The sequence below is a fragment of the Pleurodeles waltl genome, chromosome 12 (genome assembly GCF_031143425.1).
Source record: "Pleurodeles waltl isolate 20211129_DDA chromosome 12, aPleWal1.hap1.20221129, whole genome shotgun sequence".
Lineage (NCBI taxonomy): Eukaryota > Metazoa > Chordata > Amphibia > Caudata > Salamandridae > Pleurodeles > Pleurodeles waltl.
This window is the reverse complement of record NC_090451.1, coordinates 107,186,401-107,258,489: the sequence shown is the minus strand read 5'-3', so window position 1 is coordinate 107,258,489 and position 72,089 is coordinate 107,186,401. Positions and strand designations below refer to the sequence as shown.

The following is a 72,089-nucleotide window of genomic DNA, read 5'->3' as shown; positions in this document are numbered from 1 at the left end:
CATAGTCATCCTGCAAAAGAGCATGATTCCAGGAATCTGCATAAGATAGTTCCCCCTTATAAGGAGGGGGATGACATTAACAAGTGGTTTGCTGCACTTGAGAGGGCCTGTGTTGTACAGGATGTCCCTCAAAAGCAGTGGGCTGCTATCCTATGGCTATCATTTAGTGGAAAAGGTAGGGATAGGCTCCTTACTGTGAAAGAAAATGATGCCAATAATTTTACAGTTCTTAAGAATGCACTCCTGGATGGTTATGGCTTAACCACTGAACAGTACAGGATAAAGTTCAGAGAGACCAAAAAGGAGTCTTCACAAGACTGGGTTGATTTCATTGACCATTCAGTGAAGGCCTTGGAGGGGTGGTTACATGGCAGTAAAGTTACTGATTATGAAAGCCTGTATAACACAATCCTGAGAGAGCATATACTTAATAATTGTGTGTCTGATTTGTTGCACCAGTACCTGGTAGACTCTGATCTGACATCTCCCCAAGAATTGGGAAAGAAGGCAGACAAATGGGTCAGAACAAGGGTGAACAGAAAAGTTCATACAGGGGGTGACAAAGATGGCAATAAGAAGAAAGATGGTGAAAAATCTCAAGATAAGCATGGGGATAAGGGTAAAACCAAAGATCCCACTTCAAATCTTAAACACTCTTCAGAGGGTGGGGATAAAACAAATTCTTCCTCTTCTTCCCAACCTGCACACATTAAAAAGCCTTGGTGCTTTGTGTGTAAAAACAGAGGCCATAGGCCAGGGGATAAGTCCTGTCCAGGTAAACCCCCTGAGCCTACCACCACTAATACATCAAGCTCTAGTGCCCCTAGCAGTAGTGGTACTAGTGGTGGGACTGCTGGCAACAGTCAAGGAAAGGGTGTAGTTGGGTTCACTTATGGGTCCATAGTGGAAACTGATGTAATCAGTCCCAAGACAGTTTCTGTCACACCTAGTGGCATTGGCCTTGCCACACTGGCTGCTTGTCCCCTTACAATGGATAAGTACAGGCAGACAGTTTCAATAAATGGTGTTGAGGCCTTGGCCTACAGGGACACAGGTGCCAGTTTCACTTTGGTGACTGAAAACCTAGTGGCTCCTGATCAACACATCATTGGACAACAGTATAAGATTATTGATGTCCATAACTCCACTAAGTTTCTTCCCTTAGCTATAATTCAGTTTAGTTGGGGTGGAGTTACTGGCCCTAAGCAGGTGGTGGTATCACCTAGCTTACCTGTAGACTGTCTCTTAGGTAATGACCTAGAGGCCTCAGGTTGGGCTGATGTAGAGTTTTATGCCCATGCAGCCATGCTGGGCATCCCTGAGGAATTGTTCCCTCTCATTTCAAGTGAAATGAAAAAGCAAAGGAGAGAAGGCCTGAAAACTCAGGATCCCTCTCCATCAACAGGTAAAAAGGGTATCACAGTATCCCCTAACCACCCTACCATTCAGGATACTATTCCTGTGGTGGGAGAAACCTCTCCTAGGGTGGCACCTGTTCCAAGGGAATCATCAGCTGGCAAAGCTGGACTCCCTGAGGTGGAAGTACCTCTCTGTGGGATAACTAACATTGGTGAGAAAAACAGCACCATTTTAGTTAACATGGAGCATCCCTCCAACCCTCCCAGAGAAACTTTAGTGCAGGAACCCTGCACTACCTCACAACACTTAGGACAGCATCCCTGCCCTAGTGTGGAGCTCATAGGACAGCATCCCTGCCCTGCTCCAACTCAAGAGAAACAGCATCCCTGTTCTCTCTTCCAGCCAGATGGACAAAGTTTTTGCCCAGCTATGGCTTTTCTGAGACAGCATCCCTGTCTGGCATTTCCATCACTACAAATAGGTTCAGTGGACAATTCCCACTGCTCTAAACTAAAACTTACTGATAGAAACTCTGAAAATACATCTTCACATTGTTGCTTAGCTAAAAAACTTCAAACAGGGTGGTTTACATCCCCACAGGGAAGTAACCATACAGTGGATGATAAAGGGAGTAACCAATCTATTGCAGAGCTACTCTCTACTTATCACCACTTAGACAATAAAGTCTCAACTGGCCAAGGTTAGCCTTATTGTCCTTCGTTTGGGGGGGGGTTGTGTGAGAAGGTAGCCTCTTTCTAGCCTTGTTACCCCCACTTTTGGCCTGTTTGTGAGTGTATGTCAGGGTGTTTGTCACTGTTTTCACTGTCTCACTGGGATCCTGATAGCCAGGCCTCAGTGCTCATAGTGAAAACACTATATTTTCAGTATGGTTGTTATGTGTCACTGGGATCCTGCTGGTCAGGACCCCAGTGCTCATAGGTTTGTGGCCTATATGTATGTGTCACTGGGACCCTGTCACACAGGGCCCCAGTGCTCATAGGTGGGCATGTATATGTTCCCTGTGTGGTGCCTAACTGTCTCACTGAGGCTCTGCTAACCAGAACCTCAGTGGTTATGCTCTCTCATTACTTTCAAATTGTCACTAACAGGCTAGTGACCATTTTTACCAATTTTCATTGGCTTACTGGAACACCCTTATAATTCCCTAGTATATGGTACTGAGGTACCCAGGGTATTGGGGTTCCAGAAGATCCCTATGGGCTGCAGCATTTCTTTTGCCACCCATAGGGAGCTCTGACAATTCTTACACAGGCCTGCCACTGCAGCCTGAGTGAAATAATGTCCACGTTATTTCACAGCCATTTTACACTGCACTTAAGTAACTTATAAGTCACCTATATGTCTAACCTTTACCTGGTAAAGGTTAGGTGCAAAGTTACTTAGTGTGTGGGCACCCTGGCACTAGCCAAGGTGCCCCCACATTGTTCAGAGCCAATTCACTGAACTTTGTGAGTGCGGGGACACCATTACACGCGTGCACTACATATAGGTCACTACCTATATGTAGCTTCACAATGGTAACTCCGAATATGGCCATGTAACATGTCTATGATCATGGAATTGCCCCCTCTATGCCATCCGGGCATAGTTGGCACAATCCCATGATCCCAGTGGTCTGTAGCACAGACCCTGGTACTGCCAAACTACCCTTCCTGGGGTTTCACTGCAGCTGCTGCTGCTGCCAACCCCTCAGACAGGCATCTGCCCTCCTGGGGTCCAGCCAGGCCTGGCCCAGGATGGCAGAACAAAGAACTTCCTCTGAGAGAGGGTGTGACACCCTCTCCCTTTGGAAAATGGTGTGAAGGCAGGGGAGGAGTAGCCTCCCCCAGCCTCTGGAAATGCTTTGTTGGGCACAGATGTGCCCAATTCTGCATAAGCCAGTCTACACCGGTTCAGGGACCCCTTAGCCCCTGCTCTGGCGCGAAACTGGACAAAGGAAAGGGGAGTGACCACTCCCCTGACCTGCACCTCCCCTGGGAGGTGTCCAGAGCTCCTCCAGTGTGCTCCAGACCTCTGCCATCTTGGAAACAGAGGTGCTGCTGGCACACTGGACTGCTCTGAGTGGCCAGTGCCACCAGGTGACGTCAGAGACTCCTGCTGATAGGCTCCTTCAGGTGTTAGTAGCCTTTCCTCTCTCCTAGGTAGCCAAACCCTCTTTTCTGGCTATTTAGGGTCTCTGTCTCTGGGGAAACTTTAGATAACGAATGCATGAGCTCAGCCGAGTTCCTCTGCATCTCCCTCTTCACCTTCTGATAAGGAATCGACCGCTGACCGCGCTGGAAGCCTGCAAACCTGCAACATAGTAGCAAAGACGACTACTGCAACTCTGTAACGCTGATCCTGCCGCCTTCTCTACTGTTTTCCTGCTTGTGCATGCTGTGGGGGTAGTCTGCCTCCTCTCTGCACCAGAAGCTCCGAAGAAATCTCCCGTGGGTCGACGGAATCTTCCCCCTGCAACCGCAGGCACCAAAAAGCTGCATCTCCGGTCCCTTGGGTCTCCTCTCAGCACGACGAGCAAGGTCCCTCGAATCCAGCGACACCGTCCAAGTGACCCCCACAGTCCAGTGACTCTTCAGCCCAAGTTTGGTGGAGGTAAGTCCTTGCCTCACCTCGCTGGGCTGCATTGCTGGGAACCGCGACTTTGCAAGCTTCTCCGGCCCCTGTGCACTTCCGGCGGAAATCCTTCGTGCACAGCCAAGCCTGGGTCCACGGCACTCTAACCTGCATTGCACGACTTTCTAAGTTGGTCTCCGGCGACGTGGGACTCCTTTGTGCAACTTCGGCGAGCACCGTTTCACGCATCCTCGTAGTGCCTGTTTCTGGCACTTCTCCGGGTGCTACCTGCTTCAGTGAGGGCTCCTTGTCTTGCTCGACGTCCCCTCTCTCTGCAGGTCCAATTTGCGACCTCCTGGTCCCTCCTGGGCCCCAGCAGCGTCCAAAAACGCCAAACGCACGATTTGCGTGTAGCAAGGCTTGTTGGCGTCCATCCGGCGGGAAAACACTTCTGCACGACTCTCCAAGGCGTGGGGGATCCATCCTCCAAAGGGGAAGTCTCTAGCCCTTGTCGTTCCTGCAGTATTCACAGTTCTTCAGCCTAGTAAGAGCTTCTTTGCACCAACCGCTGGCATTTCTTGGGCATCTGCCCATCTCCGAGCTGCTTGTGACTTTTGGACTTGGTCCCCTTGTTCCACAGGTACCTTCAGACAGGAATCCATCGTTGTTGCATTGCTGATTTGTGTTTTCCTTGCATTCTCCCTCTAACACGACTATTTTGTCCTTAGGGGAACTTTAGTGCACTTTGCACTCACTTTTCAGGGTCTTGGGGAGGGTTATTTTTCTAACTCTCACTATTTTCTAATAGTCCCAGCGACCCTCTACAAGGTCACATAGGTTTGGGGTCCATTCGTGGTTCGCATTCCACTTCTGGAGTATATGGTTTGTGTTGCCCCTATCCCTATGTTTCCCCATTGCATCCTATTGTAACTATACATTGTTTGCACTGTTTTCTAAGACTATACTGCATATTTTTGCTATTGTGTATATATATCTTGTGTATATTTCCTATCCTCTCACTGAGGGTACACTCTAAGATACTTTGGCATATTGTCATAAAAATAAAGTACCTTTATTTTTAGTATAACTGTGTATTGTGTTTTCTTATGATATTGTGCATATGACACTAAGTGGTACTGTAGTAGCTTCACACGTCTCCTAGTTCAGCCTGAGCTGCTTTGCTAAGCTACCATTATCTATCAGCCTAAGCTGCTAGACACCCTATACACTAATAAGGGATAACTGGGCCTGGTGCAAGGTGCAAGTACCCCTTGGTACTCACTACAAGCCAGTCCAGCCTCCTACAGCCCACACTACAGATCACAAGCCTGCTTACAGATTTATGCAAGGAACAGCCCTCAGCGTGGTGGTAACATAATATAATAGCAGTAATGGGTAGTTGTTCAAAAGTTGTCATGGAAAGGAGATTCATACAGCTCTGCAACCTGTTACAATCCTGTGAATAATATGTACCATCTGAAATACCAATAAATAAAAAAAATACAAAATCTACTGCACAACTTAGGGTAAGGCTGGTGTTGTAGTGGTAGGTCTGAGGCCCTAGGAGAGCTGGAGACCCCACAGAGCTACAGCAGCTCAGAAGTCCACTTGGGCTTCATCAGGGACCCGTTTTGTGACTTGAAAACCCATTAATGCAACAATAAAGGGATGAAGTAAATGTCATCAACATTGCATAAACTGGTGTTCTTTGCAGTTTTTTTTAATAAATAACAGCGCCTGGAAGCCCTTCTGACTGTGAAGGTTTGTTTAACAAATAGTGTTGTAACAACATAAAAGAGGGGGAACTGTAAGACAGTTGCACAGATAGAAGGACGGATAGAAGGTTAAACAGATCGTCATAAATAAGCCACATGCACCGAAGCATCTGTACAGGTTTGTAGACAGAAAGGCAGGTATGTAGCTGTTAGTAAATCATGGATGAGATATAATCAGCTTCACAGAAACCGCTGTAAATCACACGCGCCTGCTTTAGAAATAACCACGCCACAAAGACCTTGGTAGTCAGCATGTAGGCTTTAAAGTGTTAACATAAACAGAGATGGGCAGAAATAGGCAGTAAGGCACATACCCAGATTGAAATAGAAAGGTAAATAGAAAGCACATCTAGTAATAGACGTGGACCGATAAGTATATAGAGAAGCAGCTGTTGGTACGAAAATGGGATCACATATGATCAACTTTGTGTGGACTGTCAGGATTTGAAAACGGTTGCTTCATACCAAAAAAAACCATAGCGCCAAGATGTCCTCCTCAATGTCCCTATGAGCGTTATAGTGTTAACAAAGCATACAGCCAGGCATCAACACTCTGTTAGACAGGTTCACAGTCACGCACAGGTAGGTGAGCAGATAGATAAGCAGGCACACGGGCAAAAAGATGGATGGACAGATGAATGGATCAATGGATGGACGGACCTCTCTGTTAAACATGAGTCAAATGTAGGGATGGACGTAACCAGTGTAACTCACTGCAGTGTAATTACGCGAAATTACAGCAACATCATGCGAGGTTGTACAGAATTACACAAGGCTATTTTCCTGGTGCAAAATACACGCTCAGATCCGAAAGGAACCTGATATACACTTTGCACAAGAAAATCGCTCTAAATGCAACAGAACTGGCACAACAGCCGCTGCTCGCGCTCTTTTCCTCCGCTCTTGGGTAGATCTCTTTCCCCACATTACTCCAAATTCCACAAAGGAGCGTATTTGTGTAATTCACGATTCGACCACGACTAATAAACTTGGCTTAAGTTTTAAAACTTTCCCTCTAGCTGCCCGGTGATCCGTCGGGTGCGGGATGATGAAGCCAAACGCTGATTGGGTGAGTGCGCCTCTCAGTGTCCTTCTCCGTCGCCTCTTTCTTTCAGACCCTTGGGAGCTCAGTCTTACTTTCTATACAAATATTTATTTTTAGACCTTTTTTCTTCGCGGCTTGAATTGCTGCAAAAACTGATATTTGACTAGCAGGATCCCTTTCAACATTGAAAGCTACTCCGCGTCAGTACAGGAGCCTCGGCGCTGCAGGTACAGGAGACACAGACATCCATCCCTCTTGCTGACCGGGTCCCGTGAAACCAAACTGTAGCTCATACTTTTCACATCAGGACCGCCACAAACGTAAAAGCGCAGAAAGGTGAAATAAATAATAACATTGTTAACGCGTTCTTCAAAGACATTTAATTTCACCGTTGAAATTAGGTTCAAGCTCTTAACTCATGTAAATATTAAGAAGTGAGAATAAAAATGCTGCTCAACTGCTGTGACATTGCCACGACTCGGATTCGAACCGAGGTTGCTGCGGCCACAACGCAGAGTACTAACCACTATACGATCATGGCGAGCTACTTGGGCTCTGAAAAGGCTACCCTGGTGTGGCTCTGATAGGCTTAAAAAAGGTCACAGTGTCCGTGGAGTGGATAGATTTAGCGTTTGTTTAAAACCCATCTTTTCAAGTTAGATCAGGGTCTTTTCTTTGAGTAGCAGATCACAGCAAATATTTACCTCTCTGCTTCCAGTGACAAGACTCCCCATAAACCAAGAAGCCCAGACTTCTTAACAAGATCCACCACTCTGCCCTGCAAGTCTCAAGTGTTCTATGAGTGCTGGGGTCGGGGAAGTGAACACTGCAAAAACTTAATCCACGGCCGACCAAACTCCTCCAGGCCAGGAGGGGCTCGGAACAGGCCCCCACATATTGTTGTTTTTTTCTTTTCTGGGTGTCTCTTCAGACACATTCAGCTGCTTGGTGCATACTGCTTTAGAGTTGCATTGTGTGGAATGAAGTGGCGTAAACTTGACTAGCAAACAATGGAGTGGTGATGAATGGAGGGTCATAGAAGGGAGTAGATTGAAGTGCAAAGAGTAGAGTGACGTAATGTGTCATAGAATACAGTGGAATATAATGAAGTGGTGTGCCTTGGCATGGCGTTGAATAGCATTGTGAGGAATGGAGTGGCATAGAGCAGAGTGGGGTAGAGAGGAGTGAGGTTGCATAGAATGGCATAGAGTAGCATAGAGTAAAGTAGTGTGGTGTAGAGTGGCATAGTGTGGTGTAGAGTGAAGTGGCATGGAATGGCATAGAGTCAGAGAACAGTGTGTCATGGAGAGGGGTGGCAAAGAATTAGGAGGAGTGGAGTCGGACTGCATGAAGTAGAGTGTTGTGGAGTTGAGTAGCATACAGTCGCGTTGCATGGAGTGACACTGTGGTGTAGAGAGGAGCAGAGTAAAAAGTGTCATAGAGTAGAAAGGCCTACAGGAGAGTAGTGTAGAGTGGCACAGCATAGAGTAGTGTGCAGTAGAGTGGCATAGAGTAGAGCGCATGTAGTGCCATTGAGTGATATTGTGTGAGATGGAGTGGAGTGGAGTACAGTGAAGTGGCATGGAATGAAGTAGTATAGAGTAGAGTGGGAGAGAGTAAAGTGGAGTGGCATAGAGTGAACTAGAGTAGAGCGTAGTGGGATAGAGTGGAGTGGCATGGAGTGGAATGGAGAGGCACAGAGTAGGGTAGAGTGCAAAAGTGTGGAATGGCATGGAGTTGAGTGGAGTGGCATAGAGTAGAGTGGCATTCTGTGGGGTGGATTAGAGTGGCATGGAGTGGCATATAGTAGAGTGGAATAGAGCCTAGTGGTGGAGAGTACAGTGGCTTAGAGTGGAGTATAGTAGCATGGAGTAGAGTAGCGTAGAGTAGAGAGGGGTGCGACGGAGTAGAGATGCATAGAGTTGAGTGGTGTACAGTGGCGTAGAGTAGAATGGGATAAAATAAAGTGGCGTACAGTAGACTGGAGTAGAGTAGCATAGAGTGGAGAGGCATAGAGTGGAGAGGAGTAAAGTAGAGTGGAATTGTATAGAGTAGAGTTCAGTTGAGTATTCTAGAGTGATGTAGAGCAGAGTGGCATAGAGTCACATAAAGTGGCATTCTATGAAGTAGGGTGGCGTAGAGAGGAATGAAGGGAAGTGGCATAGAGTAGAGTGGAGTGGAGTGGAGTAGAGGGGCATAGCAGAGAGTGACAGGGTGGAGTGGCATAGAATGGAGTAGCATAAAGTGGAGTGAAGTGGCGTATAGTGGAGTGGCATAGATGAAAGTGGCATAGAGTGGAGTGATAGAGTGGAACAATGTAGATTAGAGTGGAGTAGAACTGAGTAGAGTGGAGTGGTATAGAGTTGCACAGTGTAGAGTACAGTGGCACTGAGGGGAGTAGAGTATAGTCATGCAGAGGAATGCAGTGTGAGAAAGTAACTAAAGTGTCAATAGAGACGGCGTTTAGGGTGAAAAATAAGCTGTATGCTTGTCATGAATGTTGGAAAGCACATTGCACATCCAAGAATGATACGAAAACACTTTTAAAATATAAAAAATAGCGTACTGTAGAAAGACGAAAAGAACACATGTACTTGGTCCATCCTCCATGGAGGAATGAACACAAGAAAGGAAGATTCAGTCTATGGGAGCTAAGCAATCGAAATATTGCAAATGTGAGTGACATAGAAAACAATTAATGGTAAGTAAGCTATGGGCGTGTGGTAAGCCCACTGAATTCTAAACAATATGTCTCAGAGCACATTCACTGTGTACGCAAGACATAAAAAGGTGTGACTAAGAGAATTCTGAGATTTAGAGCTTGACAGTAATTCACAACCCAACCAAATTGAGCCCTATATAATAATTTACAACAGAGCCAAAGTACACCTTCTATACCCCCAATGGTGGAGGTAAGATATTCAGCAGACACGTGGTCTCCCAGTGCTAAAGGATTTTGGCTAGATATGAAGTGGGCGAAGTGCCCTGAAAACATTATAAAAGTAGGACACGTGCTATAAGCAGACATCACTTCCTTGGCAAGGCAGAAGAAAGGGCACTTCAGAGGGAAGAAATGAGAGGGCTGAGGAACAGACAGATAGCTCCCCTATGGGCAGAGGTGGCGGGAGCATGGAACACTCCTGACATGACTATGATGACGATGCAGATGGGCCTCTTAACTTGCAGAGTTAGGAGCACGACAAACACACCTCTCCTAGACCTCCCTGGAAGATCATACACTGGGGAGGGTTCCCCTGGGTCCCTTCCCCCCCCCCCCGGCTGGGCCCCATACAGCTGTAGACACACTCACACGATGCGTAGTTAGGTCTCGGTTTCTGGGCAAGTTGTTTGGCTTGCTTGTTATTTGTTGTAATAGGAGATGATGAGTACCTGACGTGCCAGAGCTGGAAATGGTGGGAACCGACCACCCTGCTCCATGGGCATACAGCACTGAACTGGAGACCCACAGGAGGCCCACACTACAGATCACAAGCCTGCTTACAGATTTATGCAAGGAACAGCCCTCAGCGTGGTGGGAACATAATATAATAGCAGTAATGGGTAGTTGTTCAAAAGTTGTCATGGAAAGGAGATTCATACAGCTCTGCAACCTGTTACAATCCTGTGAATAATATGTACCATCTGAAATACCAATAAATAAAAAAAATAAAAAATCTACTGCACAACTTAGGGTAAGGCTGGTGTTGTAGTGGTAGGTCTGAGGCCCTAGGAGAGCTGGAGACCCCACAGAGCTACAGCAGCTCAGAAGTCCACTTGGGCTTCATAAGGGACCCGTTTTGTGACTTGAAAACCCATTAATGCAACAATAAAGGGGTGAAGTAAATGTCATCAACATTGCATAAACTGGTGTTCTTTGCAGTTTTTTTTAATAAATAACAGCGCCTGGAAGCCCTTCTGACTGTGAAGGTTTGTTTAACAAATAGTGTTGTAACAACATAAAAGAGGGGGAACTGTAAGACAGTTGCACAGATAGAAGGACGGATAGAAGGTTAAACAGATCGTCATAAATAAGCCACATGCACCGAAGCATCTGTACAGGTTTGTAGACAGAAAGGCAGGTATGTAGCTGTTAGTAAATCATGGATGAGATATAATCAGCTTCACAGAAACCGCTGTAAATCACACGCGCCTGCTTTAGAAATAACCACGCCACAAAGACCTTGGTAGTCAGCATGTAGGCTTTAAAGTGTTAACATAAACAGAGATGGGCAGAAATAGGCAGTAAGGCACATACCCAGATTGAAATAGAAAGGTAAATAGAAAGCACATGTAGTAATAGACGTGGACCGATAAGTATATAGAGAAGCAGCTGTTGGTACGAAAATGGGATCACATATGATCAACTTTCTGTGGACTGTCAGGATTTGAAAACGGTTGCTTCATACCAAAAAAAACCATAGCGCCAAGATGTCCTCCTCAATGTCCCTATGAGCGTTATAGTGTTAACAAAGCATACAGCCAGGCATCAACACTCTGTTAGACAGGTTCACAGTCACGCACAGGTAGGTGAGCAGATAGATAAGCAGGCACACGGGCAAAAAGATGGATGGACAGATGAATGGATCAATGGATGGACGGACCTCTCTGTTAAACAAGAGTCAAATGTAGGGATGGGCGTAACCAGTGTAACTCACTGCAGTGTAATTACGCGAAATTACAGCAACATCATGCGAGGTTGTACAGAATTACACAAGGCTATTTTCCTGGTGCAAAATACGCGCTCAGATCCGAAAGGAACCTGATATACACTTTGCACAAGAAAATCGCTCTAAATGCAACAGAACTGGCACAACAGCCGCTGCTCGCGCTCTTTTCCTCCGCTCTTGGGTAGATCTCTTTCCCCACATTACTCCAAATTCCACAAAGGAGCGTATTTGTGTAATTCACGATTCGACCACGACTAATAAACTTGGCTTAAGTTTTAAAACTTTCCCTCTAGCTGCCCGGTGATCCGTCGGGTGCGGGATGATGAAGCCAAACGCTGATTGGGTGAGTGCGCCTCTCAGTGTCCTTCTCCGTCGCCTCTTTCTTTCAGACCCTTGGGAGCTCAGTCTTACTTTCTATACAAATATTTATTTTTAGACCTTTTTTCTTCACGGCCTGAATTGCTGCAAAAACTGATATTTGACTAGCAGGATCCCTTTCAACATTGAAAGCTACTCCGCGTCAGTACAGGAGCCTCGGCGCTGCAGGTACAGGAGACACAGACATCCATCCCTCTTGCTGACCGGGTCCCGTGAAACCAAACTGTAGTTCATACTTTTCACATCAGGACCGCCACAAACGTAAAAGCGCAGAAAGGTGAAATAAATAATAACATTGTTAACGCGTTCTTCGAAGACATTTAATTTCACCGTTGAAATTAGGTTCAAGCTCTTAACTCATGTAAATATTAAGAAGTGAGAATAAAAATGCTGCTCAACTGCCGTGACATTGCCACGACTCGGATTCGAACCGAGGTTGCTGCGGCCACAACGCAGAGTACTAAACACTATACGATCATGGCGAGCTACTTGGGCTCTGAAAAGACTACCCTGGTGTGGCTCTGATAGGCTTAAAAAAGGTCACAGTGTCCGTGGAGTGGATAGATTTAGCGTTTGTTTAAAACCCATCTTTTCAAGTTAGATCAGGGTCTTTTCTTTGAGTAGCAGATCACAGCAAATATTTACCTCTCTGCTTCCAGTGACAAGACTCCCCATAAACCAAGAAGCCCAGACTTCTTAACAAGATCCACCACTCTGCCCTGCAAGTCTCAAGTGTTCTATGAGTGCTGGGGTCGGGGAAGTGAACACTGCAAAAACTTAATCCACGGCCGACCAAACTCCTCCAGGCCAGGAGGGGCTCGGAACAGGCCCCCACATATTGTTGTTTTTTTCTTTTCTGGGTGTCTCTTCAGACACATTCAGCTGCTTGGTGCATACTGCTTTAGAGTTGCATTGTGTGGAATGAAGTGGCGTAAACTTGACTAGCAAACAATGGAGTGGTGATGAATGGAGGGTCATAGAAGGGAGTAGATTGAAGTGCAAAGAGTAGAGTGACGTAATGTGTCATAGAATACAGTGGAATATAATGAAGTGGTGTGCCTTGGCATGGCGTTGAATAGCATTGTGAGGAATGGAGTGGCATAGAGCAGAGTGGGGTAGAGAGGAGTGAGGTTGCATAGAATGGCATAGAGTAGCATAGAGTAAAGTAGTGTGGTGTAGAGTGGCATAGTGTGTTGTAGAGTGAAGTGGCATGGAATGGCATAGAGTCAGAGAACAGTGTGTCATGGAGAGGGGTGGCAAAGAATTAGGATGAGTGGAGTCGGACTGCATGAAGTAGAGTGTTGTGGAGTTGAGTAGAATACAGTCGTGTTGCATGGAGTGACACTGTGGTGTAGAGAGGAGCAGAGTAAAAAGTGGCATAGAGTAGAAAGGCCTACAGGAGAGTAGTGTAGAGTGGCACAGCATAGAGTAGTGTGCAGTAGAGTGGCATAGAGTAGAGCGCATGTAGTGCCATTGAGTGATATTGTGTGAGATGGAGTGGAGTGGAGTACAGTGAAGTGGCATGGAATGAAGTAGTATAGAGTAGAGTGGGAGAGAGTAAAGTGGAGTGGCATAGAGTGAACTAGAGTAGAGCGTAGTGGGATAGAGTGGAGTGGAATGGAGAGGCACAGAGTAGGGTAGAGTGCAAAAGTGTGGAATGGCATGGAGTTGAGTGGAGTGGCATAGAGTAGAGTGGCATTCTGTGGGGTGGATTAGAGTGGCATGGAGTGGCATATAGTAGAGTGGAATAGAGCTTAGTGGTGGAGAGTACAGTGGCTTAGAGTGGAGTATAGTAGCATGGAGTAGAGTAGCGTAGAGTAGAGAGGGGTGCAACGGAGTAGAGTGGCATAGAGTTGAGTGGTGTACAGTGGCGTAGAGTAGAATGGGATAAAATAAAGTGGCGTACAGTAGACTGGAGTAGAGTAGCATAGAGTGGAGAGGCATAGAGTGGAGAGGAGTAAAGTAGAGTGGAATTGTATAGAGTAGAGTTCAGTTGAGTATTCTAGAGTGATGTAGAGCAGAGTGGCATAGAGTCACATAAAGTGGCATTCTATGAAATAGGGTGGCGTAGAGAGGAATGAAGGGAAGTGGCATAGAGTAGAGTGGAGTGGAGTGGAGTAGAGGGGAATAGCAGAGAGTGACAGGGTGGAGTGGCATAGAATGGAGTAGCATAAAGTGGAGTGAAGTGGCGTATAGTGGAGTGGCATAGATTAGAGTGGCATAGAGTGGAGTGATAGAGTGGAACAATGTAGATTAGAGTGGAGTAGAACTGAGTAGAGTGGAGTGGTATAGAGTTGCACAGTGTAGAGTACAGTGGCACTGAGGGGAGTAGAGTATAGTCATGCAGAGGAATACAGTGTGAAAATGTAACTAAAGTGTCAATAGAGACGGCGTTTAGGGTGAAAAATAAGCTGTATGCTTGTCATGAATGTTGGAAAGCACATTGCACATCCAAGAATGATACGAAAACACTTTTAAAATATAAAAAATAGCGTACTGTAGAAAGACGAAAAGAACACATGTACTTGGTCCATCCTCCATGGAGGAATGAACACAAGAAAGGAAGATTCAGTCTATGGGAGCTAAGCAATCGAAATATTGCAAATGTGAGTGACATAGAAAACAATTAATGGTAAGTAAGCTATGGGCGTGTGGTAAGCCCACTGAATTCTAAACAATATGTCTCACAGCACATTCACTGTGTACGCAAGACATAAAAAGGTGTGACTAAGAGAATTCTGAGATTTAGAGCTTGACAGCAATTCACAACCCAACCAAACTGAGCCCTATATAATAATTTACAACAGAGCCAAAGTACACCTTTTATACCCCCAATGGTGGAGGTAAGATATTCAGCAGACACGTGGTCTCCCAGTGCTAAAGGATTTTGGCTAGATATGAAGTGGGCGAAGTGCCCTGAAAACATTATAAAAGTAGGACACGTGCTATAAGCAGACATCACTTCCTTGGCAAGGCAGAAGAAAGGGCACTTCAGAGGGAAGAAATGAGAGGGCTGAGGAACAGACAGATAGCTCCCCTATGGGCAGAGGTGGCGGGAGCATGGAACACTCCTGACATGACTATGATGACGATGCAGATGGGCCTCTTAACTTGCGGAGTTAGGAGCACGACAAACACACCTCTCCTAGACCTCCCTGGAAGATCATACACTGGGGAGGGTTCCCCTGGGTCCCTTCCCCCCCCCGGCTGGGCCCCATACAGCTGTAGACACACTCACACGATGCGTAGTTAGGTCTCGGTTTCTGGGCAAGTTGTTTGGCTTGCTTGTCATTTGTTGTAATAAGAGATGATGAGTACCTGACGTGCCAGAGCTGGAAATGGTGGCAACCGACCACCCTGCTCCATGGGCATACAGCGCTGAACCGGAGACCCACAGGAGGCCCACACCACAGATCACAAGCCTGCTTACAGATTTATGCAAGGAACAGCCCTCAGCGTGGTGGTAACATAATATAATAGCAGTAATGGGTAACTGTTCAAAAGTTGTCATGGAAAGGAGATTCATACAGCTCTGCAACCTGTTACAATCCTGTGAATAATATGTACCATCTGAAATACCAATAAATAAAAAAAATAAAAAATCTACTGCACAACTTAGGGTAAGGCTGGTGTTTTAGTGGTAGATCTGAGGCCCTAGGAGAGCTGGAGACCCCACAGAGGTACAGCAGCTCAGAAGTCCACTTGGGCTTCATCAGGGACCTGTTTTGTGACTTGAAAACCCATTAATGCAACAATAAAGGGGTGAAGTAAATGTCATCAACATTGCATAAACTGGTGTTCTTTGCAGTTTTTTTAATAAATAACAGCGCCTGGAAGCCCTTCTGACTGTGAAGGTTTGTTTAACAAATAGTGTTGTAACAACATAAAAGAGGGGGAACTGTAAGACAGTTGCACAGATAGAAGGACGGATAGAAGGTTAAACAGATCGTCATAAATAAGCCACATGCACTGATGCATCTGTACAGGTTTGTAGACAGAAAGGCAGGTATGTAGCTGTTAGTAAATCATGGATGAGATATAATCAGCGTCACAGAAACCGCTGTAAATCACACACGCCTGCTTTAGAAATAACCACGCCACAAAGACCTTGGTAGTCAGCATGTAGGCTTTAAAGTGTTAACATAAACAGAGATGGGCAGAAATAGGCAGTAAGGCAGATACCCAGATTGAAATAGAAAGGTAAATAGAAAGCACATGTAGTAATAGACGTGGACCGATAAGTATATAGAGAAGCAGCTGTTGGTACGAAAATGGGATCACATATGATCAACTTTGTGTGGACTGTCAGGATTTGAAAACGGTTGCTTCATACCAAAAAAAACCATAGCGCCAAGATGTCCTCCTCAATGTCCCTATGAGCGTTATAGTGTTAACAAAGCATACAGCCAGGCATCAACACTCTGTTAGGCAGGTTCACAGTCACGCACAGGTAGGTGAGCAGATAGATAAGCAGGCACACAGGCAAAAAGATGGATGGACAGATGAATGGATCAATGGACGGACAGACCTCTCTGTTAAACATAAGTCAAATGTAGGGATGGGCGTAACCAGTGTAACTCACTGCAGTGTAATTACGCGAAATTACAGCAACATTATGCGAGGTTGTACAGAATTACACAAGGCTATTTTCGTGGTGCAAAATACACGCTCAGATCCGAAAGGAACCTGATATACACTTTGCACAAGAAAATCGCTCTAAATGCAACAGAACTGGCACAACAGCCGCTGCTCGCGCTCTTTTCCTCCGCTCTTGGGTAGATTTTTTTCCTCACATTACTCCAAATTCCACAAAGGAGCGTAATTGTGTAATTCACGATTCGACCACGACTAATAAACTTGGCTTAAGTTTTAAAACTTTCCCTCTAGCTGCCCGGTGATCCGTTGGGTGTGGGATGATGAAGCCAAACGCTGATTGGGTGAGTGCGCCTCTCAGTGTCCTTCTCCGTCGCCTATTTCTTTCAGACCCTTGGGAGCTCAGTCTTACTTTCTATACAAATATTTATTTTTAGACCTTTTTTCTTCGCGGCCTGAATTGCTGCAAAAACTGATATTTGACTAGCAGGATCCCTTTCAACATTGAAAGCTACTCCGCGTCAGTACAGGAGCCTCGGCGCTGCAGGTACAGGAGACACAGACATCCATCCCTCTTGCTGACCGGGTCCCGTGAAACCAAACTGTAGCTCATACTTTTCACATCAGGACCGCCACAAACGTAAAAGCGCAGAAAGGTGAAATAAATAATAACATTGTTAACGCGTTCTTCAAAGACATTTAATTTCACCGTTGAAATTAGGTTCAAGCTCTTAACTCAGTTAAATATTAAGAAGTGAGAATAAAAATGCTGCCCAACTGCCGTGACATTGCCACCCGCAATGCCGTGACTCGGATTCGGACCGAGGTTGCTGCGGCCACAACGCAGAGTACTAACCACTATACGATCACGGCGAGCTACTTGGGATCTGCAAAGACTACCCTGGTGTGGCTCTGATAGGCTTAAAAAAAGGTCACAGTGTCCATGGAGTGGATAGATTTAGCGTTTGTTTAAAACCCATCTTTTCAAGTTAGATCAGGGTCTTTTCTTTGAGTAGCAGATCACAGCAAATATTTACCTCTCTGCTTCCAGTGACAAGACTCCCCATAAACAAAGAAGCCCAGACTTCTTAACAAGATCCACCACTCTGCCCTGCAAGTCTCAAGTGTTCTATGAGTGCTGGGGTCGGGGAAGTGAACACTGCAAAAACTTAATCCACGGCCGACCAAACTCCTCCAGGCCAGGAGGGGCTCGGAACAGGCCCCCACATATTGTTGTTTTTTTCTTTCTGGGTGTCTCTTCAGACACATTCAGCTGCTTGGTGCATACTGCTTTAGAGTTGCATTGTGTGGAATGAAGTGGCGTAAACTTGACTAGCAAACAATGGAGTGGTCATGAATGGAGGGTCATAGAAGGGAGTAGATTGAAGTGCAAAGAGTAGAGTGACGTAATGTGTCATAGAATACAGTGGAATATAATGAAGTGGTGTGCCTTGGCATGGCGTTGAATAGTATTGTGAGGAATGGAGTGGCATAGAGCAGAGTGGGGTAGAGAGGAGTGAGGTTGCATAGAATGGCATAGAGTAGCATAGAGTAAAGTAGTGTGGTGTAGAGTGGCATAGTGTGGTGTAGAGTGAAGTGGCATGGAATGGCATAGAGTCAGAGAACAGTGTGTCATGGAGAGGGTTGGCAAAGAATTAGGAGGAGTGGAGTCGGACTGCATGAAGTAGAGTGTTGTGGAGTTGAGTAGCATATAGTCGCGTTGAATGGAGTGACACTGTGGTGTAGAGAGGAGCAGAGTAAAAAGTGCCATAGAGTAGAAAGGCCTACAGGAGAGTAGTGTAGAGTGGTACAGCATAGAGTAGTGTGCAGTAGAGTGGCATAGAGTAGAGCGCATGTAGTGCCATTGAGTGATATTGTGTGAGGTGGAGTGGAGTGGAGTACAGTGAAGTGGCATGGAATGAAGTAGTATAGAGTAGAGTGGGAGAGAGTAAAGTGGAGTGGCATAGAGTGAACTAGAGTAGAGCGTAGTGGGATAGAGTGCAGTGGCATGGAGTGGATTGGAGAGGCACAGAGTAGGGTAGAGTGCAAAAGTGTGGAATGGCATGGAGTTGAGTGGAGTGGCATAGAGTAGAGTGGCATTCTGTGGGGTGGATTAGAGTGGCATGGAGTGGCATATAGTAGAGTGGAATAGAGCTTAGTGGTGGAGAGTACAGTGGCTTAGAGTGGAGTATAGTAGCATGGAGTAGAGTAGCGTAGAGTAGAGAGGGGTGCAACGGAGTAGAGTGGCATAGAGTTGAGTGGTGTACAGTGGCATAGAGTAGAATGGGATAAAATAAAGTGGCGTACAGTAGACTGGAGTAGAGTAGCATAGAGTGGAGAGGCATAGAGTGGAGAGGAGTAAAGTAGAGTGGAATTGTATAGAGTAGAGTTCAGTTGAGTATTCTAGAGTGATGTAGAGCAGAGTGGCATAGAGTCACATAAAGTGGCATTCTATGAAATAGGGTGGCGTAGAGAGGAATGAAGGGAAGTGGCATAGAGTAGAGTGGAGTGGAGTGGAGTAGAGGGGAATAGCAGAGAGTGACAGGGTGGAGTGGCATAGAATGGAGTAGCATAAAGTGGAGTGAAGTGGCGTATAGTGGAGTGGCATAGATTAGAGTGGCATAGAGTGGAGTGATAGAGTGGAACAATGTAGATTAGAGTGGAGTAGAACTGAGTAGAGTGGAGTGGTATAGAGTTGCACAGTGTAGAGTACAGTGGCACTGAGGGGAGTAGAGTATAGTCATGCAGAGGAATACAGTGTGAAAATGTAACTAAAGTGTCAATAGAGACGGCGTTTAGGGTGAAAAATAAGCTGTATGCTTGTCATGAATGTTGGAAAGCACATTGCACATCCAAGAATGATACGAAAACACTTTTAAAATATAAAAAATAGCGTACTGTAGAAAGACGAAAAGAACACATGTACTTGGTCCATCCTCCATGGAGGAATGAACACAAGAAAGGAAGATTCAGTCTATGGGAGCTAAGCAATCGAAATATTGCAAATGTGAGTGACATAGAAAACAATTAATGGTAAGTAAGCTATGGGCGTGTGGTAAGCCCACTGAATTCTAAACAATATGTCTCACAGCACATTCACTGTGTACGCAAGACATAAAAAGGTGTGACTAAGAGAATTCTGAGATTTAGAGCTTGACAGCAATTCACAACCCAACCAAACTGAGCCCTATATAATAATTTACAACAGAGCCAAAGTACACCTTTTATACCCCCAATGGTGGAGGTAAGATATTCAGCAGACACGTGGTCTCCCAGTGCTAAAGGATTTTGGCTAGATATGAAGTGGGCGAAGTGCCCTGAAAACATTATAAAAGTAGGACACGTGCTATAAGCAGACATCACTTCCTTGGCAAGGCAGAAGAAAGGGCACTTCAGAGGGAAGAAATGAGAGGGCTGAGGAACAGACAGATAGCTCCCCTATGGGCAGAGGTGGCGGGAGCATGGAACACTCCTGACATGACTATGATGACGATGCAGATGGGCCTCTTAACTTGCGGAGTTAGGAGCACGACAAACACACCTCTCCTAGACCTCCCTGGAAGATCATACACTGGGGAGGGTTCCCCTGGGTCCCTTCCCCCCCCCGGCTGGGCCCCATACAGCTGTAGACACACTCACACGATGCGTAGTTAGGTCTCGGTTTCTGGGCAAGTTGTTTGGCTTGCTTGTCATTTGTTGTAATAAGAGATGATGAGTACCTGACGTGCCAGAGCTGGAAATGGTGGCAACCGACCACCCTGCTCCATGGGCATACAGCGCTGAACCGGAGACCCACAGGAGGCCCACACCACAGATCACAAGCCTGCTTACAGATTTATGCAAGGAACAGCCCTCAGCGTGGTGGTAACATAATATAATAGCAGTAATGGGTAACTGTTCAAAAGTTGTCATGGAAAGGAGATTCATACAGCTCTGCAACCTGTTACAATCCTGTGAATAATATGTACCATCTGAAATACCAATAAATAAAAAAAATAAAAAATCTACTGCACAACTTAGGGTAAGGCTGGTGTTTTAGTGGTAGATCTGAGGCCCTAGGAGAGCTGGAGACCCCACAGAGGTACAGCAGCTCAGAAGTCCACTTGGGCTTCATCAGGGACCTGTTTTGTGACTTGAAAACCCATTAATGCAACAATAAAGGGGTGAAGTAAATGTCATCAACATTGCATAAACTGGTGTTCTTTGCAGTTTTTTTAATAAATAACAGCGCCTGGAAGCCCTTCTGACTGTGAAGGTTTGTTTAACAAATAGTGTTGTAACAACATAAAAGAGGGGGAACTGTAAGACAGTTGCACAGATAGAAGGACGGATAGAAGGTTAAACAGATCGTCATAAATAAGCCACATGCACTGATGCATCTGTACAGGTTTGTAGACAGAAAGGCAGGTATGTAGCTGTTAGTAAATCATGGATGAGATATAATCAGCGTCACAGAAACCGCTGTAAATCACACACGCCTGCTTTAGAAATAACCACGCCACAAAGACCTTGGTAGTCAGCATGTAGGCTTTAAAGTGTTAACATAAACAGAGATGGGCAGAAATAGGCAGTAAGGCAGATACCCAGATTGAAATAGAAAGGTAAATAGAAAGCACATGTAGTAATAGACGTGGACCGATAAGTATATAGAGAAGCAGCTGTTGGTACGAAAATGGGATCACATATGATCAACTTTGTGTGGACTGTCAGGATTTGAAAACGGTTGCTTCATACCAAAAAAAACCATAGCGCCAAGATGTCCTCCTCAATGTCCCTATGAGCGTTATAGTGTTAACAAAGCATACAGCCAGGCATCAACACTCTGTTAGGCAGGTTCACAGTCACGCACAGGTAGGTGAGCAGATAGATAAGCAGGCACACAGGCAAAAAGATGGATGGACAGATGAATGGATCAATGGACGGACAGACCTCTCTGTTAAACATAAGTCAAATGTAGGGATGGGCGTAACCAGTGTAACTCACTGCAGTGTAATTACGCGAAATTACAGCAACATTATGCGAGGTTGTACAGAATTACACAAGGCTATTTTCGTGGTGCAAAATACACGCTCAGATCCGAAAGGAACCTGATATACACTTTGCACAAGAAAATCGCTCTAAATGCAACAGAACTGGCACAACAGCCGCTGCTCGCGCTCTTTTCCTCCGCTCTTGGGTAGATTTTTTTCCTCACATTACTCCAAATTCCACAAAGGAGCGTAATTGTGTAATTCACGATTCGACCACGACTAATAAACTTGGCTTAAGTTTTAAAACTTTCCCTCTAGCTGCCCGGTGATCCGTTGGGTGTGGGATGATGAAGCCAAACGCTGATTGGGTGAGTGCGCCTCTCAGTGTCCTTCTCCGTCGCCTATTTCTTTCAGACCCTTGGGAGCTCAGTCTTACTTTCTATACAAATATTTATTTTTAGACCTTTTTTCTTCGCGGCCTGAATTGCTGCAAAAACTGATATTTGACTAGCAGGATCCCTTTCAACATTGAAAGCTACTCCGCGTCAGTACAGGAGCCTCGGCGCTGCAGGTACAGGAGACACAGACATCCATCCCTCTTGCTGACCGGGTCCCGTGAAACCAAACTGTAGCTCATACTTTTCACATCAGGACCGCCACAAACGTAAAAGCGCAGAAAGGTGAAATAAATAATAACATTGTTAACGCGTTCTTCAAAGACATTTAATTTCACCGTTGAAATTAGGTTCAAGCTCTTAACTCAGTTAAATATTAAGAAGTGAGAATAAAAATGCTGCCCAACTGCCGTGACATTGCCACCCGCAATGCCGTGACTCGGATTCGGACCGAGGTTGCTGCGGCCACAACGCAGAGTACTAACCACTATACGATCACGGCGAGCTACTTGGGATCTGCAAAGACTACCCTGGTGTGGCTCTGATAGGCTTAAAAAAAGGTCACAGTGTCCATGGAGTGGATAGATTTAGCGTTTGTTTAAAACCCATCTTTTCAAGTTAGATCAGGGTCTTTTCTTTGAGTAGCAGATCACAGCAAATATTTACCTCTCTGCTTCCAGTGACAAGACTCCCCATAAACAAAGAAGCCCAGACTTCTTAACAAGATCCACCACTCTGCCCTGCAAGTCTCAAGTGTTCTATGAGTGCTGGGGTCGGGGAAGTGAACACTGCAAAAACTTAATCCACGGCCGACCAAACTCCTCCAGGCCAGGAGGGGCTCGGAACAGGCCCCCACATATTGTTGTTTTTTTCTTTCTGGGTGTCTCTTCAGACACATTCAGCTGCTTGGTGCATACTGCTTTAGAGTTGCATTGTGTGGAATGAAGTGGCGTAAACTTGACTAGCAAACAATGGAGTGGTCATGAATGGAGGGTCATAGAAGGGAGTAGATTGAAGTGCAAAGAGTAGAGTGACGTAATGTGTCATAGAATACAGTGGAATATAATGAAGTGGTGTGCCTTGGCATGGCGTTGAATAGTATTGTGAGGAATGGAGTGGCATAGAGCAGAGTGGGGTAGAGAGGAGTGAGGTTGCATAGAATGGCATAGAGTAGCATAGAGTAAAGTAGTGTGGTGTAGAGTGGCATAGTGTGGTGTAGAGTGAAGTGGCATGGAATGGCATAGAGTCAGAGAACAGTGTGTCATGGAGAGGGTTGGCAAAGAATTAGGAGGAGTGGAGTCGGACTGCATGAAGTAGAGTGTTGTGGAGTTGAGTAGCATATAGTCGCGTTGAATGGAGTGACACTGTGGTGTAGAGAGGAGCAGAGTAAAAAGTGCCATAGAGTAGAAAGGCCTACAGGAGAGTAGTGTAGAGTGGTACAGCATAGAGTAGTGTGCAGTAGAGTGGCATAGAGTAGAGCGCATGTAGTGCCATTGAGTGATATTGTGTGAGGTGGAGTGGAGTGGAGTACAGTGAAGTGGCATGGAATGAAGTAGTATAGAGTAGAGTGGGAGAGAGTAAAGTGGAGTGGCATAGAGTGAACTAGAGTAGAGCGTAGTGGGATAGAGTGCAGTGGCATGGAGTGGATTGGAGAGGCACAGAGTAGGGTAGAGTGCAAAAGTGTGGAATGGCATGGAGTTGAGTGGAGTGGCATAGAGTAGAGTGGCATTCTGTGGGGTGGATTAGAGTGGCATGGAGTGGCATATAGTAGAGTGGAATAGAGCTTAGTGGTGGAGAGTACAGTGGCTTAGAGTGGAGTATAGTAGCATGGAGTAGAGTAGCGTAGAGTAGAGAGGGGTGCAACGGAGTAGAGTGGCATAGAGTTGAGTGGTGTACAGTGGCATAGAGTAGAATGGGATAAAATAAAGTGGCGTACAGTAGACTGGAGTAGAGTAGCATAGAGTGGAGAGGCATAGAGTGGAGAGGAGTAAAGTAGAGTGGAATTGTATAGAGTAGAGTTCAGTTGAGTATTCTAGAGTGATGTAGAGCAGAGTGGCATAGAGTCACATAAAGTGGCATTCTATGAAATAGGGTGGCGTAGAGAGGAATGAAGGGAAGTGGCATAGAGTAGAGTGGAGTGGAGTGGAGTAGAGGGGAATAGCAGAGAGTGACAGGGTGGAGTGGCATAGAATGGAGTAGCATAAAGTGGAGTGAAGTGGCGTATAGTGGAGTGGCATAGATTAGAGTGGCATAGAGTGGAGTGATAGAGTGGAACAATGTAGATTAGAGTGGAGTAGAACTGAGTAGAGTGGAGTGGTATAGAGTTGCACAGTGTAGACTACAGTGGCACTGAGGGGAGTAGAGTATAGTCATGCAGAGGAATACAGTGTGAAAAAGTAACTAAAGTGTCAATAGAGACGGCGTTTAGGGTGAAAAATAAGCTGTATGCTTGTCATGAATGTTGGAAAGCACATTGCACATCCAAGAATGATACGAAAACACTTTTAAAATATAAAAAATAGCGTACTGTAGAAAGACGAAAAGAACACATGTACTTGGTCCATCCTCCATGGAGGAATGAACACAAGAAAGGAAGATTCAGTCTATGGGAGCTAAGCAATCGAAATATTGCTAATGTGAGTGACATAGAAAACAATTAATGGTAAGTAAGCTATGGGCGTGTGGTAAGCCCACTGAATTCTAAACAATATGTCTCACAGCACATTCACTGTGTACGCAAGACATACAAAGGTGTGACTAAGAGAATTCTGAGATTTAGAGCTTGACAGCAATTCACAACCCAACCAAATTGAGCCCTATATAATAATTTACAACAGAGCCAAAGTACACCTTTTATACCCCCAATGGTGGAGGTAAGATATTCAGCAGACACGTGGTCTCCCGGTGCTAAAGGATTTTGGCTAGATATGAAGTGGGCGAAGTGCCCTGAAAACATTATAAAAGTAGGACACGTGCTATAAGCAGACATCACTTCCTTGGCAAGGCAGAAGAAAGGGCACGTCAGAGGGAAGAAATGAGAGGGCTGAGGAACAGACAGATAGCTCCCCTATGGGCAGAGGTGGCGGGAGCATGGAACACTCCTGACATGACGATGATGACGATGCAGATGGGCCTCTTAACTTGCGGGTTAGGAGCACGACAAACACACCTCTCCTAGACCTCCCTGGAAGATCATACACTGGGGAGGGTTCCCCTGGGTCCCTTCCCCCCCCCGGCTGGGCCCCATACAGCTGTAGACACACTCACACGATGCGTAGTTAGGTCTCGTTTCTGGGCAAGTTGTTTGGCTTGCTTGTTATTTGTTGTAATAAGAGATGATGAGTACCTGACGTGCCAGAGCTGGAAATGGTGGCAACCGACCACCCTGCTCCATGGGCATACAGCGCTGAACCGGAGACCCACAGGAGGCCCACACCACAGATCACAAGCCTGCTTACAGATTTATGCAAGGAACAGCCCTCAGCGTGGTGGTAACATAATATAATAGCAGTAATGGGTAACTGTTCAAAAGATGTCATGGAAAGGAGATTCATACAGCTCTGCAACCTGTTACAATCCTGTGAATAATATGTACCATCTGAAATACCAATAAATGAAAAAAATAAAAAATCTGCTGCACAACTTAGGGTAAGGCTGGTGTTGTAGTGGTAGATCTGAGGCCCTAGGAGAGCTGGAGACCCCACAGAGCTACAGCAGCTCAGAAGTCCACTTAGGCTTCATCAGGGACCCGTTTTGTGACTTGAAAACCCATTAATGCAACAATAAAGGGGTGAAGTAAATGTCATCAACATTGCATTAGCTGGTGTTCTTTGCTGTTTTTTTAATAAATAACAGCGCCTGGAAGCCCTTCTGACTGTGAAGGTTTGTTTAACAAATAGTGTTGTAACAACATAAAAGAGGGGGAACTGTAAGACAGTTGCACAGATAGAAGGACGGATAGAAGGTTAAACAGATCGTCATAAATAAGCCACATGCACTGATGCATCTGTACAGGTTTGTAGACAGAAAGGCAGGTATGTAGCTTTTAGTAAATCATGGATGAGATATAATCAGCTTCACAGAAACCGTTGTAAATCACACGCGCCTGCTTTAGAAAGAACCACGCCACAAAGACCTTGGTAGTCAGCATGTAGGCTTTAAAGTGTTAACATAAACAGAGATGGGCAGAAATAGGCAGTAAGGCAGATACCCAGATTGAAATTGAAAGGTAAATAGAAAGCACATGTAGTAATAGACGTGGACCGATAAGTATATAGAGAAGCAGCTGTTGGTACGAAAATGGGATCAGATATGATCAACTTTGTGTGGACTGTCAGGATTTAAAAACGGTTGCTTCATACCAAAAAAAAACATAGAGCCAAGATGTGCTCCTCAATGTCCCTATGAGCGTTATAGTGTTAACAAAGCATACAGCCAGGCATCAACACTCTGTTAGACAGGTTCACAGTCACGCACAGGTAGGTGAGCAGATAGATAAGCAGGCACACAGGCAAAAAGATGGATGGACAGATGAATGGATCAATAGATGGGCGGACCTCTCTGTTAAACATGAGTCAAATGTAGGGATGGGCGTAACCAGTGTAACTCACTGCAGTGTAATTACGCGAAATGACAGCAACATTATGCGAGGTTGTACAGAATTACACCAGGCTATTTTCCTGGTGCAAAATACACGCTCAGATCTGAAAGGAAGCTGATATACACTTTGCACAAGAAAATCGCTCTAAATGCAACAGAACTGGCACAACAGCCGCTGCTCGCGCTCTTTTCCTCCGCTCTTGGGTAGATGTCTTTCCCCACATTACTCCAAATTCCATAAAGGAGCGTAATTGTGTAATTCACGATTCGACCACGACTAATAAACTTGGCTTAAGTTTTAAATCTTTCCCTCTAGCTGCCCGGTGATCCGTCGGGTGCGGGATGATGAAGCCAAACGCTGATTGGGTGAGCGCGCCTCTCAGTGTCCTTCTCCGTCGCCTCTTTCTTTCAGACCCTTGGGAGCTCAGTCTTACTTTCTATACAAATATTTATTTTTAGATCTTTTTTCTTCGCGGCCTGAATTGCTGCAAAAACTGATATTTGACTAGCAGGATCCCTTTCAACATTGAAAGCTACTCCGCGTCAGTACAGGAGCCTCAGCGCTGCAGGTACAGGAGACACAGACATCCATCCCTCTTGCTGACCGGGTCCCGTGAAACCAAACTGTAGCTCATACTTTTCACATCAGGACCGCCACAAACGTAAAAACGCAGAAAGGTGAAATAAATAATAACATTGTTAACGCGTTCTTCAAAGACATTTAATTTCACCGTTGAAATTAGGTTCAAGCTCTTAATTCATGTAAATATTAAGAAGAGAGAATAAAAATGCTGCCCAACTGCCGTGACATTGCCACCCGCAATGTCGTGACTCGGATTCGAACCGAGGTTGCTGCGGCCACAACACAGAGTACTAACCACTATACAATCACGGCGAGCTACTTGGGCTTTGAAAAGACTACCCTGGTGTGGCTCTGATAGGCTTAAAAAAGGTCAAAGTGTCCGTGGAGTGGATAGATTTAGCGTTTGTTTAAAACCCATCTTTTCAAGTTAGATCAGGGTCTTTTCTTTGAGTAGCAGATCACAGCAAATATTTACCTCTCTGCTTCCAGTGACAAGACTCCCCATAAGCCAAGAAGCCCAGACTTCTTAACAAGATCCACCACTCTGCCCTGCAAGTCTCAAGTGTTCTATGAGTGCTGGGGTCGGGGAAGTGAACACTGCAAAAACTTAATCCACGGCCGACCAAACTCCTCCAGGCCAGGAGGGGCTCGGAACAGGCCCCCACATATTGTTGTTTTTTTCTTTTCTGGGTGTCTCTTCAGACACATTCAGCTGCTTGGTGCATACTGCTTTAGAGTTGCATTGTGTGGAATGAAGTGGCGTAAACTTGACTAGCAAACAATGGAGTGGTGATGAATGGAGGGTCATAGAAGGGAGTAGATTGAAGTGCAAAGAGTAGAGTGACGTAATGTGTCATAGAATACAGTGGAATATAATGAAGTGGTGTGCCTTGGCATGGCGTTGAATAGCATTGTGAGGAATGGAGTGGCATAGAGCAGAGTGGGGTAGAGAGGAGTGAGGTTGCATAGAATGGCATAGAGTAGCGTAGAGTAAAGTAGTGTGGTGTAGAGTGGCATAGTGTGGTGTAGAGTGAAGTGGCATGGAATGGCATAGAGTCAGAGAACAGTGTGTCATGGAGAGGGGTGGCAAAGAATTAGGAGGAGTGGAGTCGGACTGCATGAAGTAGAGTGTTGTGGAGTTGAGTAGCATACAGTCGCGTTGCATGGAGTGACACTGTGGTGTAGAGAGGAGCAGAGAAAAAAGTGGCATTGAGTAGAAAGGCCTACAGGAGAGTAGTGTAGAGTGGCACAGCATAGAGTAGTGTGCAGTAGAGTGTCATAGAGTAGAGCGCATGTAGTGCCATTGAGTGATATTTTGTGAGATGGAGTGGAGTGGAGTACAGTGAAGTGGCATGGAATGAAGTAGTATAGAGTAGAGTGGGAGAGAGTAAAGTGGAGTGGCATAGAGTGAACTAGAGTAGAGCGTAGTGGGATAGAGTGGAGTAGCATGGAGTGGAATGGAGAGGCACAGAGTAGGGTAGAGTGCAAAAGTGTGGAATGGCATGGAGTTGAGTGGAGTGGCATAGAGTAGAGTGGCATTCTGTGGGGTGGATTAGAGTGGCATGGAGTGGCATACAGTAGAGTGGAATAGAGCTTAGTGGTGGAGAGTACAGTGGCTTAGAGTGGAGTATAGTAGCATGGAGTAGAGTAGCGTAGAGTAGAGAGGGGTGCAACGGAGTAGAGTGGCATAGAGTTGAGTGGTGTACAGTGGCGTAGAGTAGAATGGGATAAAATAAAGTGGCGTACAGTAGACTGGAGTAGAGTAGCATAGAGTGGAGAGGCATAGAGTGGAGAGGAGTAAAGTAGAGTGGAATTGTATAGAGTAGAGTTCAGTTGAGTATTCTAGAGTGATGTAGAGCAGAGTGGCATAGAGTCACATAAAGTGGCATTCTATGAAGTAGGGTGGCGTAGAGAGGAATGAAGGGAAGTGGCATAGAGTAGAGTGGAGTGGAGTGGAGTAGAGGGGCATAGCAGAGAGTGACAGGGTGGAGTGGCATAGAATGGAGTAGCATAAAGTGGAGTGAAGTGGCGTATAGTGGAGTGGCATAGATTAGAGTGGCATAGAGTGGAGTGATAGAGTGGAACAATGTAGATTAGAGTGGAGTAGAACTGAGTATAGTGGAGTGGTATAGAGTTGCACAGTGTAGAGTACAGTGGCACTGAGGGGAGTAGAGTATAGTCATGTAGAGGAATACAGTGTGAGAAAGTAACTAAAGTGTCAATAGAGACGGCGTTTAGGGTGAAAAATAAGCTGTATGCTTGTCATGAATGTTGCAAAGCACATTGCACATCCAAGAATGATACGAAAACACTTTTAAAATATAAAAAATAGCGTACTGTAGAAAGACGAAAAGAACACATGTACTTGGTCCATCCTCCATGGAGGAATGAACACAAGAAAGGAAGATTCAGTCTATGGGAGCTAAGCAAACGAAATATTGCAAATGTGAGTGACATAGAAAACAATTAATGGTAAGTAAGCTATGGGCGTGTGGTAAGCCCACTAAATTCTAAACAATATGTCTCACAGCACATTCACTGTGTACGCAAGACATAAAAAGGTGTGACTAAGAGAATTCTGAGATTTAGAGCTTGACAGCAATTCACAACCCAACCAAACTGAGCCCTATATAAAAATTTACAACAGAGCCAAAGTACACCTTTTATACCCCCAATGGTGGAGGTAAGATATTCAGCAGACACGTGGTCTCCCAGTGCTAAAGGATTTTGGCTAGATATGAAGTGGGCGAAGTGCCCTGAAAACATTATAAAAGTAGGACACGTGCTATAAGCAGACATCACTTCCTTGGCAAGGCAGAAGAAAGGGCACTTCAGAGGGAAGAAATGAGAGGGCTGAGGAACAGACAGATAGCTCCCCTATGGGCAGAGGTGGCGGGAGCATGGAACACTCCTGACATGACTATGATGACGATGCAGATGGGCCTCTTAACTTGCGGAGTTAGGAGCACGACAAACACACCTCTCCTAGACCTCCTTGGAAGATCATACACTGGGGAGGGTTCCCCTGGGTCCCTCCCCCCCCCGGCTGGGCCCCATACAGCTGTAGACACACTCACACGATGCGTAGTTAGGTCTCGTTTCTGGGCAAGTTGTTTGGCTTGCTTGTTATTTGTTGTAATAAGAGATGATGAGTACCTGACGTGCCAGAGCTGGAAATGGTGGCAACCGACCACCCTGCTCCATGGGCATACAGCGCTGAACCGGAGACCCACAGGAGACCCACACCACAGATCACAAGCCTGCTTACAGATTTATGCAAGGAACAGCCCTCAGCGTGGTGGTAACATAATATAATAGCAGTAATGGGTAACTGTTCAAAAGTTGTCATGGAAAGGAGATTCATACAGCTCTGCAACCTGTTACAATCCTGTGAATAATATGTACCATCTGAAATACCAATAAATAAAAAAAAGTTAAAAATCTGCTGCACAACTTAGGGTAAGGCTGGTGTTGTAGTGGTAGATCTGAGGCCCTAGGAGAGCTGGAGACCCCACAGAGCTACAGCAGCTCAGAAGTCCACTTAGGCTTCATCAGGGACCCGTTTTGTGACTTGAAAACCCATTAATGCAACAATAAAGGGGTGAAGTAAATGTCATCAACATTGCATAAACTGGTGTTCTTTGCAGTTTTTTTAATAAATAACAGCGCCTGGAAGCCCTTCTGACTGTGAAGGTTTGTTTAACAAATAGTGTTGTAACAACATAAAAGAGGGGGAACTGTAAGACAGTTGCACAGATAGAAGGACGGATAGAAGGTTAAACAGATCGTCATAAATAAGCCACATGCACCGATGCATCTGTACAGGTTTGTAGACAGAAAGGCAGGTATGTAGCTGTTAGTAAATCATGGATGAGATATAATCAGCGTCACAGAAACCGCTGTAAATCACACACGCCTGCTTTAGAAATAACCACGCCACAAAGACCTTGGTAGTCAGCATGTAGGCTTTAAAGTGTTAACATAAACAGAGATGGGCAGAAATAGGCAGTAAGGCAGATACCCAGATTGAAATAGAAAGGTAAATAGAAAGCACATGTAGTAATAGACGTGGACCGATAAGTATATAGAGAAGCAGCTGTTGGTACGAAAATGGGATCACATATGATCAACTTTGTGTGGACTGTCAGGATTTGAAAACGGTTGCTTCATACCAAAAAAAAACATAGCGCCAAGATGTCCTCCTCAATGTCCCTATGAGCGTTATAGTGTTAACAAAGCATACAGCCAGGCATCAACACTCTGTTAGACAGGTTCACAGTCACGCACAGGTAGGTGAGCAGACAGATAAGCAGGCACACAGGCAAAAAGATGGATGGACAGATGAATGGATCAATAGATGGACGGACCTCTCTGTTAAACATGAGTCAAATGTAGGGATGGGCGTAACCAGTGTAACTCACTGCAGTGTAATTACGCGAAATTACAGCAACATTATGCGAGGTTGTACAGAATTACACAAGGCTATTTTCCTGGTGCAAAATACACGCTCAGATCCGAAAGGAACCTGATATAAACTTTGCACAAGAAAATCGCTCTAAATGCAACAGAACTGGCACAATAGCCGCTGCTCGCGCTCTTTTCCTCCGCTCTTGGGTAGATGTCTTTCCCCACATTACTCCAAATTCCACAAAGGAGCGTAATTGTGTAATTCACGATTCGACCACGACTAATAAACTTGGCTTAAGTTTTAAAACTTTCCCTCTAGCTGCCCGGTGATCCGTCGGGTGCAGGATGATGAAGCCAAACGCTGATTGGGTGAGTGCGCCTCTCAGTGTCCTTCTCCGTCGCCTCTTTCTTTCAGACCCTTGGGAGCTCAGTCTTACTTTCTATACAAATATTTATTTTTAGACCTTTTTTCTTCGCGGCCTGAATTGCTGCAAAAACTGATATTTGACGAGCAGGATCCCTTTCAACATTGAAAGATACTCCGTGTCAGTACAGGAGCCTCGGCGCTGCAGGTACAGGAGACACAGACATCCATCCCTCTTGCTGACCGTGTCCCGTGAAACCAAACTGTAGCTCATACTTTTCACATCAGGACCGCCACAAACGTAAAAGCGCAGAAAGGTGAAATAAATAATAACATTGTTAACGCGTTCTTCAAAGACATTTAATTTCACCGTTGAAATTAGGTTCAAGCTCTTAACTCATGTAAATATTAAGTAGTGAGAATAAAAATGCTGCCCAACTGCCATGACATTGCCACCCGCAGTGCCGTGACTCGGATTCGAACCGAGGTTGCTGCGGCCACAACGCAGAGTACTAACCACTATACGATCACGGCGAGCTACTTGGGCTCTGAAAAGACTACCCTGATGTGGCTCTGATAGGCATAAAAAAGGTCAAAGTGTCCATGGAGTGGATAGATTTAGCGTTTGTTTAAAACCCATCTTTTCAAGTTAGATCAGGGTCTTTTCTTTGAGAAGCAGATCACAGCAAATATTTACCTCTCTGCTTCCAGTGACAAGACTCCCCATAAACCTAGAAGCCCAGACTTCTTAACAAGATCCACCACTCTGCCCTGCAAGTCTCAAGTGTTCTATGAGTGCTGGGGTCGGGGAAGTGAACACTGCAAAAACTTAATCCACGGCCGACCAAACTCCTCCAGGCCAGGAGGGGCTCGGAACAGGCCCCCACATATTGTTGTTTTTTTCTTTTCTGGGTATCTCTTCAGACACATTCAGCTGCTTGGTGCATACTGCTTTAGAGTTGCATTGTGTGGAATGAAGTGGCGTAAACTTGACTAGCAAACAATGGAGTGGTGATGAATGGAGGGTCATAGAAGGGAGTAGATTGAAGTGCAAAGAGTAGAGTGACGTAATGTGTCATAGAATACAGTGGAATATAATGAAGTGGTGTGCCTTGGCATGGCGTTGAATAGCATTGTGAGGAATGGAGTGGCATAGAGCAGAGTGGGGTAGAGAGGAGTGAGGTTGCATAGAATGGCATAGAGTAGCATAGAGTAAAGTAGTGTGGTGTAGAGTGGCATAGTGTGGTGTAGAGTGAAGGGGCATGGAATGGCATAGAGTCAGAGAACAGTGTGTCATGGAGAGGGGTGGCAAAGAATTAGGAGGAGTGGAGTCGGACTGCATGAAGTAGAGTGTTGTGGAGTTGAGTAGCATACAGTTGCGTTACATGGAGTGACACTGTGGTGTAGAGAGGAGCAGAGAAAAAAGTGGCATAGAGTAGAAAGGCCTACAGGAGAGTTGTGTAGAGTGGCACAGCATAGAGTAGTGTGCAGTAGAGTGTCATAGAGTAGAGCGCATGTAGTGCCATTGAGTGATATTGTGTGAGATGGAGTGGAGTGGAGTACAGTGAAGTGGCATGGAATGAAGTAGTATAGAGTAGAGTGGGAGAGAGTAAAGTGGAGTGGCATAGAGTGAACTAGAGTAGAGCGTAGTGGGATAGAGTGGAGTAGCATGGAGTGGAATGGAGAGGCACAGAGTAGGGTAGAGTGCAAAAGTGTTGAATGGCATGGAGTTGAGTGGAGTGGCATAGAGTAGAGTGGCATTCTGTGGGGTGGATTAGAGTGGCATGGAGTGGCATACAGTAGAGTGGAATAGAGCTTAGTGGTGGAGAGTACAGTGGCTTAGAGTGGAGTATAGTAGCATGGAGTAGAGTAGAGTAGAGTAGCCAGGGGTGCAACGGAGTAGAGTGGCATAGAGTTGAGTGGTGTACAGTGGCGTAGAGTAGAATGGGATAAAATGAAGTGGCGTACAGTAGACTGGAGTAGAGTAGCATAGAGTGGAGAGCCATAGAGTGGAGAGGAGTAAAGTAGAGTGGAATTGTGTAGAGTAGAGTTCAGTTGAGTATTCTAAAAGTGATGTAGAGCAGAGTGGCATAGAGTCACATAAAGTGGCATTCTATGAAGTAGGGTGGCGTAGAGAGGAATGAAGGGAAGTGGCATAGAGTAGAGTGGAGTGGAGTGGAGTAGAGGGGCATAGTAGAGAGTGACAGAGTGGAGTGGCATAGAATAGAGTAGCATAAAGTGGAGTGAAGTGGCGTATAGTGGAGTGGCATAGATTAGAGTGGCATAGAGTGGAGTGATAGAGTGGAACAATGTAGATTAGAGTGGAGTAGAACTGAGTAGAGTGGAGTGGTATAGAGTTGCACAGTGTAGAGTACAGTGGCACTGAGGGGAGTAGAGTATAGTCATGTAGAGGAATACAGTGTGAGAAAGTAACTAAAGTGTCAATAGAGACGGCGTTTAGGGTGAAAAATAAGCTGTATGCTTGTCATGAATGTTGGAAAGCACATTGCACATCCAAGAATGATACGAAAACACTTTTAAAATATAAAAAATAGCGTACTGTAGAAAGACGAAAAGAACACATGTACTTGGTCCATCCTCCATGGAGGAATGAACACAAGAAAGGAAGATTCAGTCTATGGGAGCTAAGCAATCGAAATATTGCAAATGTGAGTGACATAGAAAACAATTAATGGTAAGTAAGCTATGGGCGTGTGGTAAGCCCACTGAATTCTAAACAATATGTCTCACAGCACATTCACTGTGTATGCAAGACATAAAAAGGTGTGACTAAGAGAATTCTGAGATTTAGAGCTTGACAGCAATTCACAACCCAACCAAACTGAGCCCTATATAATAATTTACAACAGAGCCAAAGTAAACCTTTTATACCCCCAATGGTGGAGGTAGGATATTCAGCAGACACGTGGTCTCCCAGTGCTAAAGGATTTTGGCTAGATATGAAGTGGGCGAAGTGCCCTGAAAACATTATAAAAGTAGGACACGTGCTATAAGCAGACATCACTTCCTTGGCAAGGCAGAAGAAAGGGCACTTCAGAGGGAAGAAATGAGAGGGCTGAGGAACAGACAGATAGCTCCCCTATGGGCAGAGGTGGCGGGAGCATGGAACACTCCTGACATGACTATGATGACGATGCAGATGGGCCTCTTAACTTGCGGAGTTAGGAGCACGACAAACACACCTCTCCTAGACCTCCCTGGAAGATCATACACTGGGGAGGGTTCCCCTGGGTCCCTTCCCCCCCCCGGCTGGGCCCCATACAGCGGTAGACACACTCACACGATGCGTAGTTAGGTCTCGGTTTCTGGGCAAGTTGTTTGGCTTGCTTGTCATTTGTTGTAATAAGAGATGATGAGTACCTCACGTGCCAGAGCTGGAAATGGTGGCAACCGACCACCCTGCTCCATGGGCACACAGCGCTGAACCGGAGACCCACAGGAGGCCCACACCACAGATCACAAGCCTGCTTAAAGATTTATGCAAGGAACAGCCCTCAGCATGGTGGTAACATAATATAATAGCAGTAATGGGTAACTGTTCAAAAGTTGTCATGGAAAGGAGATTCATACAGCTCTGCAACCTGTTACAATCCTGTGAATAATATGTACCATCTGAAATACCAATAAATAAAAAAAATAAAAAATCTACTGCACAACTTAGGGTAAGGCTGGTGTTGTAGTGGTAGATCTGAGGCCCTAGGAGAGCTGGAGACCCCACAAAGCTACAGCAGCTCAGAACTCCACTTAGGCTTCATCAGGGACCCGTTTTGTGACTTGAAAACCCATTAATGCAACAATAAAGGGGTGAAGTAAATGTCATCAACATTGCATAAACTGGTGTTCTTTGCAGTTTTTTTTAATAAATAACAGCGCCTGGAAGCCCTTCTGACTGTGAAGGTTTGTTTAACAAATAGTGTTGTAACAACATAAAAGAGGGGGAACTGTAAGACAGTTGCACAGATAGAAGGATGGATAGAAGGTTAAACAGATCGTCATAAATAAGCCACATGCACCGATGCATCTGTACAGGTTTGTAGACAGAAAGGCAGGTATGTAGCTGTTAGTAAATCATGGATGAGATATAATCAGCTTCACAGAAACCGCTGAAAATCACACGCGCCTGCTTTACAAAGAACCACGCCACAAAGACCTTGGTACTCAGCATGTAGTCTTTGAAGTGTTAACATAAACAGAGATGGGCAGAAATAGGCAGTAAGGCAGATACCCAGATTGAAATAGAAAGTAAATAGAAAGCACATGTAGTAATAGACGTGGACCGATAAGTATATCGAGAAGCAGCTGTTGGTACGAAAATGGGATCACATATGATCAACTTTGTGTGGACTGTCAGGATTTGAAAACTGTTGCTTCATACCAAAAAAAACATAGCGCCAAGATGTCCTCCTCAATGTCCCTATGAGCGTTATAGTGTTAACAAAGCATACAGCCAGGCATCAACACTCTGTTAGACAGGTTCACAGTCACGCACAGGTAGGTGAGCAGATAGATAAGCAGGCACACGGGCAAAAAGATGGATGGACAGATGAATGGATCAATGGATGGACGGACCTCTCTGTTAAACATGAGTCAAATGTAGGGATGGGCGTAACCAGTGTAACTCACTGCAGTGTAATTACGCGAAATTACAGCAACATTATGCGAGGTTGTACAGAATTACACAAGGCTATTTTCCTTGTGCAAAATACACGCTCAGATCCGAAAGGAACCTGATATACACTTTGCACAAGAAAATCGCTCTAAATGCAACAGAACTGGCACAACAGCCGCTGCTCGCGCTCTTTTCCTCCGCTCTTGGGTAGATGTCTTTCCCCACATTACTCCAAATTCCACAAAGGAGCGTAATTGTGTAATTCACGATTCGACCACGACTAATAAACTTGGCTTAAGTTTTAAAACTTTCCCTCTAGCTGCCCGGTGATCCGTCGGGTGCGGGATGATGAAGCCAAACGCTGATTGGGTGAGTGCGCCTCTCAGTGTCCTTCTCTGTCGCCTCTTTCTTTAAGACCCTTGGGAGCTCAGTCTTACTTTCTATACAAATATTTATTTTTAGACCTTTTTTCTTCGCGGCCTGAATTGCTGCAAAAACTGATATTTGACTAGCAGGATCCCTTTCAACATTGAAAGCTACTCCGAGTCAGTACAGGAGCCTCGGCGCTGCAGGTACAGGAGACACAGACATCCATCCCTCTTGCTGATCGGGTCCCGTGAAACCAAACTGTAGCTCATACTTTTCACATCAGGACCGCCACAAACGTAAAAGCGCAGAAAGGTGAAATAAATAATAAGATTGTTAACGCGTTCTTCAAAGACATTTAATTTCACCGTTGAAATTAGGTTCAAGCTCTTAACTCATGTAAATATTAAGAAGTGAGAATAAAAATGCTACCCAACTGCCGTGACATTGCCACCCGCAATGCCGTGACTCGGATTCGAACCAAGGTTGCTGCGGCCACAACGCAGAGTACTAACCACTATACGATCACGGCGAGCTACTTGGGCTCTGAAAAGTCTACCCTGGTGTGGCTCTGATAGGCTTAAAAAAGGTCACAGTGTCCGTGGAGTGGATAGATTTAGCGTTTGTTTAAAACCCATCTTTTCAAGTTAGATCAGGGTCTTTTCTTTGAGTAGCAGATCACAGCAAATATTTACCTCTCTGCTTCCAGTGACAAGACTCCCCATAAACCAAGAAGCCCAGACTTCTTAACAAGATCCACCACTCTGCCCTGCAAGTCTCAAGTGTTCTATGAGTGCTGGGGTCGGGGAAGTGAACACTGCAAAAACTTAATCCACGGCCGACCAAACTCCTCCAGGCCAGGAGGGGCTCGGAACAGGCCCCCACATATTGTTGTTTTTTTCTTTTCTGGGTGTCTCTTCAGACACAATCAGCTGCTTGGTGCATACTGCTTTAGAGTTGCATTGTGTGGAATGAAGTGGCGTAAACTTGACTAGCAAACAATGGAGTGGTGATGAATGGAGGGTCATAGAAGGGAGTAGATTGAAGTGCAAAGAGTAGAGTGACGTAATGTGTCATAGAATACAGTGGAATATAATGAAGTGGTGTGCCTTGGCATGGCGTTGAATAGCATTGTGAGGAATGGAGTGGCATAGAGCAGAGTGGGGTAGAGAGGAGTGAGGTTGCATAGAATGGCATAGAGTAGCATAGAGTAAAGTAGTGTGGTGTAGAGTGGCATAGTGTGGTGTAGAGTGAAGGGGCATGGAATGGCATAGAGTCAGAGAACAGTGTGTCATGGAGAGGGGTGGCAAAGAATTAGGAGGAGTGGAGTCGGACTGCATGAAGTAGAGTGTTGTGGAGTTGAGTAGCATACAGTTGCGTTGCATGGAGTGACACTGTGGTGTAGAGAGGAGCAGAGAAAAAAGTGGCATAGAGTAGAAAGGCCTACAGGAGAGTTGTGTAGAGTGGCACAGCATAGAGTAGTGTGCAGTAGAGTGGCATAGAGTAGAGCGCATGTAGTGCCATTGAGTGATATTGTGTGAGATGGAGTGGAGTGGAGTACAGTGAAGTGGCATGGAATGAAGTAGTATAGAGTAGAGTGGGAGAGAGTAAAGTGGAGTGGCATAGAGTGAACTAGAGTAGAGCGTAGTGGGATAGAGTGGAGTGGCATGGAGTGGAATGGAGAGGCACAGAGTAGGGTAGAGTGCAAAAGTGTTGAATGGCATGGAGTTGAGTGGAGTGGCATAGAGTAGAGTGGCATTCTGTGGGGTGGATCAGAGTGGCATGGAGTGGCATACAGTAGAGTGGAATAGAGCTTAGTGGTGGAGAGTACAGTGGCTTAGAGTGGAGTATAGTAGCATGGAGTAGAGTAGAGTAGAGTAGAGAGGGGTGCAACGGAGTAGAGTGGCATAGAGTTGAGTGGTGTACAGTGGCGTAGAGTAGAATGGGATAAAATAAAGTGGCGTACAGTAGACTGGAGTAGAGTAGCATAGAGTGGAGAGCCATAGAGTGGAGAGGAGTAAAGTAGAGTGGAATTGTATAGAGTAGAGTTCAGTTGAGTATTCTAAAAGTGATGTAGAGCAGAGTGGCATAGAGTCACATAAAGTGGCATTCTATGAAGTAGGGTGGCGTAGAGAGGAATGAAGGGAAGTGGCATAGAGTAGAGTGGAGTGGAGTGGAGTAGAGGGGCATAGTAGAGAGTGACAGAGTGGAGTGGCATAGAATAGAGTAGCATAAAGTGGAGTGAAGTGGCGTATAGTGGAGTGGCATAGATTAGAGTGGCATAGAGTGGAGTGATAGAGTGGAACAATGTAGATTAGAGTGGAGTAGAACTGAGTAGAGTGGAGTGGTATAGAGTTGCACAGTGTAGAGTACAGTGGCACTGAGGGGAGTAGAGTATAGTCATGTAGAGGAATACAGTGTGAGAAAGTAACTAAAGTGTCAATAGAGACGGCGTTTAGGGTGAAAAATAAGCTGTATGCTTGTCATGAATGTTGGAAAGCACATTGCACATCCAAGAATGATACGAAAACACTTTTAAAATATAAAAAATAGCGTACTGTAGAAAGACGAAAAGAACACATGTACTTGGTCCATCCTCCATGGAGGAATGAACACAAGAAAGGAAGATTCAGTCTATGGGAGCTAAGCAATCGAAATATTGCAAATGTGAGTGACATAGAAAACAATTAATGGTAAGTAAGCTATGGGCGTGTGGTAAGCCCACTGAATTCTAAACAATATGTCTCACAGCACATTCACTGTGTACGCAAGACATAAAAAGGTGTGACTAAGAGAATTCTGAGATTTAGAGCTTGACAGCAATTCACAACCCAACCAAACTGAGCCCTATATAATAATTTACAACAGAGCCAAAGTAAACCTTTTATACCCCCAATGGTGGAGGTAGGATATTCAGCAGACATGTGGTCTCCCAGTGCTAAAGGATTTTGGCTAGATATGAAGTGGGCGAAGTGCCCTGAAAACATTATAAAAGTAGGACACGTGCTATAAGCAGACATCACTTCCTTGGCAAGGCAGAAGAAAGGGCACTTCAGAGGGAAGAAATGAGAGGGCTGAGGAACAGACAGATAGCTCCCCTATGGGCAGAGGTGGCGGGAGCATGGAACACTCCTGACATGACTATGATGACGATGCAGATGGGCCTCTTAACTTGCGGAGTTAGGAGCACGACAAACACACCTCTCCTAGACCTCCCTGGAAGATCATACACTGGGGAGGGTTCCCCTGGGTCCCTTCCCCCCCCCGGCTGGGCCCCATACAGCGGTAGACACACTCACACGATGCGTAGTTAGGTCTCGGTTTCTGGGCAAGTTGTTTGGCTTGCTTGTCATTTGTTGTAATAAGAGATGATGAGTACCTCACGTGCCAGAGCTGGAAATGGTGGCAACCGACCACCCTGCTCCATGGGCACACAGCGCTGAACCGGAGACCCACAGGAGGCCCACACCACAGATCACAAGCCTGCTTAAAGATTTATGCAAGGAACAGCCCTCAGCATGGTGGTAACATAATATAATAGCAGTAATGGGTAACTGTTCAAAAGTTGTCATGGAAAGGAGATTCATACAGCTCTGCAACCTGTTACAATCCTGTGAATAATATGTACCATCTGAAATACCAATAAATAAAAAAAATAAAAAATCTACTGCACAACTTAGGGTAAGGCTGGTGTTGTAGTGGTAGATCTGAGGCCCTAGGAGAGCTGGAGACCCCACAGAGCTACAGCAGCTCAGAAGTCCACTTAGGCTTCATCAGGGACCCGTTTTGTGACTTGAAAACCCATTAATGCAACAATAAAGGGGTGAAGTAAATGTCATCAACATTGCATAAACTGGTGTTCTTTGCAGTTTTTTTAATAAATAACAGCGCCTGGAAGCCCTTCTGACTGTGAAGGTTTGTTTAACAAATAGTGTTGTAACAACATAAAAGAGGGGGAACTGTAAGACAGTTGCACAGATAGAAGGACGGATAGAAGGTTAAACAGATCGTCATAAATAAGCCACATGCACCGATGCATCTGTACAGGTTTGTAGACAGAAAGGCAGGTATGTAGCTGTTAGTAAATCATGGATGAGATATAATCAGCTTCACAGAAACCGCTGTAAATCACACGCGCCTGCTTTACAAAGAACCACGCCACAAAGACCTTGGTACTCAGCATGTAGTCTTTGAAGTGTTAACATAAACAGAGATGGGCAGAAATAGGCAGTAAGGCAGATACCCAGATTGAAATAGAAAGTAAATAGAAAGCACATGTAGTAATAGACGTGGACCGATAAGTATATCGAGAAGCAGCTGTTGGTACGAAAATGGGATCACATATGATCAACTTTGTGTGGACTGTCAGGATTTGAAAACTGTTGCTTCATACCAAAAAAACCATAGCGCCAAGATGTCCTCCTCAATGTCCCTATGAGCGTTATAGTGTTAACAAAGCATACATCCAGGCATCAACACTCTGTTAGACAGGTTCACAGTCACGCACAGGTAGGTGAGCAGATAGATAAGCAGGCACACGGGCAAAAAGATGGATGGACAGATGAATGGATCAATGGATGGACGGACCTCTCTGTTAAACATGAGTCAAATGTAGGGATGGGCGTAACCAGTGTAACTCACTGCAGTGTAATTACGCGAAATTACAGCAACATTATGCGAGGTTGTACAGAATTACACAAGGCTATTTTCCTTGTGCAAAATACACGCTCAGATCCGAAAGGAACCTGATATACACTTTGCACAAGAAAATCGCTCTAAATGCAACAGAACTGGCACAACAGCCGCTGCTCGCGCTCTTTTCCTCCGCTCTTGGGTAGATGTCTTTCCCCACATTACTCCAAATTCCACAAAGGAGCGTAATTGTGTAATTCACGATTCGACCACGACTAATAAACTTGGCTTAAGTTTTAAAACTTTCCCTCTAGCTGCCCGGTGATCCGTCGGGTGCGGGATGATGAAGCCAAACGCTGATTGGGTGAGTGCGCCTCTCAGTGTCCTTCTCTGTCGCCTCTTTCTTTAAGACCCTTGGGAGCTCAGTCTTACTTTCTATACAAATATTTATTTTTAGACCTTTTTTCTTCGCGGCCTGAATTGCTGCAAAAACTGATATTTGACTAGCAGGATCCCTTTCAACATTGAAAGCTACTCCGAGTCAGTACAGGAGCCTCGGCGCTGCAGGTACAGGAGACACAGACATCCATCCCTCTTGCTGATCGGGTCCCGTGAAACCAAACTGTAGCTCATACTTTTCACATCAGGACCGCCACAAACGTAAAAGCGCAGAAAGGTGAAATAAATAATAAGATTGTTAACGCGTTCTTCAAAGACATTTAATTTCACCGTTGAAATTAGGTTCAAGCTCTTAACTCATGTAAATATTAAGAAGTGAGAATAAAAATGCTACCCAACTGCCGTGACATTGCCACCCGCAATGCCGTGACTCGGATTCGAACCGAGGTTGCTGCGGCCACAACGCAGAGTACTAACCACTATACGATCACGGTGAGCTACTTGGGCTCTGAAAAATCTACCCTGGTGTGGCTCTGATAGGCTTAAAAAAGGTCACAGTGTCCGTGGAGTGGATAGATTTAGCGTTTGTTTAAAACCCATCTTTTCAAGTTAGATCAGGGTCTTTTCTTTGAGTAGCAGATCACAGCAAATATTTACCTCTCTGCTTCCAGTGACAAGACTCCCCATAAACCAAGAAGCCCAGACTTCTTAACAAGATCCACCACTCTGCCCTGCAAGTCTCAAGTGTTCTATGAGTGCTGGGGTCGGGGAAGTGAACACTGCAAAAACTTAATCCACGGCCGACCAAACTCCTCCAGGCCAGGAGGGGCTCGGAACAGGCCCCCACATATTGTTGTTTTTTTCTTTTCTGGGTGTCTCTTCAGTCACAATCAGCTGCTTGGTGCATACTGCTTTAGAGTTGCATTGTGTGGAATGAAGTGGCGTAAACTTGACTAGCAAACAATGGAGTGGTGATGAATGGAGGGTCATAGAAGGGAGTAGATTGAAGTGCAAAGAGTAGAGTGACGTAATGTGTCATAGAATACAGTGGAATATAATGAAGTGGTGTGCCTTGGCATGGCGTTGAATAGCATTGTGAGGAATGGAGTGGCATAGAGCAGAGTGGGGTAGAGAGGAGTGAGGTTGCATAGAATGGCATAGAGTAGCATAGAGTAAAGTAGTGTGGTGTAGAGTGGCATAGTGTGGTGTAGAGTGAAGTGGAATGGAATGGCATAGAGTCAGAGAACAGTGTGTCATGGAGAGGGGTGGCAAAGAATTAGGAGGAGTGGAGTCGGACTGCATGAAGTAGAGTGTTGTGGAGTTGAGTAGCATACAGTCGCGTTGCATGGAGTGACACTGTGGTGTAGAGAGGAGCAGAGTAAAAAGTGGCATAGAGTAGAAAGGCCTACAGGAGAGTAATGTAGAGTGGCACAGCATAGAGTAGTGTGCAGTAGAGTGGCATAGAGTAGAGCGCATGTAGTGCCATTGAGTGATATTGTGTGAGATGGAGTGGAGTGGAGTACAGTGAAGTGGCATGGAATGAAGTAGTATAGAGTAGAGTGGGAGAGAGTAAAGTGGAGTGGCATAGAGTGAACTAGAGTAGAGCGTAGTGGGATAGAGTGGAGTGGCATGGAGTGGAATGGAGAGGCACAGAGTAGGGTAGAGTGCAAAAGTGTGGAATGGCATGGAGTTGAGTGGAGTGGCATAGAGTAGAGTGGCATTCTGTGGGGTGGATTAGAGTGGCATGGAGTGGCATATAGTAGAGTGGAATAGAGCTTAGTGGTGGAGAGTACAGTGGCTTAGAGTGGAGTATAGTAGCATGGAGTAGAGTAGCGTAGAGTAGAGAGGGGTGCAACGGAGTAGAGTGGCATAGAGTTGAGTGGTGTACAGTGGCGTAGAGTAGAATGGGATAAAATAAAGTGGCGTACAGTAGACTGGAGTAGAGTAGCATAGAGTGGAGAGGCATAGAGTGGAGAGGAGTAAAGTAGAGTGGAATTGTATAGAGTAGAGTTCAGTTGAGTATTCTAGAGTGATGTAGAGCAGAGGGGCATAGAGTCACATAAAGTGGCATTCTATGAAGTAGGGTGGCGTAGAGAGGAATGAAGGGAAGTGGCATAGAGTAGAGTGGAGTGGAGTGGAGTAGAGGGGCATAGCAGAGAGTGACAGGGTGGAGTGGCATAGAATGGAGTAGCATAAAGTGGAGTGAAGTGGCGTATAGTGGAGTGGCATAGATTAGAGTGGCATAGAGTGGAGTGATAGAGTGGAACAATGTAGATTAGAGTGGAGTAGAACTGAGTAGAGTGGAGTGGTATAGAGTTGCACAGTGTAGAGTACAGTGGCACTGAGGGGAGTAGAGTATAGTCATGCAGAGGAATACAGTGTGAGAAAGTAACTAAAGTGTCAATAGAGACGGCGTTTAGGGTGAAAAATAAGCTGTATGCTTGTCATGAATGTTGGAAAGCACATTGCACATCCAAGAATGATACGAAAACACTTTTAAAATATAAAAAATAGTGTACTGTAGAAAGACGAAAAGAACACATGTACTTGGTCCATCCTCCATGGAGGAATGAACACAAGAAAGGAAGATTCAGTCTATGGGAGCTAAGCAATCGAAATATTGCAAATGTGAGTGACATAGAAAACAATTAATGGTAAGTAAGCTATGGGCATGTGGTAAGCCCACTGAATTCTAAACAATATGTCTCACAGCACATTCACTGTGTACGCAAGACATAAAAAGGTGTGACTAAGAGAATTCTGAGATTTAGAGCTTGACAGCAATTCACAACCCAACCAAATTGAGCCCTATATAATAATTTACAACAGAGCCAAAGTACACCTTTTATACCCCCAATGGTGGAGGTAAGATATTCAGCAGACACGTGGTCTCCCAGTGCTAAAGGATTTTGGCTAGATATGAAGTGGGCGAAGTGCCCTGAAAACATTATAAAAGTAGGACACGTGCTATAAGCAGACATCACTTCCTTGGCAAGGCAGAAGAAAGGGCACTTCAGAGGGAAGAAATGAGAGGGCTGAGGAACAGACAGATAGCTCCCCTATGGGCAGAGGTGGCGGGAGCATGGAACACTCCTGACATGACTATGATGACGATGCAGATGGGCCTCTTAACTTGCGGAGTTAGGAGCATGACAAACACACCTCTCCTAGACCTCCCTGGAAGATCATACACTCGGGAGGGTTCCCCTGGGTCCCTTCCCCCCCCCCCGGCTGGGCCCCATACAGCGGTAGACACACTCACACGATGCGTAGTTAGGTCTCGGTTTCTGGGCAAGTTGTTTGGCTTGCTTGTTATTTGTTGTAATAAGAGATGATGAGTACCTGACGTGCCAGAGCTGGAAATGGTGGGAACCGACCACCCTGCTCCATGGGCATACAGCGCTGAACCGGAGACCCACAGGAGGCCCACACCACAGATCACAAGCCTGCTTACAGATTTATGCAAGGAACAGCCCTCAGCGTGGTGGTAACATAATATAATAGCAGTAATGGGTAACTGTTCAAAAGTTGTCATGGAAAGGAGATTCATACAGCTCTGCAACCTGTTACAATCCTATGAATAATATGTACCATCTGAAATACCAATAAATAAAAAAAAAAAATAATCTACTGCACAACTTAGGGTAAGGCTGGTGTTGTAGTGGTAGATCTGAGGCCCTAGGAGAGCTGGAGACCCCACAGAGCTACAGCAGCTCAGAAGTCCACTTGGGCTTAATCAGGGACCCGTTTTGTGACTTGAAAACCCATTAATGCAACAATAAAGGGGTGAAGTAAATGTCATCAACATTGCATAAACTGGTGTTCTTTGCAGTTTTTTTAATAAATAACAGCACCTGGAAGCCCTTCTGACTGTGAAGGTTTGTTTAACCCCTCCGCTGCCAGGCCTTTTCCCCCTCCTGTGCCGAGCCTTTTTTTGGCTATTTGAACCAGCTGTTCGCGCTTAGGCTCTCATAACTTTTTGTTCACATAAGCTACCCACGCCAAATTTGCGTCCTTTTTTTCCAACATCCTAGGGATTCTAGAGGTACCCAGACTTTGTGGGTTCCCCAGAAGGAGGCCAAGAAATTAGCCAAAAAACAGTGAAAATTTCGTTTTTTTCAAAAAAATTGGAAAAATGGGCTGCAGAAGAAGGCTTGTGGTTTTTCCCCTGAAAAGGGCATCAACAAAGGGTTTGCAGTTATAAAATCACCAGCTTCCCAGCTTTCAGGAACAGGCAGACTTGAATCAGAAAACCCAATTTTTCAAAACAATTTTGGCATTTTACGGGGACATACCCCATTTTTAAAAAATGTTGTGCTTTCAGCCTCCTTCCAGTCAGTGACAGAAATGGGCATGAAACCAACGCTGGATCCCAGAAACCGCAACATTTTTGAAAAGTAGACAAAAATCTGAATTCAGCAAGGGGTAATTTGTGTAGATCCTACAAGGGTTTCCTACAGAAAATAACAACTGAAAAAGAAAAATATTGAAATTGAGGTGAAAAAAACATCAATTTTTCTCTACGTTTTACTCTGTAACTTTTTCCAGCAATGTCAGATTTTCGAAAGCAATATACCGGTACGTCTGCTGGACTCTTCTGGTTGCGGGGATATATAGGGCTTATAGGTTCATCAAGAACTCTAGGTTCCCAGAGCCAATAAATGACCTGCACCCTGCAGTGGGTTTTCAATCTATGCCGGGTATACAGCAATTCATTAGCTGAAATATAAAGAGTAAAAAATAGCTATCAAGAAAACCTTTGTATTTCCAAAATGGGCACAAGATAAGGTGTTGAGAAGCAGTGGTTATTTGCACATCTCTGAATTCCGGGGTGCCCATACTAGCATGTGAATTACAGGGCATTTCTCAAATAGACGTCTTTTTTACACTGTCTTACATTTGGAAAGAAAAAATGTAGAGAAAGACAAGGGGCAATAACACTTGTTTTGCTATTCTATGTTCCGCCAAGTCTCCCAATAAAAATGATATCTCACTTGTGTGGGAAGGCCTAGCGCCCGCGACAGGATATGCCCCAAAACACAATGTGGACACATCACAGAAAACAGAGCTGTTTTTATCAAAGTGACTACCTGTAGATTTTGGCCTGTAGCTCAGCCGCCACCTAGGGAAACCTACCAAACCTGTGCATTTCTGAAAACTAGAGACGTAGGGGAATCCAAGATGGGGTGGCTTGTGTGGCTCGGACCAGGTTCTGTTACCCAGAATCCTTTGCAAACCTCAAAATTTGGTTAAAAAAACACATGTTCCTCATATTTCTGTGGCAGAAAGTTCTGGAATCTGAGAGGAGCCACAAATTTCCTTCCACCCAGCGTTCCCCCACGTCTCCCGATAAAAACGATACCTCACTTGTGTGGGTAGGCCTAGCGCCGGCGACAGAAAACGCCCCAAAGCGCAACGTGGACACATCCAAATTTGTGAAGGAAAACTGAGGTGTTTTTTGCAAAGTGCCTACCTGCAGATTTTGGCCTGTAGCTCAGCCGCCACCTAGGGAAACCTACCAAACCTGTGCATTTCTGAAAACTAGAGACCTAGGGGAATCCAAGATGGGGTGACTTGTGTGGCTCGGACCAGGTTCTGTTACCCAGAATCCTTTGCAAACCTCAAAATGAAGCTAAAAAAACACATGTTCCTCACATTTCTGTGGCAGAAAGTTCTGGAATCTGAGAGGAGCCACGAATTTCCTTCCACCCAGCGTTCCCCCACGTCTCCCGATAAAAATTATACCTCACTTGTGTGGGTAGGCCTAGCGCCCGTGACAGGAAATGCCCCAAAGCGCAACGTGGACACAGCCAAATTGGTGAAGGAAAACAGAGGTGTTTTTTGCAAAGTGCCTACCTGTAGATTTTGGCCTGTAGCTCAGCCGCCACCTAGGGAAACCTACCAAACCTGTGCATTTCTGAAAACTAGAGACCAAGGGGAATCCAAGATGGGGTGACTTGTGTGGCTCCGACCAGGTTCTGTTACCCAGAATCCTTTGCAAACCTCAAAATTTGGCTAAAAAAACACATGTTCCTCACATTTCTGTGGCAGAAAGTTCTGGAATCTGAGAGGAGCCACAAATTTCCTTCCACCCAGCGTTCCCCCACGTCTCCCGATAAAAATGATACCTCACTTGTGTGGGTAGGCCTAGCGCCCGTGACAGGAAATGCCCCAAAGCGCAACGTGGACACAGCCAAATTGGTGAAGGAAAACTGAGGTGTTTTTTGCAAAGTGCCTACCTGTAGATTTTGGCCTGTAGCTCAGCCGCCACCTAGGGAAACCTACCAAACCTGTGCATTTCTGAAAACTAGAGACCAAGGGGAATCCAAGATGGGGTGACTTGTGTGGCTCGGACCAGGTTCTGTTACCCAGAATCCTTTGCAAACCTCAGAATTTGGTTAAAAAAACACATGTTCCTCATATTTCTGTGGCAGAAAGTTCTGGAATCTGAGAGGAGCCACAAATTTCCTTCCACCCAGCGTTCCCCCATATCTCCCGATAAAAATGATACCTCACTTGTGTGGGTAGGCCTAGCGCCCGCGACAGGATATGCCCCAAAACACAACGTGGACACATCACAGAAAACAGAGCTGTTTTTAGCAAAGTGACTACCTGTAGATTTTGGCCTGTAGCTCAGCCGCCACCTAGGGAAACCTACCAAACCTGTGCATTTCTGAAAACTAGAGACCTAGGGGAATCCAAGATGGGGTGGCTTGTGTGGCTCGGACCAGGTTCTGTTACCCAGAATCCTTTGCAAACCTCAAAATTTGGCTAAAAAAAAACATGTTCCTCATATTTCTGTGGCAGAAAGTTCTGGAATCTGAGAGGAGCCACAAATTTCCTTCCACCCAGCGTTCCCCCACGTCTCCCGATAAAAATGATACCTCACTTGTGTGGGTAGGCCTAGCGCCGGCGACTGAAAACGCCCCAAAGCGCAACGTGGACACATCCAAATTGGTGAAGGAAAACAGAGGTGTTTTTTGCAAAGTGCCTACCTGCAGATTTTGGCCTGTAGCTCAGCCGCTACCTAGGGAAACCTACCAAACCTGTGCATTTCTGAAAACTAGAGACTTAGGGGAATCCAAGATGGGGTGACTTGTGTGGCTCGGACCAGGTTCTGTTACCCAGAATCCTTTGCAAACCTCAAAATGAAGCTAAAAAAACACATGTTCCTCACATTTCTGTGGCAGAAAGTTCTGGAATCTGAGAGGAGCCACGAATTTCCTTCCACCCAGCGTTCCCCCACGTCTCCTGATAAAAATGATACCTCACTTGTGTGGGTAGGCCTAGCGCCCGTGACAGGAAATGCCCCAAAGCGCAACGTGGACACAGCCAAATTGGTGAAGGAAAACAGAGGTGTTTTTTGCAAAGTGCCTACCTGTAGATTTTGGCCTGTAGCTCAGCCGCCACCTAGGGAAACCTACCAAACCTGTGCATTTCTGAAAACTAGAGACCTAGTGGAATCCAAGATGGGGTGACTTGTGTGGCTCGGACCAGGTTCTGTTACCCAGAATCCTTTGCAAACCTCAAAATTTGGCTAAAAAAACACATGTTCCTCACATTTCTGTGGCAGAAAGTTCTGGAATCTGAGAGGAGCCACAAATTTCCTTCCACCCAGCGTTCCCCCATGTCTCCCGATAAAAATGATACCTCACTTGTGTGGGTAGGCCTAGCGCCCGCGACAGGATATGCCCCAAAACACAACGTGGACACATCACAGAAAACAGAGCTGTTTTTAGCAAAGTGACTACCTGTAGATTTTGGCCTGTAGCTCAGCCGCCACCTAGGGAAACCTACCAAACCTGTGCATTTCTGAAAACTAGAGATCTAGGGGAATCCAAGATGGGGTGGCTTGTGTGGCTCGGACCAGGTTCTGTTACCCAGAATCCTTTGCAGACCTCAAAATTTGGCTAAAAAAACACATGTTCCTCATATTTCTGTAGCAGAAAGTTCTGGAATCTGAGAGGAGCCACAAATTTCCTTCCACCCAGCGTTCCCCCACGTCTCCCGATAAAAATGATACCTCACTTGTGTGGGTAGGCCTAGCGCCGGCGACAGAAAACGCCCCAAAGCGCAACGTGGACACATCCAAATTTGTGAAGGAAAACAGAGGTGTTTTTTGCAAAGTGCCTACCTGCAGATTTTGGCCTGTAGCTCAGCCGCCACCTAGGGAAACCTACCAAACCTGTGCATTGCTGAAAACTAGAGACCTAGGGGAATCCAAGATGGGGTGACTTGTGTGGCTCGGACCAGGTTCTGTTACCCAGAATCCTTTGCATACCTCAAAATTTGGCTAAAAAAACACATGTTCCTCACATTTCTGTGGCAGAAAGTTCTGGAATCTGAGAGGAGCCACAAATTTCCTTCCACCCAGCGTTCCCCCACGTCTCCCGATAAAAATGATACCTCACTTGTGTGGGTAGGCCTAGCGCCCGTGACAGGAAATGCCCCAAAGCGCAACGTGGACACAGCCAAATTGGTGAAGGAAAACAGAGGTGTTTTTTGCAAAGTGCCTACCTGTAGATTTTGGCCTGTAGCTCAGCCGCCACATAGGGAAACATACCAAACCTGTGCATTTCTGAAAACTAGAGACCTAGGGGAATCCAAGACGGGGTGACTTGTGTGGCTCGGACCAGGTTCTGTTACCCAGAATCCTTTGCAAACCTCAAAATTTGGCTAAAAAAACACATGTTCCTCACATTTCTGTGGCAGAAAGTTCTGGAATCTGAGAGGAGCCACGAATTTCCTTCCACCCAGCGTTCCCCCAAGTCTCCCGATAAAAATGATAGCTCACTTGTGTGGGTAGGCCTAGCGCCCGTGACAGAAAATGCCCCAAAGCGCAACATGGACACATCCAAATTTGAGAAGGAAAACAGAGGTGTTTTTTGCAAAGTGCCTACCTGTAGATTTTGGCCTGTAGCTCAGCCGCCACCTAGGGAAACCTACCAAACCTGTGCATTTCTGAAAACTAGAGACCTAGGGGAATCCAAGATGGGGTGGCTTGTGTGGCTCGGACCAGGTTCTGTTACCCAGAATCCTTTGCAAACCTCAAAATTTGGCTAAAAAAACACATGTTCCTCCCATTTCTGTGGCAGAAAGTTCTGGAATCTGAGAGGAGCCACAAATTTCCTTCTACCCAGCGTTCCCCCACGTCTCCCGATAAAAATGATACCACACTTGTGTGGGTAGGCCTAGCGCCCGTGACAGGAAATGCCCCAAAGCGCAACGTGGACACAGCCAAATTGGTGAAGGAAAACAGAGGTGTTTTTTCCAAAGTGCCTACCTGTAGATTTTGGCCTGTAGCTCAGCCGCCACCTAGGGAAACCTACCAAACCTGTGCATTTCTGAAAACTAGAGACCTAGGGGAATCCAAGATGGGGTGACTTGTGTGGCTCGGACCAGGTTCTGTTACCCAGAATCCTTTGCAAACCTCAAAATTTAGCTAAAAAAACACATGTTCCTCACATTTCTGTGGCAGAAAGATCTGGAATCTGAGAGGAGCCACATATTTCCTTCCACCCAGCGTTCCCCCACGTCTCCCGATAAAAATGATACCTCACTTGTGTGGGTAGGCCTAGCGCCCGTGACAGGAAATGCCCCAAAGCGCAACGTGGACACAGCCAAATTGGTGAAGGAAAACAGAGGTGTTTTTTGCAAAGTGCCTACCTGTAGATTTTGGCCTGTAGCTCAACCGCCACCTAGGGAAACCTACCAAACCTGTGTATTTCTGAAAACTAGAGACCTAGGGGAATCCAAGATGGGGTGACTTGTATGGCTCGGACCAGGTTCTGTTACCCAGAATCCTTTGCAAACCTCAAAATTTGGCTAAAAAAACACATGTTCCTCACATTTCTGTGGCAGAAAGTTCTGGAATCTGAGAGGAGCCACGAATTTCCTTCCACCCAGCGTTCCCCCACGTCTCCCGATAAAAATGATACCTCACTTGTGTGGGTAGGCCTAGCGCCCGTGACAGAAAATGCCCCAAAGCGCAACGTGGACACATCCAAATTTGTTTAAAGGAAAACAGAGGTATTTTTTGCAAAGTGCCTACCTGTAGATTTTGGCCTGTAGCTCAGCCGCTACCTAGGGAAACCTACCAAACCTGTGCATTTCTGAAAACTAGAGACCTAGGGGAATCCAAGATGGGGTGGCTTGTGTGGCTCGGACCAGGTTCTGTTACCCAGAATCCTTTGCAAACCTCAAAATTTGGCAAAAAAAACACATGTTCCTCACATTTCTGTGGCAGAAAGTTCTGGAATCTGAGAGGAGCCACAAATTTCCTTCTACCCAGCGTTCCCCCACGTCTCCCGATAAAAATGATACCTCACTTGTGTGGGTAGGCCTAGCGCCCGTGACAGGAAATGCCCCAAAGCGCAACGTGGACACAGCCAAATTGGTGAAGGAAAACAGAGGTGTTTTTTCCAAAGTGCCTACCTGTAGATTTTGGCCTGTAGCTCAGCCGCCACCTAGGGAAACCTACCAAACCTGTGCATTTCTGAAAACTAGACACCTAGGGGAATCCAAGATGGGGTGACTTGTGTGGCTCGGACCAGGTTCTGTTACCCAGAATCCTTTGCAAACCTCAAAATGTGGCTAAAAAAACACATGTTCCTCACATTTCTGTGGCAGAAAGTTCTGGAATCTGAGAGGAGCCACGAATTTCCTTCCACCCAGCGTTCCCCCAAGTCTCCCGATAAAAATGATAGCTCACTTGTGTGGGTAGGCCTAGCGCCCGTGACAGAAAATGCCCCAAAGCGCAACATGGACACATCCAAATTTGAGAAGGAAAACAGAGGTGTTTTTTGCAAAGTGCCTACCTGTAGATTTTGGCCTGTAGCTCAGCCGCCACCTAGGGAAACCTACCAAACCTGTGCATTTCTGAAAACTAGAGACCTAGGGGAATCCAAGATGGGGTGGCTTGTGTGGCTCGGACCAGGTTCTGTTACCCAGAATCCTTTGCAAACCTCAAAATTTGGCTAAAAAAACACATGTTCCTCCCATTTCTGTGGCAGAAAGTTCTGGAATCTGAGAGGAGCCACAAATTTCCTTCTACCCAGCGTTCCCCCACGTCTCCCGATAAAAATGATACCACACTTGTGTGGGTAGGCCTAGCGCCCGTGACAGGAAATGCCCCAAAGCGCAACGTGGACACAGCCAAATTGGTGAAGGAAAACAGAGGTGTTTTTTGCAAAGTGCCTACCTGTAGATTTTGGCCTGTAGCTCAACCGCCACCTAGGGAAACCTACCAAACCTGTGTATTTCTGAAAACTAGAGACCTAGGGGAATCCAAGATGGGGTGACTTGTATGGCTCGGACCAGGTTCTGTTACCCAGAATCCTTTGCAAACCTCAAAATTTGGCTAAAAAAACACATGTTCCTCACATTTCTGTGGCAGAAAGTTCTGGAATCTGAGAGGAGCCACGAATTTCCTTCCACCCAGCGTTCCCCCAAGTCTCCCGATAAAAATGATACCTCACTTGTGTGGGTAGGCCTAGCGCCCGTGACAGAAAATGCCCCAAAGCGCAACGTGGACACATCCAAATTTGTTTAAAGGAAAACAGAGGTATTTTTTGCAAAGTGCCTACCTGTAGATTTTGGCCTGTAGCTCAGCCGCCACCTAGGGAAACCTACCAAACCTGTGCATTTCTGAAAACTAGAGACCTAGGGGAATCCAAGATGGGGTGGCTTGTGTGGCTCGGACCAGGTTCTGTTACCCAGAATCCTTTGCAAACCTCAAAATTTGGCAAAAAAAACACATGTTCCTCACATTTCTGTGGCAGAAAGTTCTGGAATCTGAGAGGAGCCACAAATTTCCTTCTACCCAGCGTTCCCCCACGTCTCCCGATAAAAATGATACCTCACTTGTGTGGGTAGGCCTAGCGCCCGTGACAGGAAATGCCCCAAAGCGCAACATGGACACAGCCAAATTGGTGAAGGAAAACAGAGGTGTTTTTTCCAAAGTGCCTACCTGTAGATTTTGGCCTGTAGCTCAGCCGCCACCTAGGGAAACCTACCAAACCTGTGCATTTCTGAAAACTAGACACCTAGGGGAATCCAAGATGGGGTGACTTGTGTGGCTCGGACCAGGTTCTGTTACCCAGAATCCTTTGCAAACCTCAAAATGTGGCTAAAAAAACACATGTTCCTCACATTTCTGTGGCAGAAAGTTCTGGAATCTGAGAGGAGCCACAAATTTCCTTCCACCCAGCGTTCCCCCATGTCTCCCGATAAAAATGAAACCTCACTTGTGTGGGTAGGCCTAGCGCCCGTGACAGGAAATGCCCCAAAGCGCAACGTGGACACAGCCAAATTGGTGAAGGAAAACAGAGGTGTTTTTTGCAAAGTGCCTACCTGTAGATTTTGGCCTGTAGCTCAGCCGCCACATAGGGAAACCTACCAAACCTGTGCATTTCTGAAAACTAGAGACCTAGGGAAATCCAAGATGGGGTGACTTGTGTGGCTCGGACCAGGTTCTGTTACCCAGAATCCTTTGCAAACCTCAAAATTTGGCTAAAAAAACACATGTTCCTCACATTTCTGTGGCAGAAAGTTCTGGAATCTAAGAGGAGCCACGAATTTCCTTCCACCCAGCGTTCCCCCACGTCTCCTGATAAAAATGATACCTCACTTGTGTGGGTAGGCCTAGCGCCCGTGACAGGAAATGCCCCAAAGCGCAACGTGGACACAGCCAAATTGGTGAAGGAAAACAGAGGTGTTTTTTGCAAAGTGCCTACCTGTAGATTTTGGCCTGTAGCTCAGCCGCCACCTAGGGAAACCTACCAAACCTGTGCATTTCTGAAAACTAGAGACCTAGGGGAATCCAAGATGGGGTGACTTGTGTGGCTCGGACCAGGTTCTGTTACCCAGAATCCTTTGCAAACCTCAAAATGTGGCTAAAAAAACACATGTTCCTCAAATTTCGGTGGCAGAAAGTTCTGGAATCTGAGAGGAGCCACAAATTTCCTTCCACCCAGCGTTCCCCCACGTCTCCCGATAAAAATGATACCTCACTTGTGTGGGTAGGCCTAGCGCCCGTGACAGGAAACGCCCCAAAGCGCAACGTGGACACATCCAAATTTGTGAAGGAAAACAGAGGTGTTTTTTGCAAAGTGCCTACCTGTAGATTTTGGCCTGTAGCTCAGCCGCCACCTAGGGAAACCTACCAAACCTGTGCATTTCTGAAAGCTAGAGACCTAGGGGAATCCAAGATGGGGTGGCTTGTGTGGCTCGGACCAGGTTCTGTTACCCAGAATCCTTTGCAAACCTCAAAATTTGGCTAAAAAAACACATGTTCCTCACATTTCTGTGGCAGAAAGTTCTGGAATCTGAGAGGAGCCACAAATTTCCTTCTACCCAGCGTTCCCCCACGTCTCCCGATAAAAATGATACCTCACTTGTGTGGGTAGGCCTAGCGCCCGTGACAGGAAATGCCCCAAAGCGCAACGTGGACACAGCCAAATTGGTGAAGGAAAACAGAGGTGTTTTTTCCAAAGTGCCTACCTGTAGATTTTGGCCTGTAGCTCAGCCGCCACCTAGGGAAACCTACCAAACCTGTGCATTTCTGAAAACTAGACACCTAGGGGAATCCAAGATGGGGTGACTTGTGTGGCTCGGACCAGGTTCTGTTACCCAGAATCCTTTGCAAACCTCAAAATGTGGCTAAAAAAACACATGTTCCTCACATTTCTGTGGCAGAAAGTTCTGGAATCTGAGAGGAGCCACAAATTTCCTTCCACCCAGCGTTCCCCCATGTCTCCCGATAAAAATGATACCTCACTTGTGTGGGTAGGCCTAGCGCCCGTGACAGGAAATGCCCCAAAGCGCAACGTGGACACAGCCAAATTGGTGAAGGAAAACAGAGGTGTTTTTTGCAAAGTGCCTACCTGTAGATTTTGGCCTGTAGCTCAGCCGCCACATAGGGAAACCTACCAAACCTGTGCATTTCTGAAAACTAGAGACCTAGGGGAATCCAAGATGGGGTGACTTGTGTGGCTCGGACCAGGTTCTGTTACCCAGAATCCTTTGCAAACCTCAAAATTTGGCTAAAAAAACACATGTTCCTCACATTTCTGTGGCAGAAAGTTCTGGAATCTGAGAGGAGCCACGAATTTCCTTCCACCCAGCGTTCCCCCACGTCTCCTGATAAAAATGATACCTCACTTGTGTGGGTAGGCCTAGCGCCCGTGACAGGAAATGCCCCAAAGCGCAACGTGGACACAGCCAAATTGGTGAAGGAAAACAGAGGTGTTTTTTGCAAAGTGCCTACCTGTAGATTTTGGCCTGTAGCTCAGCCGCCACCTAGGGAAACCTACCAAACCTGTGCATTTCTGAAAACTAGAGACCTAGGGGAATCCAAGATGGGGTGATTGTGTGGCTCGGACCAGGTTCTGTTACCCAGAATCCTTTGCAAACCTCAAAATGTGGCTAAAAAAACACATGTTCCTCACATTTCGGTGGCAGAAAGTTCTGGAATCTGAGAGGAGCCACAAATTTCCTTCCACCCAGCGTTCCCCCACGTCTCCCGATAAAAATGATACCTCACTTGTGTGGGTAGGCCTAGCGCCCGTGACAGGAAACGCCCCAAAGCGCAACGTGGACACATCCAAATTTGTGAAGGAAAACAGAGGTGTTTTTTGCAAAGTGCCTACCTGTAGATTTTGGCCTGTAGCTCAACCGCCACCTAGGGAAACCTACCAAACCTGTGTATTTCTGAAAACTAGAGACCTAGGGGAATCCAAGATGGGGTGACTTGTGTGGCTCGGACCAGGTTCTGTTACCCAGAATCCTTTGCAAACCTCAAAATTTGGCTAAAAAAACACATGTTCCTCACATTTCTGTTGCAGAAAGTTCTGGAATCTGAGAGGAGCCACAAATTTCCTTGCACCCAGCGTTCCCCCATGTCTCCCGATAAAAATGATACCTCACTTGTGTGGGTAGGCCTAGCGCCCGTGACAGGAAATGCCCCAAAGCGCAACGTGGACACAGCCAAATTGGTGAAGGAAAACAGAGGTGTTTTTTCCAAAGTGCCTACCTGTAGATTTTGGCCTGTAGCTCAGCCGCCACCTAGGGAAACCTACCAAACCTGTGCATTTCTGAAAACTAGACACCTAGGGGAATCCAAGATGGGGTGACTTGTGTGGCTCGGACCAGGTTCTGTTACCCAGAATCCTTTGCAAACCTCAAAATGTGGCTAAAAAAACACATGTTCCTCACATTTCTGTGGCAGAAAGTTCTGGAATCTGAGAGGAGCCACAAATTTCCTTCCACCCAGCGTTCCCCCATGTCTCCCGATAAAAATGAAACCTCACTTGTGTGGGTAGGCCTAGCGCCCGTGACAAGAAATGCCCCAAAGCGCAACGTGGACACAGCCAAATTGGTGAAGGAAAACAGAGGTGTTTTTTGCAAAGTGCCTACCTGTAGATTTTGGCCTGTAGCTCAGCCGCCACATAGGGAAACCTACCAAACCTGTGCATTTCTGAAAACTAGAGACCTAGGGGAATCCAAGATGGGGTGACTTGTGTGGCTCGGACCAGGTTCTGTTACCCAGAATCCTTTGCAAACCTCAAAATTTGGCTAAAAAAACACATGTTCCTCACATTTCTGTGGCAGAAAGTTCTGGAATCTAAGAGGAGCCACGAATTTCCTTCCACCCAGCGTTCCCCCACGTCTCCTGATAAAAATGATACCTCACTTGTGTGGGTAGGCCTAGCGCCCGTGACAGGAAATGCCCCAAAGCGCAACGTGGACACAGCCAAATTGGTGAAGGAAAACAGAGGTGTTTTTTGCAAAGTGCCTACCTGTAGATTTTGGCCTGTAGCTCAGCCGCCACCTAGGGAAACCTACCAAACCTGTGCATTTCTGAAAACTAGAGACCTAGGGGAATCCAAGATGGGGTGATTGTGTGGCTCGGACCAGGTTCTGTTACCCAGAATCCTTTGCAAACCTCAAAATGTGGCTAAAAAAACACATGTTCCTCACATTTCGGTGGCAGAAAGTTCTGGAATCTGAGAGGAGCCACAAATTTCCTTCCACCCAGCGTTCCCCCATATCTCCCGATAAAAATGATACCTCACTTGTGTGGGTAGGCCTAGCGCCCGCGACAGGATATGCCCCAAAACACAACGTGGACACATCACAGAAAACAGAGCTGTTTTTAGCAAAGTGACTACCTGTAGATTTTGGCCTGTAGCTCAGCCGCCACCTAGGGAAACCTACCAAACCTGTGCATTTCTGAAAACTAGAGACCTAGGGGAATCCAAGATGGGGTGGCTTGTGTGGCTCGGACCAGGTTCTGTTACCCAGAATCCTTTGCAAACCTCAAAATTTGGCTAAAAAAACACATGTTCCTCATATTTCTGTGGCAGAAAGTTCTGGAATCTGAGAGGAGCCACAAATTTCCTTCCACCCAGCGTTCCCCCACGTCTCCCGATAAAAATGATACCTCACTTGTGTGGGTAGGCCTAGCGCCGGCGACTGAAAACGCCCCAAAGCGCAACGTGGACACATCCAAATTTGTGAAGGAAAACAGAGGTGTTTTTTGCAAAGTGCCTACCTGCAGATTTTGGCCTGTAGCTCAGCCGCTACCTAGGGAAACCTACCAAACCTGTGCATTTCTGAAAACTAGAGACCTAGGGGAATCCAAGATGGGGTGACTTGTGTGGCTCGGACCAGGTTCTGTTACCCAGAATCCTTTGCAAACCTCAAAATGAAGCTAAAAAAACACATGTTCCTCACATTTCTGTGGCAGAAAGTTCTGGAATCTGAGAGGAGCCACGAATTTCCTTCCACCCAGCGTTCCCCCACGTCTCCTGATAAAAATGATACCTCACTTGTGTGGGTAGGCCTAGCGCCCGTGACTGGAAATGCCCCAAAGCGCAACGTGGACACAGCCAAATTGGTGAAGGAAAACAGAGGTGTTTTTTGCAAAGTGCCTACCTGTAGATTTTGGCCTGTAGCTCAGCCGCCACCTAGGGAAACCTACCAAACCTGTGCATTTCTGAAAACTAGACACCTAGGGGAATCCAAGATGGGGTGACTTGTGTGGCTCGGACCAGGTTCTGTTACCCAGAATCCTTTGCAAACCTCAAAATGTGGCTAAAAAAACACATGTTCCTCACATTTCTGTGGCAGAAAGTTCTGGAATCTGAGAGGAGCCACAAATTTCCTTCCACCCAGCGTTCCCCCATGTCTCCCGATAAAAATGAAACCTCACTTGTGTGGGTAGGCCTAGCGCCCGTGACAAGAAATGCCCCAAAGCGCAACGTGGACACAGCCAAATTGGTGAAGGAAAACAGAGGTGTTTTTTCCAAAGTGCCTACCTGTAGATTTTGGCCTGTAGCTCAGCCGCCACCTAGGGAAACCTACCAAACCTGTGCATTTCTGAAAACTAGAGACCTAGGGGAATCCAAGATGGGGTGACTTGTGTGGCTCGGACCAGGTTCTGTTACCCAGAATCCTTTGCAAACCTCAAAATTTGGCTAAAAAAACACATGTTCCTCACATTTCTGTGGCAGAAAGTTCTGGAATCTGAGAGGAGCCACAAATTTCCTTACACCCAGCGTTCCCCCATGTCTCCCGATAAAAATGATACCTCACTTGTGTGGGTAGGCCTAGCGCCCGCGACAGGATATGCCCCAAAACACAACGTGGACACATCACAGAAAACAGAGCTGTTTTTAGCAAAGTGACTACCTGTAGATTTTGGCCTGTAGCTCAGCCGCCACCTAGGGAAACCTACCAAACCTGTGCATTTCTGAAAACTAGAGACCTAGGGGAATCCAAGATAGGGTGGCTTGTGTGGCTCGGACCAGGTTCTGTTACCCAGAATCCTTTGCAAACCTCAAAATTTGGCTAAAAAAACACATGTTCCTCATATTTCTGTAGCAGAAAGTTCTGGAATCTGAGAGGAGCCACAAATTTCCTTCCACCCAGCGTTCCCCCACGTCTCCCGATAAAAATGATACCTCACTTGTGTGGGTAGGCCTAGCGCCGGCGACAGAAAACGCCCCAAAGCGCAACGTGGACACATCCAAATTTGTGAAGGAAAACAGAGGTGTTTTTTGCAAAGTGCCTACCTGCAGATTTTGGCCTGTAGCTCAGCCGCCACCTAGGGAAACCTACCAAACCTGTGCATTGCTGAAAACTAGAGACCTAGGGGAATCCAAGATGGGGTGACTTGTGTGGCTCGGACCAGGTTCTGTTACCCAGAATCCTTTGCAAACCTCAAAATTTGGCTAAAAAAACACATGTTCCTCACATTTCTGTGGCAGAAAGTTCTGGAATCTGAGAGGAGCCACAAATTTCCTTCCACCCAGCGTTCCCCCACATCTCCAGATAAAAATGATACCTCACTTGTGTGGGTAGGCCTAGCGCCCGCGACAGGAGACACCCCAAAACGCAACGTGGACACATCACATTTTTTCATTGAAAACAGTGCCTACCTGTAGATTTTGGCCTCTAGCTCAGCCGGCACCTAGGGAAACCTACCAAACCTGTGCATTTTTGAAAACTAGAGACCTAGGGGAATCCAAGATGGGGTGACTTGCGGGGCTCTGACCAGGTTCTGTTACCCAGAATCCTTTGCAAACCTCAAATTCTGTCTAAGAAAACGCATTTTCCACACATTTCGGTGACAGAAAGTTCTGGAATCTGAGTGGAGCCACAAATTTCCTTCCACCCAGCGTTCCCCCAAGTCTCCCGATAAAAATGATACCTCACTTGTGTGGGTGGGCCAGGTGCCTGCAACAGAATAAGGCCCAAAACTTGTAGAGATAGAGGGGATAGCACAGCAAGTTTATAAGGACATATTCTTTTATACATCTTGCTCTGCTTTGCTTTGCTTTGGGGACCCACATAAGTGAGGTGTCATTTTACTTGGGAGGCTGAGGGGAACACTGGGGAGTAGGAATTTTGTGCTGGAGTGGTGATCCTACGAAGAAAAGTAAGGAAAATATGCTTTTTTAAGCACATTTTGAGGTTTACAGAGGAGTGTGGGTAAGAAAATGTTGGGGGATCCACGCAAGCCACACCTCCCTGGACTCCTTTGGGTGTCTAGTTTTAAAAAATGTCTGGGTTTGGTAGGTTTCCCTAGATGATGGCCGCACACAGGACCAAAAACATAGGTGCCCTCTCCCCCCCAAACACAGGTAGTTTTGTAATATATCGTTTTGATGTGCCCACATACGTCTGTGATGTGCCAAACACTAAAATTTTTAAAAAAAGAAACACACTTAGGTTATGTGAAAAAGACCCCTCACCCACCAACCAAGTTGGTGGCATGCTTCATCATCGGGGTCCCACCTGAGGCACCTAGCGTGTCACAGGTGTGCTGCGACGCCTGATTACAGCGGAGCAGGTTTCGTCATTTTTACCACACATACTGGTTGGATTTGGCACGAGGGTGAGTGATGGTTCAGTGGATCAAATTTTACTAACAAGAGCTTTCACAAAAATGAAATGCACTGTTAGTAACTGAAAGGCAAGAAACTGAACCAATGACTCACAGCTCGTGAGCTGTAAAGCCGCGACAAGGCACCAACCGCTTTACAGTCCATTCACACAACTTTCATACATGACACACACAAGGCCATTCACACCGCCAGCCACGGGCCCAGCACATTACAACACTCACATCGACAGACAGCGCCACTCAAGGGCCCATCACTTACATACGCCCACATGCCTGATACAACAATCACACCAGCTGATGGGAGTGTGTGGACTGGTGTTTGGCTGGCAGTGTGTTGCAGTAGCCAACAGCAAGTCAATATGTACACTCTCAGCCAAGCCCCACTCCACACACAATGGCATCATTTTTTTTTTTTTTAAACAGAGGAACCCCTAACTAAGTAGAAAGAATTACAAAACTACAAACACAAAAGCTCTAACTAAGAACATGACAGAAATGCTAACCATGAAACTAAACACATGAAAATACAAAACAGACATGAGTTTACACTCATGGTTGTTCCCAGAAATTCTTCTGGGTGTGGTAATTCTTAAAACAAGCACCGACACACAGCCCAGGCTTTGAAGGACAATCTGGGCAGTACATTCGAGTCTCCCTCCGGATACCTCTTCGAAAACACACTCTACATTTCTTAGCTGGAAAGTCTTTTTTGGGTGTGGGAGGAATGTGCTCAGCAAAGTGGCGATCTTTCAATCTAGCCACATCCTCCACCACTGCTTCTCTAGGAACTCTGGCCTGTTCCACCACAATAAGGCTCTCTATCACTGACTCCTGAAATTTCACAAATGTCATCTTTGACTCTGGAGACCTATCCCTAAACACAATAAAAGCATTGAAGGTTGCTAAGTGGAAGAGGTGAAGTGCTAACTTCTTATACCAAACGTAAGACTTACGAATAGCAGTATAAGGTTCCAACCTCTGGTCAACTCTATCTACACCTCCCATGTGCTTATTATAATCTAAAATGCACACAGGTTTGCGCACTTCTGCAACCTGGCCCCAAACAGTCACAGGGGAAGTACTCTCATCATGGATGGTACTTAGCATGTAGACATCCCTCTTGTCTGAAAATTTCAAAGCTAGCAGCTCCTCGTTCCGCAAGGCACAGCACTGTCCTCTCTCAAGTTTTTTACAGACAAGCTCCCTTGGATAGCCTTTCCGGTTAGAACGGATTGTGCCACAAGCAACTGTGTCCACTCTAAACAATTCCTTGAACAATTGCACACCAGTGTAGAAGTTGTCTACATACAAATGGTGACCTTTGTTGAACAGTCGCCTACCAAGATCCCACACAATTTTCTCAGTAACTCCAAAAGTGGGAGGACAACCAGGGGGGTCAATATTAGAATCCCTACCAGTGTACACACGGAAACTATACACATATCCTGTTCTACTTTCAGAAATTTAATTCCATATCGTGCCCTTTTGCTAGGAATGTACTGCCTAAAAACCAAACGACCCTTGAAGAGGACCAAAGACTCGTCCACACTTAACTCTTTGCCTGGAACATAGACCTCCGAAAACCGATCTACAAAATGATCAAGGGCAGGCCTAATCTTAAAAAGACGGTCAGAATCTGGGTGATCTCGTGGCAAGACTAATGCATTGTCAACAAAATGCAGCATCCTAAGAAGAAGCAAATACCAATTACGACTCATGGTCGCTGGAAATATAGCTGTTGCCATCAAGGGACTAGTAGACCAATAAGAAGCCAGTGACGGCTTCCTTATCAACCCCATCAAAAAAGTCAAACCCAAAAACTTTTTTAACTCCTCCAAATTTGTGGGAATCCACTGGGCAGCTCTAGAGTGTGGCCTAAGTCTAGCAGCGTTGTCCCTCAAATGCTGCTCCGCATACATATTAGTCTGCTCAACAATCTCTTCCAAAAACATATCATCCATGAATAACTCAAAGAAATTGATAGGCATAAAGTTCTCTGTATTGGCGTTACACCCCGGGAGACCAGTAAAGGCAGGCAATTCTGGCTGCTCCATGTTTGGGGCAACCCAGACATCAGGTCTTATAACGGGAAACCTTTCAGCCCCAGGTTGCTGCACTATTGGCACATCAATGTCCTCCTCTAAAACAGGCCCTTCATCTGCACTGAGTGTGGCTTCATCATCAGAAGATTCCCCTCCAACAGAAACATCACTGCCAGAATCTCTCACTTCCTCCTCTGCCTCAGATGCAGAGTCCGTCTCATAGTCATGATCAGACTGTGACTCAAAAAGCATACCAACCACCTGCTGAGCGGTCATCCTGCGGCTAGCCATGATCTCTCCTGCTAAAATTAACTGGACAAATTCACCACCAACAACCAGCACTGTGTAAGACAAGTAACAAAGTGTAGCTTTGTTAGTAAGAATTATAAACTCAAAAACTATACCGCTCACTTGCCTGAAAAAGCTTGATTCACCAGCAACTACACAGCAATCACCAATGATATCCCACTAAAAATAAAGAAAGAAAGGCAAATTAGAAATAAGACAAAACAAATATCATTGTGCACAAACCTAAGGACAATTTCACACACAATCCTGCATTTAGTACACCCCCTACAAACATGTCATTCATGCATGGCAACAATACTCCTTTGGAGTACATTGTTTTTACTTACCTAAAACAAGCAACTGTGCAAACTGCAGGTCAACCACCGCCAAAACCGCAAGGAGCCACAGCAAATAAAGCAAAAGCTTTGAACTAGAACAAAAAGGAGGAAAACATTTTTTATCACAAATGCAAAGACTTCTTCAGTTGACAAACAACCCACCATCAAACATTTAGAAATTGGTGCCTAAGTGGATTCTGCCATAGGGGAAGATGGGCCTACTACAAAAATAGGCCTGTCTGCCCCAAGGAAGCCAGAAAATACCTTTAGTAGTGTGTCCCCATGGAGAGCGACCCTTGCCAAAGGGGACAGCCCTCAAACAAAAAAAAAACACACACAACACTATCCCTGGTGCCTAAGTGGCTTCTGCCCCCCTTGGGGGCAGGTGGGCCTAAGACAATAGGCCCATCTGCCCCCAGGGGGTGTAGAAATGGCCAACAGGTCAATGCCCCCCTTGGGGGGGCGCCCGTGACCAAGGGGACGCCCCCCCCACAAAAATAAACAAATAAAAAAAAAGCCCTGGCGTTCTAGTGGTTTCTGCCCCCCTTGGGGGCAGACCAGCCTAAAAATAATAGGCTGATCTGTCTCCAAGGGGTGCAGAAATGGCCTGGGTACATGTGCCCCCAAAGTGGGGGGGCGACCCTTGCCCAAGGCCCCCCCCCATCCACTAACACACACACACACACACTATCCCTGGTGTCTACATGGCTTCTGCCCCCCTTGGGGGCAGGTGGGTCTAAAAAAATAGGCCCATCTGCCCCCAGGGGGTGTAGAAATGGCCAACAGGTCAATGCCCCCCTTGGGGGGGCGCCCCGTGACCAAGGGGACGCCCCCCCACAAAAATAAACAAATTAAAAAAAATCCCTGGCTTTCTAGTGGTTTCTGCCCCCCTTGGGGGCAGACCAGCCTAAAAATAATAGGCTGATCTGTCTCCAAGGGGTGCAGAAATGGCCTGGGTACATGTGCCCCCAAAGTGGGGGGGCGACCCTTGCCCAAGGCCCCCCCCCATCCACTAACACACACACACACACACTATCCCTGGTGTCTACATGGCTTCTGCCCCCCGTGGGGGCAGGTGGGTCTATAAAAATAGGCCCATCTACCCCCAGGGGGTGTAGAAATGGCCAACAGGTCAATGCCCCCCTTGGGGGGGCGCCCCGTGACCAAGGGGACGCCCCCCCACAAAAATAAACAAATTAAAAAAAATCCCTGGCTTTCTAGTGGTTTCTGCCCCCCTTGGGGGCAGACCAGCCTAAAAATAATAGGCTGATCTGTCTCCAAGGGGTGCAGAAATGGCCTGGGTACATGTGCCCCCAAAGTGGGGGGGCGACCCTTGCCCAAGGCCCCCCCCCCATCCACTAACACACACACACACTATCCCTGGTGTCTACATGGCTTCTGCCCCCCTTGGGGGCAGGTGGGTCTAAAAAAATAGGCCCATCTGCCCCCAGGGGGTGTAGAAATGGCCAACAGGTCAATGCCCCCCTTGGGGGGGCGCCCCGTGACCAAGGGGACGCCCCCCCACAAAAATAAACAAATTTAAAAAAATCCCTGGCGTTCTAGTGGTTTCTGCCCCCCTTGAGGGCAGACCAGCCTAAAAATAATAGGCTGATCGGTCTCCAAGGGGTGCAGAAATGGCCTGGGTACATGTGCCCCCAAAGTGGGGGGGCGACCCTTGCCCAAGGCCCCCCCCCCATCCACTAACACACACACACACACTATCCCTGGTGTCTACATGGCTTCTGCCCCCCTTGGGGGCAGGTGGGTCTAAATAAATAGGCCCATCTGCCCCCAGGGGGTGTAGAAATGGCCAACAGGTCAATGCCCCCCTTTGGGGGGCGCCCGTTACCAAGGGGACGCCCCCCCCCAAAAAATAAACAAATTTAAAAAAATCCCTGGCGTTCTAGTGGTTTCTGCCCCCCTTGGGGGCAGACCAGCCTAAAAATAATAGGCTGATCGGTCTCCAAGGGGTGCAGAAATGGCCTGGGTACATGTGCCCCCAAAGTGGGGGGGCGACCCTTGCCCAAGGCCCCCCCCCCATCCACTAACACACATACACACTATCCCTGGTGTCTACATGGCTTCTGCCCCCCTTGGGGGCAGGTGGGTCTAAAAAAATAGGCCCATCTTCCCCCAGGGGGTGTAGAAATGGCCAACAGGTCAATGCCCCCCTTGGGGGGGCGCCCCGTGACCAAGGGGACGCCCCCCCACAAAAATAAACAAATTAAAAAAAATCCCTGGCGTTCTAGTGGTTTCTGCCCCCCTTGGGGGCAGACCAGCCTAAAAATAATAGGCTGATCGGTCTCCAAGGGGTGCAGAAATGGCCTGGGTACATGTGCCCCCAAAGTGGGGGGGCGACCCTTGCCCAAGGCCCCCCCCCCATCCACTAACACACACACACACACACTATCCCTGGTGTCTACATGGCTTCTGCCCCCCTTGGGGGCAGGTGGGTCTAAAAAAATAGGCCCATCTGCCCCCAGGGGGTGTAGAAATGGCCAACAGGTCAATGCCCCCCTTGGGGGGCACCCCGTTACCAAGGGGACGCCCCCCCCCCCAAAAAATAAACAAATTTAAAAAAATCCCTGGCGTTCTAGTGGTTTAGACCAGCCTAAAAATAATAGGCTGATCGGTCTCCAAGGGGTGCAGAAATGGCCTGGGTACATGTGCCCCCAAAGTGGGGGGGCGACCCTTGCCCAAGGCCCCCCCCCCTCCACTAACACACACACACACTATCCCTGGTGTCTACATGGCTTCTGCCCCCCTTGGGGGCAGGTGGGTCTAAAAAAATAGGCCCATCTTCCCCCAGGGGGTGTAGAAATGGCCAACAGGTCAATGGCCCCCTTGGGGGGGTGCCCCGTGACCAAAGGGACGCCCCCCCACAGAAATAAACAAATAAAAAAAAAATCCCTGGCGTTCTAGTGGTTTCTGCCCCCTTGGGGCAGATCAGCCTAAAAATAATAGGCTGATCTGCCCTCAAGGGGGGCAGAAATGGCCCTAAAAGACATGCCCCCCAAAGGGGAGCGACCCTTGCCCAAGGGGGCGCCCCCCCCATCCACTACACACACAATCCCTGGTGCCTAAGTGGCTTCTGCCCCCCTTGGGGGCAGATGGACCTAAAAAAAATAGGCCGATCTGCCCCCAAGGGGGGCAGAAAAGGCCAACAGTTCTCTGCCCCCTTGGGGGGGGCGCCCCTTGCCCAAGGGGGCACCCCCCAACACATAAATGCAAAAAAAAAAAATAATCCCTGGTGATCTAGTGTTTTCTGCCCCATCTGGCTGAAAAGTAGCCAATCTGCCCCCAAGGGGGGCAGAAATGGCCGTAGTAATTGCCCCCCTAAAGGGGAGCGACCCTTGCCCAAGGGGCCGCTCCCCGCGTGCCAAAAACAGTAAAGAACAATAAAAAAAACAAATCCCTGGTGTCTAGTGGGCATTCCTGCTGCCCGATCGCAATGCGATCGGGCAGCAGGAATGCTCAAAGAGACACCGGGGAAAAGGAAAAGCCTTTCCTTTTCCCCGGTGCCTCTTTAGCCCCAACCCCCCACCCACCGGGAAGAGGAACTCACCTCTTCTATAGACGCCGCACAGGAAGCAAATGGCTTCCTGTGCAGCGAGGATCCCATAATGAAGTCAGCGCGCGATCGCGCGCTGACGTCATTATGGGGGGGTGGGGGGGGTCGGGGTGGAAGGGGAAGGGCTTCCCCTTCCATCCCTGACTAAAGCACACAGAGGGAGCGAGAGCGCTCCCTCTGGGCTGTGTGCCGAGGACGTAGTGGTTACGTCCGCGGCACAGAAGGGGTTAACAAATAGTGTTGTAACAACATAAAAGAGGGGAAACTGTAAGACAGTTGCACAGATAGAAGGACGGATAGAAGGTTAAACAGATCGTCATAAATAAGCCACATGCACTGATGCATCTGTACAGGTTTGTAGACAGAAAGGCAGGTATGTAGCTGTTAGTAAATCATGGATGAGATATAATCAGCGTCACAGAAACCGCTGTAAATCACACGCGCCTGCTTTAGAAATAACCACGCCACAAAGACCTTGGTAGTCAGCATGTAGGCTTTAAAGTGTTAACATAAACAGAGATGGGCAGAAATAGGCAGTAAGGCAGATACCCAGATTGAAATAGAAAGGTAAATAGAAAGCACATGTAGTAATAGACGTGGAACGATAAGTATATAGAGAAGCAGCTGTTGGTACGAAAATGGGATCACATATGATCAACTTTGTGTGGACTGTCAGGATTTGAAAACGGTTGCTTCATACCAAAAAAAACCATAGCGCCAAGATGTCCTCCTCAATGTCCCTATGAGCGTTATAGTGTTAACAAAGCATACAGCCAGGCATCAACACTCTGTTAGACAGGTTCACAGTCACGCACAGGTAGGTGAGCAGATAGATAAGCAGGCACACAGGCAAAAAGATGGATGGACAGATGAATGGATCAATGGATGGACGGACCTCTCTGTTAAACATGAGTCAAATGTACGGATGGGCGTAACCAGTGTAACTCACTGCAGTGTAATTACGCGAAATTACAGCAACATTATGCGAGGTTGTACAGAATTACACAAGGCTATTTTCCTGGTGCAAAATACACGCTCAGATCCGAAAGGAACCTGATATACACTTTTCACAAGAAAATCGCTCTAAATGCAACAGAACTGGCACAACAGCCGCTGCTCGCGCTCTTTTCCTCCGCTCTTGGGTAGATGTCTTTCCCCACATTACTCCAAATTCCACAAAGGAGCGTAATTGTGTAATTCACGATTCGACCACGACTAATAAACTTGGCTTAAGTTTTAAAACTTTCCCTCTAGCTGCCCGGTGATCCGTCGGGTGCGGGATGATGAAGCCAAACGCTGATTGGGTGAGTGCGCCTCTCAGTGTCCTTCTCCGTCGCCTCTTTCTTTCAGACCCTTGGGAGCTCAGTCTTACTTTCTATACAAATATTTATTTTTAGACCTTTTTTCTTCGCGGCCTGAATTGCTGCAAAAACTGATATTTGACTAGCAGGATCCCTTTCAACATTGAAAGCTACTCCGCGTCAGTACAGGAGCCTCGGCGCTGCAGGTACAGGAGACACAGACATCCATCCCTCTTGCTGACCGGGTCCCGTGAAACCAAACTGTAGCTCATACTTTTCACATCAGGACCGCCACAAACGTAAAAGCGCAGAAAGGTGAAATAAATAATAACATTGTTAACGCGTTCTTCAAAGACATTTAATTTCACCGTTGAAATTAGGTTCAAGCTCTTAACTCATGTAAATATTAAGAAGTGAGAATAAAAATGCTGCCCAACTGCCGTGACATTGCCACCCGCAATGCCGTGACTCGGATTTGAACCGAGGTTGCTGCGGCCACAACGCAGAGTACTAACCACTATACGATCACAGCGAGCTACTTGGGCTCTGAAAAGAGTACCCTGGTGTGGCTCTGATAGGCTTAAAAAAGGTCAAAGTGTCCGTGGAGTGGATAGATTTAGCGTTTGTTGAAAACCCATCTTTTCAAGTTAGATCAGGGTCTTTTCTTTGAGTAGCAGATCACAGCAAATATTTACCTCTCTGCTTCCAGTGACAAGACTCCCCATAAACCAAGAAGCCCAGACTTCTTAACAAGATCCACCACTCTGCCCTGCAAGTCTCAAGTGTTCTATGAGTGCTGGGGTCGGGGAAGTGAACACTGCAAAAACTTAATCCACGGCCGACCAAACTCCTCCAGGCCAGGAGGGGCTCGGAACAGGCCCCCACATATTGTTGTTTTTTTCTTTTCTGGGTGTCTCTTCAGACACATTCAGCTGCTTGGTGCATACTGCTTTAGAGTTGCATTGTGTGGAATGAAGTGGCGTAAACTTGACTAGCAAACAACGGAGTGGTGATGAATGGAGGGTCATAGAAGGGAGTAGATTGAAGTGCAAAGAGTAGAGTGACGTAATGTGTCATAGAATACAGTGGAATATAATGAAGGGGTGTGCCTTGGCATGGCGTTGAATAGCATTGTGAGGAATGGAGTGGCATAGAGCAGAGTGGGGTAGAGAGGAGTGAGGTTGCATAGAATGGCATAGAGTAGCATAGAGTAAAGTAGTGTGGTGTAGAGTGGCATAGTGTGGTGTAGAGTGAAGTGGCATGGAATGGCATAGAGTCAGAGAACAGTGTGTCATGGAGAGGGGTGGCAAAGAATTAGGAGGAGTGGAGTCGGACTGCATGAAGTAGAGTGTTGTGGAGTTGAGTAGCATACAGTCGCGTTGCATGGAGTGACACTGTGGTGTAGAGAGGAGCAGAGAAAAAAGTGGCATAGAGTAGAAAGGCCTACAGGAGAGTAGTGTAGAGTGGCACAGCATAGAGTAGTGTGCAGTAGAGTGGCATAGAGTAGAGCGCATGTAGTGCCATTGAGTGATATTGTGTGAGATGGAGTGGAGTACAGTGAAGTGGCAAGGAATGAAGTAGTATAGAGTAGAGTGGGAGAGAGTAAAGTGGAGTGGCATAGAGTGAACTAGAGTAGAGCGTAGTGGGATAGAGTGGAGTGGCATGGAGTGGAATGGAGAGGCACAGAGTAGGGTAGAGTGCAAAAGTGTGGAATGGCATGGAGTTGAGTGGAATGGCATAGAGTAGAGTGGCATTCTGTGGGGTGGATTAGAGTGGCATGGAGTGGCATATAGTAGAGTGGAATAGAGCTTAGTGGTGGAGAGTACAGTGGCTTAGAGTGGAGTATAGTAGCATGGAGTAGGGTAGCGTAGAGTAGAGAGGGGTGCAACGGAGTAGAGTGGCATAGAGTTGAGTGGTGTACAGTGGCGTAGAGTAGAATGGGATAAAATAAAGTGGCGTACAGTAGACTGGAGTAGAGTAGCATAGAGTGTAGAGGCATAGAGTGGAGAGGAGTAAAGTAGAGTTGAATTGTATAGAGTAGAGTTCAGTTGAGTATTCTAGAGTAATGTAGAGCAGAGTGGCATAGAGTCACATAAAGTGGCATTCTATGAAGTAGGGTGGCGTAGAGAGGAATGAAGGGAAGTGGCATAGAGTAGAGTGGAGTGGAGTGGAGTGGAGTAGAGGGGAATAGCAGAGAGTGACAGGGTGGAGTGGCATAGAATAGAGTAGCATAAAGTGGGGTGAAGTGGCGTATAATGGAGTGGCATAGATTAGAGTGGCATAGAGTGGAGTGATAGAGTGGAACAATGTAGATTAGAGTGGAGTAGAACTGAGTAGAGTGGAGTGGTATAGAGTTGCACAGTGTAGAGTACAGTGGCACTGAGGGGAGTAGAGTATAGTCATGCAGAGGAATACAGTGTGAGAAAGTAACTAAAGTGTCAATAGAGACGGCGTTTAGGGTGAAAAATAAGCTGTATGCTTGTCATGAATGTTGGAAAGCACATTGCACATCCAAGAATGATACGAAAACACTTTAAAAATATAAAAAATAGCGTACTGTAGAAAGACGAAAAGAACACATGTACTTGGTCCATCCTCCATGGAGGAATGAACACAAGAAAGGAAGATTCAGTCTATGGGAGCTAAGCAATCGAAATATTGCAAATGTGAGTGACATAGAAAACAATTAATGGTAAGTAAGCTATGGGCGTGTGGTAAGCCCACTGAATTCTAAACAATATGTCTCACAGCACATTCACTGTGTACGCAAGACATAAAAAGGTGTGACTAAGAGAATTCTGAGATTTAGAGCTTGACAGCAATTCACAACCCAACCAAATTGAGCCCTATATAATAATTTACAACAGAGCCAAAGTACACCTTTTATACCCCCAATGGTGGAGGTAAGATATTCAGCAGACACGTGGTCTCCCAGTGCTAAAGGATTTTGGCTAGATATGAAGTGGGCGAAGTGCCCTGAAAACATTATAAAAGTAGGACATGTGCTATAAGCAGACATCACTTCCTTGGCAAGGCAGAAGAAAGGGCACTTCAGAGGGAAGAAATGAGAGGGCTGAGGAACAGACAGATAGCTCCCCTTTGGGCAGAGGTGGCGGGAGCATGGAACACTCCTGACATGACTATGATGACGATGCAGATGGGCCTCTTAACTTGCGGAGTTAGGAGCACGACAAACACACCTCTCCTAGACCTCCCTGGAAGATCATACACTGGGGAGGGTTCCCCTGGGTCCCTTCCCCCCCCCCCGGCTGGGTCCCCATACAGCTGTAGACACACTCACACGATGCGTAGTTAGGTCTCGGTTTCTGGGCAAGTTGTTTGGCTTGCTTGTTATTTGTTGTAATAGGAGATGATGAGTACCTGACGTGCCAGAGCTAGAAATGG

At 46.4% G+C, this 72,089-nt stretch overlaps 3 non-coding genes across 3 annotated transcripts; all 3 read right to left on the bottom strand.

The window, feature by feature from the left end:
* Positions 1-7,222: 7,222 nt before the first annotated feature.
* TRNAH-GUG (transfer RNA histidin (anticodon GUG)) lies at positions 7,223-7,294 on the bottom strand. The gene has a single exon. It is a non-coding gene; the product is annotated as a tRNA-His (tRNA).
* A 24,877-nt stretch (positions 7,295-32,171) lies between these two features.
* TRNAH-GUG (transfer RNA histidin (anticodon GUG)) lies at positions 32,172-32,243 on the bottom strand. Its single transcript has one exon. It is a non-coding gene; the product is annotated as a tRNA-His (tRNA).
* Positions 32,244-37,165: 4,922 nt separating this feature from the next.
* TRNAH-GUG (transfer RNA histidin (anticodon GUG)) lies at positions 37,166-37,237 on the bottom strand. The gene has a single exon. It is a non-coding gene; the product is annotated as a tRNA-His (tRNA).
* Positions 37,238-72,089: the final 34,852 nt, after the last annotated feature.